The following is a 72,089-nucleotide window of genomic DNA, read 5'->3' as shown; positions in this document are numbered from 1 at the left end:
GTAATGAGAACCCGGAGAATAATATACCCAATGACCACAACCAAGTAAAAGATAGAACAATAACAAATACCAAATACTTTATAATTATAATAGCCAGGTTTGGCCCCAGAGAAGAGTTGAGAAAATGAATCTCTTTTCTTTGCAAAGGTGGGAGATTATGGGTATGTCTTATTATATATAGTATAAGACTCCTATAAAGTGTTGATTAGTTTTGCCAAACTGCATATTTAAAACAAATTCTTTGTTATAGAAATGGCTTACTTGGTATTTGAGAGAAAGAATATATTTGGAAATAAAGGTGATATAAAAATAAAACATTACAATTATTAATGTGGTAGCCAGCACAAAGTATAATTTTCCACATGTATTGTTCTCAACCATCTGGGTCTCAGTTTGCTCATCTGTAAAATGAGGATGATAATTCTTGTCCTATTTACCTCATTGTGTTATTATAAGGATCAAATTATGTAATAAGGTAGGTAAAGTTCTTCAAAATTCATCAAGTACTTTGTAAATATAATTACCATTGAATTTATTTCAAAGTCATAACAACAATCCAGCCCACTTCTAGATTTTTTAACACAATCAAGAAGTCAGACAGAATTAATGATGGCCAATGAGGGTTCAATCCCTGGAACATCAAATTTGCTAGTCCTGGTGAGTTATACAGAACACACGTATATATTGCTTCCTGGTTCCAATACAACATGTAGAACTTTAGGGTTCTGGTTTCCAGACACAAGCGATTGAGGAGTTGGCACGATATGATGACAAAAAGTCTTCTAATTGGCTTTAAAGCCAGAAGAACCAATGATTCAGGAGATTCTAAGCTAGAATAGAGTTTGAATGCAAGTTTCTTTTCCTTCCCTACAGCTAGTGAGGCAGAATTGTTGTGAGTTGACAGGTGAGAGACCAGCAGTAAGTTGCATTTCCTTATCCAACTAACATCTTTCTGTGAGCATGTGACAACTCCATTTTTTCTTTCTGTTTGTTTTTCACTGATTTCAGGCAATCTAGAGGCAGAAATGAACAGGTTTCTACCTTTTGAACTTTGAAAGGACAAAGAGCCATCAGAGATCCTACATGAAACCAGAGCTGGTAACAAAGTCCACTTAGTGGTCACATCTAAAAGCAGAGGAAGTGGCTGCAGACAGATGTCGAAAGATAGTCGTATGAGTATACAGACCACTTCAGTGCTCACAACCCCTCATGATGAAGAGAAATTTGAAATGGACTCCGGGAAGGCATCAATACACAGAATCTAACAGGAAACAACACCAAAGGGGAATTTCATGAGGACATCACAAAGGGAGAATGGGATCCCAAAGGCCAAGAGTTTTAAGATACCTATTAGTCCCATGTGGTGTGTATCTGTATGCTTGACTACCCTCATACTTTAAGTTTGAGCCCATCCTCCCCAGAGACCCTGGATGTGCAAAGAGAAAGCGTCCCCTGGTATTGCGTTAGGGAGGGTGGGGCACTGTGTTTTTGCAACTTCTACTCTTGCTAGAGCTTTCAAGTGAATCCCCTTCCCTAAAAACATACAAAGTTTTACTGGTTGCTTAACAGAGACCACACTGGATGAGAGCTTAAGAACTATAGCGTTAGAAAACCCAGTCCCCTCAAGGTTACCTCTAGAACCCTGAGGAGATTAGTAGTAAACTGCCTTCCTCAGGATACAGCCTTCCAGTTCATGAAGGGGAGCAGGATTGGGAAAGTGAGGCCAAAGTGGGTGAGACATGAACAATATTGTTTAGTTTCTGTATCAAGTATTTTACCCTTTATAATTTCCATTCGCTTGTAATCATCCTGTATTTCACCTGCCACTAAATACAGAAAGGGCTGACCTGAAACTCATAAATTAGGCACGAGATACACCTGAGTTAGACTCTACAAAGCAACAGTGCCTTTGAACCAAATGATCATAAAAAGGCAAACATTGAGGCAGGAGGAACAGGGAGTTTGCACGGAAGTCACTTTTCCAACTATTCCTTGGATGCCTCATCATGGAATGAAAGTGACCATCAATTTTCAAAAGTTATGCCAATGGAGTACAATCAATCTCTAGCAAATCCAACTAATCAGAAAAGACTTTGAGTGGGAGGTTTCAGAGTAGGCTGTATATCTTGTACTCCAGGGAATGGGGCTAAAAGGCTCATCCCCAAAAAGCTAATGATGTGGACAATGGACTTTTTTTTTTAATCACTACACTGAAAAGAGCAAAGGATTTATAGTTAAAGAACTGCCTTATGACACTCCACTCCTTTGGGCCTCAGTTTCCTGAATTGTAAAAATGATTAGGTTGGACTCAATGACCTCTGAGATCCCTTCCAACTCCAAATCTATGATCCTATGAAGACTGTCTGCCAACATATGAAGAAGTAATGGTGATGGGAGTGGGGACAGAAACAGGCACATTCACATCTATGAAAGCATGGATCTTTTGAAGTATTGCAGTTTTTTTTTCTTCTTGACTAGCTGGAGTGAACAACATTTGCCAGAGCTAAAGAGGCTGAGAGGGAGTGTGGTCTGAGTGAACTGTAGAGAGCAAGGTTCCCCCATAATTTTTAAGTACCAGCCAGCCTGGGGAGTAATTTTGGATCTCATTTTTTAAAAAATAAAGGATTGTAATTTCATGAGATGACATATGGTTTATATTTTTAATCTGCTCTGGAAAGGAGGGGGGAACCACAGCTATAGAAGACTCAGTAACCAAGCAGATTTAGTTCAAGGTTAGTCTCAAGAAAGCTTATCTGATCTCGGACAGTAATTTATCACACACAACCCATCATTAGTGTCAAGCTGTTTTATTACCCACCAACTTAACGCTGTTTTACTAAGAGTCAAGTGTGATGTCACTCACGTTGGAGTTATTCACAGCTAATTGATTTGGGGTAGGAGTCTAGGCTTTCTTTTCAGGTTGAAGATATTAGAAACTCTACTTATTTTCTCTAGAAAGCTAAAGAGATAATATTAAGGGCTTAGACAAGACATAGAACCCACTCCCTTCCTGATCCCTTCTTTCCAAATGATGAAAAATTCTCCATAGTTCTTTTAGCTATACTCATAACACTAATATCAATCTTTCTCTTTCTTTTCTCTCCTCCTCCATTTATTTCTCCCCAATCTGTGCCTCTCTTTTCTCTACATTCCTTCTCTTCCTATTGTTTCTTTCTCACATCTCCTCTCTCTCTCTCTCTCCCCCCTTCCTTCCTTCCTTCCTTTCCCTCTTTCTGTTTCTTCTTCTCTCCTGTCTGCTTCTTTCCTGCTTCCCCTTTTCTCTCTCCCCCTCTGTTCTGTTTTTTTTCCTCTGTGATTCCCCCCTCCCTTCTCCAGCTCTTCTTTTGTCTCCTTCTATGCATCTTTCCCTCTCTGTCATTTTTCTGTTTGTTTCCTTCTCTTCTATCATCTCATTGATTCTTTACCCCCTCCACACACACACATACTCATTCTCTACTTTGCCCTCTCTCTTCCCCCTGTCTCTGTCTGGGTGTCTCACCCTAATGCTATGTGTGTCTCTGTCTCTCTTTTTCTCTCAGGGAATGCTGTGCACTGAAATCACTCACAGGCCCTAGGAGACAAGCCATAAATCTTCCTCCACATGTGACAGGAAATTTGTTAATGCTCCAGTCATGTAGCACACTTCTGCAAATTGGGAAGATAAAATCCAATGTCGACTATGATTACTTACTCCCCCCAAAACAAACTTGCTTTGATTCGCTCCTGAAAAACACTTTTTAAAAGAGAATTGGACAGTCTGGCCTGAGATTTCTTGCCATTTGTAATGCTGTAGAGAGTGACAGAGGGCCTTTGAAAATAGATTTGGTTACAAGAAATGCTTCAGCTGCATTTGGAACTTTGTTTTCATTTCCAGTTTTCCTTTTCTCTCTGGCCAATTCTATGCAATGGCTGGGTCATCCATAGTGCAGCCTGGGTTTATGAGAGGATGCATTTCCCATTTGTGAGCACTTGCTGTCTCTTCTAATGAAACCCCTTTGCTGACTACTTGTAGTCTCCTAGGCTGGTCTGCTCTGGGCTAGAATAGAATGGGATGATCAAGGCTGGACTTACCTGGACTGCTCTAGGTTTGCATGGGGTGGGATAGGATGACCCATGCTGGACTGAGCTAGGCTAGTCTAGGTTAAACTGGGTTGGGCTGGGTTGAACTAGGCTGTGCTAGATTGAATGAACCTGGGCTGTAATAGACTGGACTAGAATAGCATGACCTAAACTGGGTTGATCTAGACTGGACTGCATTGAAATGGGCTGGGTTATATTGAAATGGGCCAGGCTATGCAAAGCTATTCTGGGGATGAATTGGACTAGGATGACCTCAACTCAGTTGGGCTGGGTTGGGTTTAACTGAGCTGAGCTGTACTGAGCTAATCTGGGCTGGAAGAGGTGATTGGGATAGGACAGTTTAAATTGGACTGGACTGGACTGGACTGGGCTGGGCTGTACTAGGCTGATCTAGGCTAGACTCAAATGGATGGAAAACCAGGCCTGGAGTTAGGAAGACCTGAGTTTAAATCTAGCATCAGACATTTAGTAGCTGTATGATCCTAGAGAAGTTACTTAAACCTATTTGCCTCAGTTTTCCTCATCTGTAAAATGAGTTGGGAAAGGAAATGGCAAACCCCTCTAGTATCTTTGCCAAGAAAACCCCAAATGGAGTCACAAAGAGACAGACAGGACTGAAATGATGGAACAACAACAAAAGACAAGGCTGGGGGTGCGGCTAGTTGGCGCAGTGGACAGAACACCGGCCCTGGAGTCAGGAGTTCAAATCTGACCTCAGACACATAACACTCCCTAGCTGTGTGACTCTGGGCAAGTCACTTAACCTCAATTGCCTCACCAAAAAAAAAAAAAAAGACAAGGCTGGGTTCAGCTTTAGCACAGAAGATATCGGGTTGGCCTGAGATAGCCTGGGATGGTCTGCAAAAGGTTGAACAGGGCCAGGCAGGATTGGGTTAGGCTGGATTAGGCTGGGCTGAGCCAGGTTAATCTGGGTAGAGCTGAACTGGACTTATCTAAGATGCATCGGACTAGCCTGGACCCAAAGAGCTCAGACAATGTGGCAGAAACACCTAATGAAGAGTTATGCTGTGAACATATGAGATGGACTGCCTTTAGAAATTCACTTTGCAAATTTGGCCATCCCCTGAACACTTTTCCAGCAGGTTTTTGGCTTTAGAAGAAGTAATAGCAAGGTACAATTTGTTACCTCCATTTTCTAATATCCCATTCGTGCCCCAGCCCCACATGATTAAGCAAAGCAGATGTCTGAAAAGGTTACAATGTAACTATTGGGACAGTTTCAGACTCAGAAAATCTTCCCTGAAAAGCATTGTGCTAGCTCAGCAAGTGCCCATTACCAGCCATGGCAGAGAATGCTACCTCAACTTCAATAGGGACCTTCAACTGCATTAAGAGCCACAGACAACTACACCCCACACCTGGGGAGCACTGCTTTGGGAAGTAGTGGGAAATCCAAAGACCTGGATTTAAGCCACAGTACTGCCACTTACTAGCTGTCATTTTCTGGGCCTCACTTTCCCCATCCATAAAACAAGGGAGTTTCCATCTCTAATGCGTTATGATTCAGTGCCTTTCCCAAAGTTATTGGCATAGCAAGGACTAGAATTGTGAAACCTCAAATGCTATCACATTCAGTGTGTAGCTGGGCAAGAATTCTCTCCATAGCATCCACACAATTAGTCATCCAATCTATGCTTGAAAACCTCCAATTAGTATCATTAGAGGATTGTACTGGATGATTTCAAATGTCTTCTTCAACTAGTTAGTTTAGGAGGGAGGGAAGGAGAAGAGAATTAAGCATGTGCATATCAACTACTACGTACCATGTACTGTGCTAAATACTTTGCAAATATTCTCTCATTTAATTCTCACAGTAACCTATGAGATAGGTATTGTTATTATCCCCATTTTGCATTTTGGGTAAACTGAGGCAAACAGAAGTCATATGACTTACCCAGGTTCACACAGCTAAGTGTCTGAGGTTGGACTTGAACTCATCTGACTCCAGTGCCAGAGTTTATACACTTTGTGACCTAGCTACCTCAGTTATTTCCTTTCAAATAATACCTTCTTCCACTTTCTACACTCTACAGTCTAGCCAAACTATCCTTCTTGCTGTTCCTCATACATGCCCATCCATCTCCTACCTCTGTGACTTCTCGGTACCTTCCTTCTGCATCTTAGAACCCTTTGTTTCCTGCAAAACTTAGCTCAAATGACACCTTTCCCATGAAACCTTTTCTGATTCCCCCTCTCCAGGTTCTAGAGCCTGACTTCCCAAAATTATATATATATATATATATATATGTAGAGAGAGAGTATATGTATATACACATATATATGCATGTACATGTATATACATGTTATCTCCCCTCCACCCCAAAAGAAGGTAAGATTATATCTCAAGACCTAGCAGTGTGCCTGTATAGCAGACTTTTGGTAAATGCTAATTGATTGCTTTTATTTCTACTGTGACACTCTGTGTTTCTCTCTGTGATCCCCTCAGTTAGGGACTGCCTGCATCCCAGACCCTGAAATTGTTCATCCTAGATATTTGATTAACTCCTGACCATCCTGTGTGTCCTTTTATTTCCTATGGCCTGGTCTCAACCCCAGAATCACTGTTTCCTTATTTTCTCATTCTTCCTAATTCCAATAGTTTTCTCCTCTATTCCATCCCTTCTGATAGTCTCCCATTCCCAATTCTTGAGAATTCTATGGAATCATCCCTACTCATCCATCAGTCCATACTCACTCCTACTAAAGTTCTCTCCATCTGTCCTAATCCTATCCAGAATTCAGGGTATAGCTCAGTTCCTATATCCTTCATGAAGCCTGGAACTAGTCAAGTTTAGACTGGTCTTTGCCTCTGCTAAATTATTGCAGCATTTATGTGCTTTACATTCTATCCAATTATCCCCCCAGATGACAAAGCGTGGTCAATTCATGCATCTGCCATGTGCTCTTCATATGAAGACTGGGCCACCCCTAGCATCTGATTTCCACATTTTCCTCTGACTCTGGCAATAATAATCAAATCAATACTACCATTGCTACTGGAAAAGATATGACAATTGACTGCTTTATGGTTCCATTCACAATCCTTGATTGCCTATACCAACTTTTTTCCCTGGCCACCAATCCCCTATATGTATTGTATCCTCCAGTGAGAATGTAAGCTCCTTGAAGGTAAGAAATTCCCCACTTGTGAATCTGTATCTGTATCCTCCATGCCTAACATGGTGCCCAGTGAATTGTAGGTCCAATTCAATAAATTTGTTAAGCATCTACTATGTGCCAGGCACTATGATAAGTGCTCAGGATACAATTAATAAAATAAAAGAAAGTCCCTTGCCCTCAAGGAGCTTACAGTCTAAAGGAAGAGACAATACACAAAAGAAGGCAGGAAAGCAGTAGTGGGGCAGGGGGCAGGGGGCAGACACAAGAGAGTACCCAGCATAGGGGCATCTTGTTCCTCAAAGTTGAAACTAGGCAGAACAGCAGATGTGAAATGGAGTGAGCTGAGTCCAGTCTCTGCCTTCTATAAAGGAAGGCATTGGGAGGAGTTTGGTACTCTACTCTGCAGCCTTCCAAACAGAAGGGAGAGGTGGCTGAGAGAGGTGATCTCAGTAAATGCTTGAGTTAGCGCAACACTGAGTTTAAAAGTGATGAGCTTAACCTGAGAGGGGCATTTTGTTCCATGGAACTGAAACCACGCAGAGCAGCAAATGCCAAATGGAGGTCCTTAATAAATGAGAATGGGTTGATGGGTGAGTTTTCATATTGCTGAAGTCAAGAGGCTATACAACTGAGGGAGCTCTGAATTAAGAATGATGAAGACCCAGGTTCCCACTCTGTAGCTTGTTCCCTGTGTGACCTTGGGCAAACAATTTAATCTCTTTGGCCTTCAGTTTCCTCATATGCAAAATGAGGGACTCAAGTTAAAAATTTTTCATATCCCCTCTAGTTCTAAATCTATGTTCCTATGATGCTCCCAGAGCACAGACTGTCTTCTTTCTAAATCTTCCTTATCAGCTACCACAGTGCTAGGCTATAATAAACATTCCCAAAATACTCTTTAATTGACTGGACAGTTGGTTTTTCCCTGATCATTCATTAAGTTCCAGTGTTCTAGGCTCCTTGGGCATGATGTCAAGCAACATAATCTCCTCTATCTTGACACATAGATCTGGCTACCTAGTCTTTGTATCCAAGATACAAAACTGTTGCTCCCCTGACCTCCCATCAATAGCACAGTATGCATTTTGCATCTCCAGCAATGCAGATGAGCTCAAGTGAGTCACACATACTTTGCCTCCCAGTCTTAAATGTGAAAGAAAAAGTGTGTTTTCAATCAATCAACAAGCATTTATTAAGCCCCTACTACATGCCAGGCACTGTAGCACTGTTTTCAAGGCAACTGGCTAAGATTTGGGATGACAAATAGGACAAGTAACAGAATAATAGCAGCAGTTTGAACAATAACAATAACGCTTGTCCTGTTTCTACATTCTCTCAGCCATTGAGATCCTTGCTAGTGCAGCCCAAAGAAGTTGAGAATTTCACCACCTGGACTTCAACTGTCATTCAGTTTCATGCACAAGCATTTATTAAGTACCTATTTTGTTTCAGGCATTGTACTAGGCATTAAGAATAAAAAGAAAATAAGTCCTTTCCCTTAAGGAGCTTGCATCCTAGTGGGTCAATATAACATATACATATAAGTAAATACAAGATAATTTGAGGAGGGAGAATGCACTTACACTAGAGAACTTCAGGGAAGTCTTTGGAGGGGAAGTAGCATCACATAGGTCAACTGATTTAGTATAGACAGGCAAATAACAAAATTTCATGGATTGAATTTTTCTCTTTGAGTCATGATAATTTAGGTTAGACACTGCCTGAGGTAGCTTTCTGAAACTTAGCTTGTTACACTTAGTCTAGTACTATGTGCTAGAGAAGTGTCCACCTTTAGGGGAAAGAAATATAAGAAATAATGAATATGAACACAGATTGCAACAGATGTGGTTGATTTACTGCTCCAGAGATATACACTGTCAGGCATGTTGGAAAGTATTTACAGGGGGGAAAAGCCAGGGAAAAGACTAATAAACTCTCTCTCTCTCTCTCTCTCTCTCTCTCTCTCTCTCTCTCTCTCTCTCTCTCTCCTTCTCATTCTTCTTCCTCTTTTCCCCTCCTACTTCTTCTCCCTTTTCTCTTCCTTGTCTTCCTCTCTCTTACCTCTCTAATCTTTTCCTACCTTCTGCCATCCTTCCTTCTGCTTCCTTCTCTACTTTCTCTTTTCTTTCCTCCTTTTCCCTCTTTCTTTCCTCCTTCTTCCTTTCTCTTTTCATCCTTCTCTATCTCTCTTTCTCCTTCCTCTCCACTTTAGAGAAAATTGAGAGTTGACTACAATGATGTTAGTTCTGTTGACCTCAGAATCTTAGATTAAGGCTGAAGGATCACTCTCAGCTAGGAAAAAAATAATAACTCCCACTTGCATAACATTTCCTCCAAACAAACCTGTAATACAGTAGAGAAAAAATATAAAAATTTATGTTATTATTTTACAGATGACAGACGTAAGACTTTGAGGACTTAAATGACTTGTCTATACAATGATTAGTATCTGAGTTAAGAGTTGAAACTGGAAGCTCAAGACTCAGCAGGTCATCTCCAGAGCTATATCCACTAGGCTAAGGGAGACTATTCAGACTGGCTTTTCATATGCCAAGCACATACATGGAGCCATTGCCCTGGGAATAATTCCCAGGCTTTTGCTGAAACATTCCACTGGTTGTCTCATTTCTCTACTTTGTTCAAAAGAATTAGCTTTGATGGTAATCTAGAAAGAGGATCCCTAACTATGGAAGTTGGATGGGTGGGTGAGGGACAATACTGGGGAGGACATTCAGGACCTGAGCCCATGAACACTCAGCCAATAATCTACTCTGACCCCCTAACCCCTCTCCAGGAGCCTGGACTAGTTAAGTGGTCCTCAAATATGCTATGAAGGCAAAGCCAAGAGTTGCAAGTAACAAGAATCACTGACATTTAAAACACATACTTATTTGCTTCCTTAGGAATTCTTCAAGATGAGAATTATTCTTCCCATTTTCCAGATATGGTAAGGAAAGTCATAAAGGTTAAATAACTTGCCTAAGGTTACATCCCTGATCACTGGAAGAGATGGGTTTTGGACCCCAAAAGGCTCAGGTCCAGCGCCCTTTCCAATACACTACCTTCCCTACCCAAATCATTAATGATCCCTCATCAGAGCCCATCCTAATGAGGTTACAAAATGGTTGAAAACCTCACAAAGCCAAAATAATGAAGAACTGTTCCTTTTTTTCCCAACTATAAATTTGTCTGAGTTAATGGTTCCCAAGCTCTAAGAGCCTCAGGCTGGGGCTGAGAGAGAACTTACTTGCTGCTGCCGATAGAAAAGTGACAATCTGAAAAGAAACGCAGAGCCAACAGGCAGGGGAGGCAGGCAGACCGGAGCCTGGCCTTCTCCCTTCGAGATTACTCAGACTCCAGCTGCTCAGACCCTCACATTCCCCAAAATCCTAGCAACAAAGTGCTGTCGCTCAGCCTGCCATGAATCATGCGAATGTAACCTTTTCACCTGGCCACCAGAAGGTTAATTCAGCAAAATAGATGTCTTTATTTATTGCCTCAGTGTAGGGTGGGGATGGGGGGGTGGGGGAGAGTGGTGCCTCTGAGCATGCTAAGGAGAGGTTAGCCTCTGAAATACACGCGCGCACGAGCACACACACACACACACACACATATACACACACTCCAAACTCAGGCCCACCCATCTCCTGGGGGACCCCTGACTGGCTTAGCTTCCAATCTGTCTGCTCAGTGATTGGCATTTCCCTTTACACCCAGTCTGGGAAACCTTCCTGAGATGGCGCTGCCCGCTGCAGCAAAATTACACAGAAAGAGACAATGAAGTGCCTCTCCCAGAAAATGTATGCAAAGCAGGGCCTTATTTCTTGGCCACACACCCATCCTCTCCTCCTTGTCATATACCATAGGGTGGTTAGTTGGCACAGTCCATAGAGTGTAAAATTGTTAGCTCCTTGAGGTCAGTAACTGTTTTTTGTCTCTTTTAATATCCCCAACACTTAGCACAGCATCTGGCATATTTTTGTTGTCATCATTCAGTTGTGTCTGACTCTTCTGACTCTTCCTGACACCCCCCCCCACACTCCAAACATAGCACTCCAATACTATCCTTGGGGTTTTCTTGGCAAAGGTATTGAAGTGGTTTGCCATTTCCTTCTTTCGTGGATTAAGACAAATGGAGGTGACTTGTTCAAGGTCACACAGCTAGTAAGTATCTGAGGTTAGATTTGAACTCAGTTCTTCCTAACTCCAGACTCAATGTTCTATCTACTAAGATACTTAGCTGCCTCACCTGGCATACGGTAGACAATTATAAAGTGTTTATTGATTGATTGGTGTGCAGTTGGGAAGACCTGAGTTCAAATCCTGCCTCCAATATTTACTAACTGTGTGACAGTAGGCAAATCACTTAATCTCTTTCAACATCAATTTTTCTCACAGGAGGATAAAGTATAAAATAGGAATAATACTAGAATTTACCTTATAAGATTATTTCAAGCATTAAATAAAATAAGATAGTATATGTTAAGTATTTTCAAACCTTAAAGCTCTAGCTAAATAAACCTTGGTTCTTATCATCCTCCCTCACAGATGTCCTCTACTCCCCCACATGGATCACACACACCCCTACTTCCCTCAGATTCCACCCCTTCTCTCTCACACTCATCTCTCTCCTCTTACAGCCCCAGCCGTAGTTGGCAGAAGGCCCAAGGTCAAAAAATTAGGTTCATAGAGGAATGCCTTGAATTGGAATATTGTTATGACCTGAGAAGTCCAGATGAAGACATTGGCCAGGATAACTGTAATCTTCAAAGACATAGCTATACTTTTGCCCAATTCAGAGCTTTCCTATGTTGTCTCTGCCAAATGGTCATGCAGTCTCCACCTTAAGAATTCTAGTGATGGGTAACTCACTATTTCCAGAGACAGCTCATTCAACTTAGAGGTATCTATAATGAGTAGGAAGTTTTTCTACATGTCAAGATGAAACCTCTCCTTCTACAAATTCCATTGCTTTCCTCTGAGACCAAACAGAACAAAACTAACTCACCTTTCACATAATAGTCCTTCAAATACGGCAGTTATTTAGTCCCTTAAGTGTCTTCTCTAAACTAAATATCTTCAGTTCCTTTAAGCACTCTTCTTATGATGTGGTTTCCAGTCCTCTCAAGATTCATGTTCTTTATCACAATCATCCAGATGTTATCCACATAACAAAAGGATCTAGGATTTCATTCTATGGGACACTACCAGTTTGGGGACACCCTCCACCAACACAGAGTCAGGTATGATTTCAACAAGCCTTGGGGAGTTGCCTGAGGCACAGAGAGGTTAAAATGCCTTACCTAGGGTCACAAAGCTAGTGAGAGTCAGAGGAGGCATTTGTACCCAGTGTTTCCTGACTCTAATCCCAGTAATCTAGTTACTACACACCACTATGTCTAAGGTCCTGGTGTTATTTAATGATTGGGTTATTGTTTGCCAAAGATGAATCTGATTATAACTCATCATTCTGATTCTGTTGGGATAGTAATCATGGAATTTTAGTATATGCTTCCAGTTTTGTGATTGAAATCAATTGAAAAATATTACTGATATTATCTAATTTAATTAAGTTCAATTAAAAAAAAAGTATTACATTATGAAAGGTAATGATCTAGTCTAGGAGCCAGAAAAGTTCAGGTTGGAGTCTTGCCTATGATACATATTGTCTATGTGACTTTAGATAAGTCATTTAACTTCTGAGTACTCTAGGGCACTTCCTAAGACTATATATTTCAGGAAAGATGCCAAAATGCATAAGCTAGAAGGAATTTCTTCATCAGGGAGTTCCCTACATCAATGAATTTATGGGTCCAGTCCCTATCTCTATTATGAAATTATTATCAGCAGAGCAATCTGCTATGTGCTAGGAATTCAAAGACAAAAATAAAACAGTCCCAGCCATCTACACTCTGCTGAGTGGGGGGTGGGAGGAGAAGGTGGGAAAACCAGGTCAAGCAGAAAGTACCATTTTGGTGTTTTAATTTTATTTTTATTGATATAATCTCTTTTTGTATTACCTCCATTTCCTAATACATCCCTTCCCCTCCCCTTGTAACAACAAAAAAAAAATAAAGGAGAAAAGTTTCATTTCAGCAAAACCAATCACTATGTGGATGTATATGATACTGTATACTATTAGCATGTAATATGGTATATTAGTACATAATAGTATATAAAATATTCCATACCTACAGACCTTTCACCTCTGCAAAGAGCAGAAGAGGAAGCACATTTATATCATGCTTTGGGGCATGTGTCAGAGACTGAATTTGAACTCAGATCTCACCTTAGAGTCATAGTTTTTTTCTACTTTACTGCAGAGATCACTTTTACTGTGGTGGGCTAGGGCAGTGAATATAAGATGAATGTCCATACTGACAGAAGGAAGTCCTACCACAGAAGTACATAGAAGCCTGGCTCTAACTTATCAACTAAATCCTGAGAAGTTGATTGAAGCATATAGAGGTGGTGACAGAGACACACAGATTGTGTCAACAGTAACACTTGAACTCAAGTCATGCAGACTGCCCAGAATTCTATCTACAAAATGCCTCATTGACATTTATTTTCAGAATTCACTGATATCTCTATGGACAATTGGATAATGAATGAAGACCAGTGTATTGACTCTGATCCTCCAGTTACAAGATTCCCTTTGGCTTCTGAGTTCTCAATTCATCACACCCCAATCTCTTTTCCTAAACAGCCAGGATTCTGCCCCCACCTCGCCCCTATCCCTATTAACTAATGTATACGTCTCTGACCCAGGGTTTGACCCTTTCATAGTCACTGCCCCTGGCTGAAAAGAAAGGGAAGGAGACCAAAGTGTCTATCTAGGGAGTCAAAAGCAAGCTGAGACTGGAGCCAGTTTGGGCAGACTAGATAAGGGAGAAGTAAAGAATCAGGGGATTTTAGACCTGAAAAATACCTGAGCCTTTCCAACCCCCTCTTTTTTCAGATAAGGAAACAAAAGCCCAGAGAAGTATGACTTGCCCAAGGTCACACAGGTGGTAAACGACTGAGCCTAGGTTCAAAGCTAGTTCTTCAGCCATCAGATCTAGTGAACTCTGTACTAGGACAAAGGGGAAATCCATGAAAAATCAGAGCCTCCCTCCACTGTAGCTTCCTCTACAACCCCTGGAACATGGAACCCCAAGTTAGAGTAGGAGTTTTTCTTTTCAGTCCTTGAGATCAGGAACCATGTCTTTGCTTTGTATCACCCATGCTTAGCACAGTGCCTGGAACACAGTAGATGCTTAATAAATACTAGTTAAAACTGATTGATGTGGTTGGTGGGGAGTTGGGGGGGGGGTTATTAAGTCCTGGTTCTTCTGTTCTGCTCAAGTGGTTAGCACAGCTCCACTCAGTCAAGAACATCTAATTCTCAATGATTCTTCTTTTAGGGGGTCCTCTATTCCCTTTTTCTTACCTAAGACCCCACCCCTTATCAGTCTATTCTTTGACCTTCCTGTTTGGGAGAACTTTGCATTAGGCTCATGAAGCCTTAGGTCAGTAGTGAACTTTCAGTTCAGCCCCGCTGCAGAAATACCTTTCTGCAGGAGCATTTGGCTCTTCAGTCACATACCAAATCTGAAGAGAGTCGGTGAGGCATGACTTACTGGGTGGAAGACTAGCCTTGAAATCAAGAAGAGAAATGCCTTAACCACATGCCTTGGCTGCTAAGTGACCATGAGCAAACTATAACCTCTCCATGCCTCCAAATAGCCCTCTAAACATATAAATTCCAGGCCATTTGCCTTGGTGAAAACTCCAAAGAAAGGATAAGTTCAAATTACATCCCACTTCTCCTTGTCCTTTTCCCACTCCAATTCACCATGGGATATGGGACCTGCTGCAGCTAAAGTGGAACCAAATCAGTTGGTAGGTGAGCAAGCTGAGTATATTTGTGTGCAAGTCTATGATATGATTGTGCACAATATGACTGACTACTGTCTGTCTGTGAGAGCAGCTAGGGGAGGTGAGCCATTCTCTGAGTGTAGTAGCCCAAAGGCTCAGGTTCCTTTCTCCCACATTTGGGAGCTTGGTGGCTTTAAGCAAGTCATCTTTACCTCTCTCAGCCACAGTTTCTCCTCCATAAAATGATGATATAGTTAACAGCTGATTTATGTGATGGAATGGTATATGTGAAATGCTTTATGAACCCTGTGCAAATGCTAGCTCTTATGAAACTGGGTACTTGCGAGGGGTGTGAGTAATTTGTTTGGCGTACAGAACATCTGTGATGCTGTATTTTATAACTGGCTATTAACTGTTGAAATGTATCAAGTTTGGTTCAAAGGCTGGGGTTCCCATGTGCTGCCTATCCTCTTGGTTTAGGGGAATATTTCCATTTTCTGTTTGAAAGAGATGAAGGGTTTTGAGGAGAGTAGAACTGACTGGATACTACAACAGCATACTAAAAAAGTAATAGATACATTATGACTAAGTTGGATTTCTACCAGGAATAAAAGTTTGGTTCAAGAGAAAGAAAATTGTAAGCCTAAGAGACCATATTATTTAAAAAGCACTGTTTAATTAGAGCTTTAAAGTTTCCAAAGTGCTTTAGGTGCATATTCTAATTTGAATCCCACAACAACCCTGTAAGGTAGGTAGTGCAGGTATTCTTATGCCAGTTTTACAGAGGAGGAAACTGAGGCTCCTAGAGGTCAACTTCCCGAGACACCACCAAACCTCATACACAAATGTCAGAGGAGGAATTTGAAGAGAGCTCTTGGCTGACTCCAATTCGACAACTCTTTCCACTATGCTGGGGATCACGCAGGAGTGAGGGTTTTTGTTTTTCTCTGTCTGGAGATAGTTTTAAGCCTTAAAAGCTTGAGTCATTGCCAAAAGTAGGCATTCGCACTTGGTTGCACTGATCTCCCAGACATATCTTGGGGCTTCACAGTTTCGAAGTTGTGACTCCGTGTGTGTGTGTGTGTGTGTGTGTGTGTGTGTGTGTGTGTGTGTGTGTACAGGTAGCTGAACCTTCCCCCACCGCCCCTCCCAGCCTGTGTCTAAATGTACAGGGACAATCCCTCCTTTCCCGGAGCTGGGGCAGGGACCCGCTGGTATGTAGAATGGCTGTAGAACGAAAGGAGCAGGTCGGGGCAGGGGAAAGCCGGGGAGAGGTGGTGAGGAAGAACTGGCAGGGTGTGGATGGCACCACTTCCCAAAGAAGATCCAAGTCAAGATCTAGGAAAATCGAAGGAAAGGAGCTGTTTCCACCTTGGAAATTATTTGGGGAGCAAGGAGAAATAGAAGTTTCCTCTAGTAGGAAAGCAGAAGAAAGAAGTCCAAGGCAAGAAACACTGGCCTGGCTAATGATCCTGTGAACTCCCTCGAACTTGGGTTTTACACAGCGCAAATGCCTGTTGGGGAACCCCGACCCGAGACTACCAAAGCTTGGTGATACCTTCAAGTATCGGCCCAGTGTTCTGCGGTTGAGGACCAAGCTGTCAATATCATTCTTTCCCCCTGTCACTTCTGCGGATCCTGGAAGGCTCGGTCTCTACCGCCAAAACAGAGAATTGAGACTTTTATCTAGATATTGCAGGACTCATAAACATCTTCCAATGCTGTTTACCGACATCATTAGGGAATTTGCCTCAATTATCTGCCTGCTTTGGCCATCGAGACAAAAAAAAATGCATAAATACCTTGTAAACCTTCTTAGAGTTTTCTTTACCATGCTTCCCCTTCCAACCTCAATGTAATCAGTACCCTTAGAGACTCGGAGTCCTGAAATCCACACCATTCTCAACCTGAGCTCTGGCTGACGCCAAACCCGCACAGAGTGAAAGCCTGGCTGGGAGATGTACTCGAGCCTTTCCCTACCCCCGGCCTCGCCCTCATCTTCGTCTTAGTTCTCCACTTCCCTGCGTCCTCTTCTTCGACTCTGGGATCTATAGCCTTGTATTGGAGACGAACTCAGCTAAATTTCTGCTCCCCCCCCCAAAAAAAAAGCCAAGCTGTGGCTTCAGTCACTGAAGCAGGTCCCTTAGTCTCCCGCAAAGGGCAGTGGAAAACCTCGAAGTGGGTCCCAGCGAGCTAGCTATCTGCTCACTCACAGCCCCCGCCCTCTACCTCCTAACACCGGGTTCACTCCTTAAAGCTATTTTAATGCCTGACCCTGTCAGCAAACTTACATAAACCCCAGGCTTTAGGCATCTTCACCTGTCCAGGCCCTCAGATCTTGCTTGGAACCCACACCTGCACACCTCAAAATCTGACCTAGTTCAAGTGCCCAACCTCCGGGTCGAGGTTGATCTTATTTTCCAACCCTTGCTCCAATCCCTTGAAACGGGCCTCTCGATGTCCTGAAGGACCTTCTCCCTGCCCCCAACTTTTGTGGATGGACGTGGAGTTCCGAGGCTGGAGGAGACTGGACAATGTTAACTTGAGGGGGGAGGTTCGAAGAAAGACTGGTCGCGTCCGGATGCGACGGGACGGGACTAGATGGGACGGGCCAAGCCAGCCTGCTTACTGCACGACAGCCAAGAAAGTAGCCGAAATAAGTGTCACCACCCAAACGGGGCTCCATTGGCCGTAGGAACTGATCTGGAGAGAGTCAGAAAGTGGGAGGAGGTGCGGGATTATCCTCTGCTCCCTTCCTGACTCCTAAATTTCCCCGACAATCAGTTTTAGAGTTAGCAGACTCCATTTAGAGCAGTATCCTAAAGCCCAGAATGGAAATGGTGAATCTGCCACAACTGGGATGTATTGGATAATACGTGCCCTGGAATAATGTACCTTGGTACATCGGTATTGGATAATACGGCATCTGGGAAATGTACCCTGGTCTCCCGGGTAGGAACAACTACTCTTTGGGTGAGGAATAACAAAATATTAATATATTCCCACTTAGAACTCCATCACAAAATATAATAACACCTCAGTATTTCAAGGGTCTGCGGTTTCATCGATGTGGAGTATTCCCTTCACCAAAGCAGTTCACAGTCCTTCTACCATTTAAAAAATGGTTCTCAGAAGTCTCTGAGACTAAAAATTCCTCTCTTTGCAACCCACTTAGGGACAAGTCTTTCCAAACTTAGCTAGCCCGGTCCTTAGACAACAGACTTAACAAGCTTTCATTTAGTCACACTAAAAACTCTCTGATGACTGGGTAGAACCTGCTAGAGTCCGTGCTTCCCTTTGAGAATCCAGGGTCCCCTTCTTGCCTTGATGAGAATTCAAATTAGAACTTTCCTAGAGGAAGACCTAAGGAGATACAGGTTGTAATCTATAATTATTTATTTACCTATGATAGTCTTGTATTTCACATATGTGTACATTACATATTTTTCAGATAAGCTCATTATAATCATACATGTAGGAGATATGTGATTTTATATATATACATAAAGATACATAGATATATAGATAAAATCATATATGTGTGTATCCAAATTGTTGAAATCACAAACACATTTGCAGAGGGCAGTCTGAGTTGGGAGCTAGCCGTGGAGTTAGGATAACTTGGGTCAGTCTCTGAAACATCCTGGCTGTGTGGCATTGAGCAAGTCACTTAAGTGTAAATAGTGATGATGATTTTGATGCTGCTGCTGAAGATAGATTTGTATATTTATATATACACACATCCATTTATACAGGTATACACATATACAACTACATGTTGTGCCTTATTGGGATGAGATAGAAATACACACACACACACACACACACACACACACACACACACATCTAGCAATGCTTGATGTAGAGAGACAACTTGGTGTAGAATAACCAAAACAAGTAAAATAATGGATTTGGAGTTGTAGCCTCTCACTTCCTCCTCCTATGTGTGACTGTGGTCAAGTCATTTCAATTCTGAGTCTCCTTTTTTTAGTTTGTAAAACTGTAACAGGCTTTTTGTAGGGAAGATTGTGTAAGCTATTTTTTTTAAATTAAAGACAGAACATCTGGTATATTACTGAAACAAGAGTGATGGGGTAGTTATAGTAGAATATCCATCAGCTCTATAAAATAATATATCCCTTAGGATAAAAGATAATAAAATATGTTTATATGAGTACACATGTATGTGTATATATATTATGCCTTATATGTACCACACTTTATAGAGCAGGAGAGCGGAATGTATTACAAATCATGCTAGCTCCCAGAACAACAACAACAACAACAAATTATATCCTTATGCGTAACACTTTACAACACGGAATAGCATTATGCTCCACACTTTATGTCTACTACAGGACACCAGTGCATTGTGTTATGCCATGCAAATGCTTCTGTGCCCGAGAGATATGACCCCATCATTTGATCTGTAAACCAGTTGGTTTCTGGGGTGTCCCAGCTCCAGGTGGTTGCCAGGGCAGGGCTGCGAGCTTTACCAAGTTGGACTTTCTCCTCCACCTCCTGCGCAATTACAGAAGCCATGTTGCCCCCTTATGTTTTAGGACCAATTGGAGCGAAATTCTCCGTACCCCAAATGAAGCTTTGGCAGTTGAGCTAGGGGAGCTTTTGAGTTAATTTGAAAAAGGCCTTGTCAGGGACAATAGTGGAGGTGGGGAGCCCAGAGCTGTAGGTATTGGTCGGGGGTCGGATCGACATAAAGGCATTAACTCACAATACAAAGACAGCTGAACTCGGAGTTGGAAGAAACCCTTTCGATTCCTGGCTTCTACACTCACTAACTTAGCAACCTTGTACAAGACAGTTAGCTACGGCTGTTTTACTGTTTGTAAAATGAGGTGGGGGATAAGGGGGAGTAATACTTGGATTAACTACCACACAGGTAGTTCTTCACAGTTGTGAAGAAAGTGCTTTGTAAACCTTCAAGTATTGCTGTTAGTATTAAGCCTGTGTCAGCTGCAGGAGCCCGAGTGCTGGGTTCCTGCAATAGAGAAGGCTGCTTTGGGTTTCTGGACCCCCAGTAGCTCATGGATGACGTGGAGACGCAACCATTAGACCTGACATTTGGTTCCTTTCGTTGACTTTAAAATGTCTTCTCTAGTCCTGACGCGGCTGCTGGACGGCGCTAGGGGTAGGGAATCCAACCGCTGGAGAGAGACTTCAGGAAACTGGCCAGGCCCTTCTCCAACAGCCCTGAAGAGCAGCCTGGACTTACGGGATGGCTCTTCGTTGAGCATGAGACCCAGAGCACGAAACTTTTGCCTAGGGGCTGAGGGCCCTATCGGTGTTCCTCTTCAAAGCAGAGACGCGAACACACAGCATCTCTTCTGGTCCCTCCAGAAACTCACCTCCAATATCCACTCCCACCTACCACCCCAAGGCTTTTGCTGGGGACCAGATTCGCGAGTTTCTCCACTTGTTTTATAGTTTAAAAAATCCCACTCCAGTGTAGACAAGAACACATAAGCACATTCTGTCTTGGGGCCCATAATTCCGACTTCCTTGCGCCAGGTGTCCTCAAGCTTTCGCGTGTGTGCGTAATGTTTGTTGTGGGGAAGAAATATCGAATTTGGACTCACCCCCAGCTTTCAGCCGCCCCTCCAGGCTTCGGCTGGCTTCCGGGTCAGACAGGCAGAGGGGTTCGAGATCCCGCTTTGGCTTTCAAAGCCACTGCTTAGCCCACTGGGTGGGCTGCGTGCGGGGCTTGGAGACGGACAAGACCCAGGGGGACACAACTCTGGTTTGAATTTAGAATAAATAATCAACCAATTCATCTCCTAGTTAGTTGCCTTCTATTCCAACATTGGGAGACTGGGCCACAGTACCCGGTCCTGCAAAATGACTGTTCAGGCCCCTGCCAAAGGAGCCTGGGATTTCTCCTACTTCGCTCCAGTCTGAAGCCAAATTCCCAGAGAAAGCCGTGCCGGGTCACGTGGTCCCTTGGGCTAGAGCCCCGGCGCTGACCCGGGCTGGGGGCTCAGAGCTGCCTGGAGCCCCCCAGGAGGGCGCCGGGAGATGGGGCGGGCCGAGTCGGGCGGGGCCCGCGCTGACCTTTGGAGAAGCTTAGCGACAGGGGGTGGGTTCGAGGGGAGGGGAGGGGAGGGGCTGGGGCCGGCCCGGCCCTCGGCGGGATTCCCTGCGGCGCAGCCTCTGGCTCCCAGTTGCTCGTCCGCTTCGGCCGCTGCCCCCTCCCCTCCACGCCACAGTGAGTATGATGTCTCTGCCCACCTTTTATCTGCCCGCCCGACCATATCTGGTACACAGGCCGCCCTGCACCCATGTGGATGCGGGCTCCCCGTGGAAGCAACTCTCCCTGAGGCCCCCTCCCACCCCAGCCCGGTTCCAGACTCCCTCTCCCAGCCCGAGCTCTGGGCCATTCAGGCCGCTGCAGGGGTCTCTGAACCGCAGCTGGCCCCTGGTTTATTTCAAGGCAGGACCTTGTCATCCCGTTAGGCCTTGATGGTGCCAACCTAGGCACTTCCCGCGAGCCTACACTTAGCCCCCGGGGGTCCTGCTGCTCCTTGGGCGCTCCAAGGAGTATCAGCGACTCCCCTCACCTCCCGAGTCTTCAAATGCTGTCCTGCGAGAAGCTGAGGTGAACCCAAAGACTACCCTCCCCCTCGCCGTTTTCTCTTTCCCCTCCCTTCTCTCCCAGGGAGTCCAGCTCCCTGGAGACACTCGCCTCTGCCGGTTCTTCCTTTCTTCTCCATCGGGCCCCAGTCCTAGAAACTTAGCTTCCCGGAGTCGACTCAGTGCAGAGGGTTTCTAAGATTAGTGATGGTTTGGTGGTTCAGTTTTTCACAAATCTAGTCCACTTCGGGGTCCCTAACCTCGGAAGATCTTAGCTCAACTTTTCTTCTCTGGAGGGAACCGGATCCCTGCAACCTGGGCGGGGGTAGATGCGTGGAGGTGGAATAGTTAGCTAAAGTTGATTCTCTCTCTCGTCTTTGCTTCTTGGTCCCCCTCCGGAAAAGAAAAAAAAAGTGCTGAAAAAAGAAATCATCTTTGGTTTAAGACATTTGCCGGGTTTTCATTAGAAGAGAGTCAGAAAACGTAGTAGCCGGGTTATAATAATCAACCGATCAGTGACCCTTGCTTTTCTCGGAGAATAGAGTTCCTAGGTAATAGACAGTGGGGTAAGAGATGAAGAAGGAGAATTGAATAGCTATGTAGAGAGCTGTCTTAATCAGCCAGGCCTTTCAGGCACCCAGTCTCCGATCCTATTTCACGTTTCGAGGGATCCGGGTATATTGCCTCTAGCCTCAGCCGAGCGCTCTGGAAAGTGTGGAGGGGATGATATATCCAACCAGCCGAGCTAAATAAGAAGTAAATCTTCCACTGGTGTTTCAGATCTGGTTGGGGCTTCTCCGGGATAAAGCAGGATGGATCTGCCAGAGGTTGAGGAAGGAAACAGGGAGACGACTCAAACACAGAGGGCAGGTGTAATCCTGAAAGCTGGTGGAGCATTTTGGGGAGGAGGGTGATTTGGGAGTGCAGAGAAAAGTTCTGGGTCCATAAACAAAAGAGACCAAGCTGATGGTCTTGTTTCTCTTTTTCATCTCCCTCCAGGTAACATCCTTTCCTGGCAACATCTGGATACCAGTCCCCTAAGTCGACCCAGATAGCCAGCCAGATAAGGGAGAGAAAAGCACCCAAGTCAGACATTGGGGGAAAATATAACCGAATCCTAACGCTTTGTTCCTTTGGTCTCGGCACCTGGGTCCTGCTGTGCCCCTCCCGCTGAGCTTCCAGTTTTAATCACACCTCCAGCCGACCCTTTCTGGGCCAGGAACTACGAGGCCTACTTAGAGATGTACCAAAGTTTGGCCCTCGCTTCAAATCCTGGCCAGGCGCCCTATGCCCACGACTCCAGTAGCTTCCTACACTCGTCAGCGGCCAGTTCCCCTGTATATGTGCCCACGACGAGGGTGCCTTCCATGCTACCCACGATGCCCTACCTGGCAGGTTGTGAGGCTGCACACCAGAGCCATCCGCTGGGCAGTCACCCGAGTTGGGCCCAGGCAAGCAGTGAGGCCTCAGCTTTTAACCCCGGCAGCCCCCACCCTCCTTCTGGTTTCTCCTACTCTCACAGCCCTCCGGGGGGCAGCGGCGGAGGACGGGATGGAACCTACCAGGCCCCCCTGCTCCTGGGCAGTGGCACCAGGGAGCAATACGCCAACCCGTTGGTGCGCTCAGTCAGTGGATCCTATTCAAACGCCTACCCAGCCTATGTAAGTCCGGACATGGCCCCTTCCTGGACCGCAGGCCACTTCGAAAGCAGCGTTCTACACAGCCTACAGAGCCGCCAAGCTGGCCTTCCGGGCCGGAGGTCCACCTTTGGTGAGTTCTTTTCTCCTTTAGCCAGCCCCTCACCATTTTTTCCTGTGCCTTGACTCCGTACTCCTAGTCGTTCTATCTGTAAGTTCCCCACCACATCTCCGAGACCCAACCAGAATTCATCCCTGTTGCTCCTGGGGTGGAGTGGGGACGAGGGGAAGAGCAGAATGGGAGGGTGGGGAGTAGTTGAGAGGGTAGAAGGGGAAAACTTGCTTCTCTTCTTTATCCTTATTTTGGAACAAATCATATTTTTATTTTTCTGAAGTGGCAAGTCCTGGTCACCTGCTCCCCTTTTCTGAAATATCTTACTGCCTGAGGTCAGGTTCAGAAGACCAAAATTAGTCTAGAGGAGTTCCCATTTCCACCCTTCACCCCCTAGTCTAGGGGGTTAGGGGATTAGGTCCAGTGTCTTTGAGATATGAGGCTTCTCTTGAATCTTTGCCCTTCAGAAGAGAAGGGGGATTAGGATAAGGATCATTTCTTTCAGGGACAGCACTTTACCCTTTCTACCCTACTCTAATCCCAAAAATCTCACAGGTTTCTGAAAGGGTGGCACATATTCTCAACTGTTAGCCTTGCCTATACAAAGGAAATGTAAAGATGTTAAATTGAGAGATTCATTATTTGGTTATTTAGACAAATTGAAACACTCTTACCCCAAATTTAAAAAAAAAACTACTGCAAAAAATAGCAAAAACTTTCCCCTAAAAACTCCCTTTACATCAATAAGAGGAATTTGGGGATGAATTGTCTTCATAATTATTCTGAACACCTTTAATAGCCATGCCAGGCATAACCTACAGGCCACCCCACACCCTCTCTGGAGTCTGAGAATTGGGAAAGGGATTTTTAGCCTAGGTGGAGCTCTGGTCTAGCTCAGTGGAGGAAAATGCCTTTGAAGCAGTCTGTAAGCTCCAAGCTTTCCATATGAGCCCTTCAGCCAAAGTCAAACTCTCCAGGATCTTTTTCTTTGCCTTCATTTGGGCTCAGTGACTCCTATCCACTGAGCTGAAGACCCAGTGTTTAAGCCAGAGGAGCATATTTACAGGGCTTTAACATTTAAGTAATTTATTGAGGTAAATTAGTTTATATCTGAACAGACTTTTGGTCTCCTAATTCAGCTTCTTCCAAACAATTTCCAAGTTGCCTTGTTCTCCCCTTTCCACGGAGATAGCGAAACTCAGTTAGGCAGTGGTCAATAAAAGCCATTTGGGTTGAGGGTCATTCTAGCCCATTCTTTAAGCCACCACCTCCCCTTTGCGCGCGAGCACACACACACACACACACACACACACACACACACACACACACACACATTCCCATGTCACCCTTTTGCTAGGTAGCCCTTTCCAGGACTAAGTTGCTTCTTCTTTCACTATAGTGCTCAAGACCCTTTCTGCAATTGCCAAAGTTCCTCAGTTGTCCTCTCTTCTCTGTTTCTTTTCCTCCTCTTTCTCTTCTCTTTCTCTCCTTTTTAGTCCTCTCCCTCTCCCTGTTCTCTCTTCCTCTATCTTTTTCACATCCTTTCTTTTCTCTCCCTTTCTTTTTTCTTCTTCATACTTAGTACCTAGTCTCCTTCTCTCCCTCTCTTCCTTCATTCTTGCATCTAGCTCTCCTTTCCCTTTCCCTTCCTCTATTTACAACTGTCCTGTCAGTCCTCTCCCACCTCTCCTTTTTCTCCACCCTTCCCCTCCTCCATTCTGTCTCTTCCAGCCCTTTCCTATATGAAATTCCACCCCCTCCAAACTTTATGTTTTGTTTTGAAAAGCACTTCAAGCCCTCAGCAAAGTTATCTCCTAGCCCGCCACCCTCCCGTCCCCACCCCCCATCAACTCCAAGCCAGGCTCCCAGGACCTTATCTCTACCGAGAACAAAGTCACCCAGAGAAGAGGGTGTGAGGCCTCCGCCTTCTCTACCCCTCCTCCCCCACAATTGCTTGGCTCTCAACCTAACTTGGGAAAATATTCTGTCCCCTCTCTCTCCCCCCATTCCCCCCGCCCCATAGACCCAATCTACACATCTCCATTCAATGGATAATTTAGATACACCCAATCACTTCCAAGACTCAAAGTAACATCCAAATAGACAACGATTACCTTAAAGCCAACATACCTTTCCATTTCCCTTCTGGTTTGTGCTGTGTGGGCTACTCTGAAAATTCACCTTGGGGTAGAAGGAAAGGAGAATTTTGGAGTGAGGGAGCATGATAGTGGAGCAATTTGTGGCTTAAGATCCAGAAGCTGAAAAGCTGAGCTTTTCTTTGCCTCACACCCACTAACCAGCACTGCGTCCCTAGTGTAGCTTGGAGTTCCATAATGGCTCACCTATTTGTTTAGTTACTTGCCACCACAGATTCCCAGTGCCTCTTTTCTCCTCAAGAATGAATTGCCCAAGAACTGAAAAGACTCTCAGTCAGCTACAGGGGAAAGGGAGCAATTGGTCTGAGAAATTCCAAATCTGGTTTTTCTGGTGGAATATCAGTCAGGAACTAGCCTACCTCTAGACTCCCTCCTTGCCCTTTGGATGCCCGCTACTTTCTTTATGCATTCATAAGGTCTACAACTGAAATAGATCTTAGCATATAAAATGTCAAGTGCTAGAATGGGCTTAAGAACATAGAACGGCAGAATTGGAAGGGACCTTAGAACATTTATTGCTAGAGCTGGAAAAAAAGGAACTTAAAAAAGGGACCTAAAGATACCTTGGTCAAAACCCTTCGTTGTACATGTGGAGAAATGGAGACGAAGAGGCAGAGGAAGGGGAGTGACTTGCTCAATCTCACATATGTAGTAAGTAAGTAACCCAAATGACCAGAATTGAAGACTATAGCATACTGCGCTGCTGAATAATTAGGTCATCAGCGAATTTTAGTTTCTTGGGGTTTATCCATCACCTTCCTTGGGTGATGTTTACTGGAGGAATTGGGGAGATGCTTCGGAGCTAGATAACACAAGGAAAGCTGAGAGTTTCGATTTTTCAAAAGGAAGTAATCCAGCTCCAAGAATTTATGCATGTGGCCTCTAGCTGCTACTAACAAGAAGACAAAATAGTGCAGTCTAACCCCCTAGCCTCGTCCCTCTCAGCTCTGCCCCGATACTAGGTCTAGGGTCTCTGGTCCCGGGTCCAGTCCCGCCTCCTCTCCCCCCCCTCCACCCCCATCCTGGCGCGGCTCCTCTGTCGGTCAGTGGCAGCCCGGCCCGAGGTGTGATTGATCCTGCGTCACCTCCCCCTTGCTCACCCCCCCCCCCAACAGCCCCAGCGCCCGCGGCCCCCACACACATTCCATCCGTCTTGGCCCAGCCTGCGCGTCGCCACCAGTCAAAGCCCCCAAAGGTTTGATGGAAATCAGGGAAGCCCCCAAGTCGGCCCCCAGCCCCTCCCACACCCACCCACTCATCCACCCCCGCCTTTAATCGCCTTACAATAACATCTCTTCTGAGCCCTGTTTAGACAACCCGGCCAGTGGGCCAGTTTGTCCGCCGTGCCGGTGGGACGCGCGGAGGCCAAGGGCTGGGCTTAGACTCCCAGGGCTCCGGCCTTGGGAGAAAAGGAGGCAAAAACCGCAACATTAACACCCCAAGCGAGGGGTGGGGGGAAGAAAGAAGGAGAGGAAGACAGGAGGGAGATGATGCGTGGGCGTGAGGGATAAAATCAAACTTCTTAGCTCGAGGCCCAGGAAGGTTAAGTAGAAACGAAAACAGGGAGACCTGGCTAGGCTTTGGTTAGCTGATCGGTGCTAATTTGCCCTCCCCACCCCCAGTTCCCTAGCCCCCATGGGGTTCCCCCTCCCACCTCTGTGGTAGGGGTCTTCCCGGGAGCTTTCTGGATTTCCTAAGACCTCGACCTAGAGAGAGGGGCAAGGATGCTTAGCAATGTGAACTAGGGGAGAAAAGACTAGCCTAGTAAAACGCAGTGAAAGATATCGGTCCCAGTGGTTCTTTGCTGCTGTAGACATTCCTTCTTTAAGAGACTTTGAGACAAAAGAAAGCGGATAGGGGAGATACTTGTCAAGACAACCCAGAACATGGGTTTCTGGGAGTTCTGCTTTCGAATTCCCATTCTGATACTCACTGCCAGACCCTGGATAACTAAAATGTAGTGGTAAAACCTTGGACAGGTCACTTGTACTTCTTGATGTCTCAACTTTCCGGGATTGTAAAATGGGGTCCTTGGACTACATGATCACTCAGTTCCTTCCAGCTCTGAATTCTGTATTTTGGAAAGTTGGTTTGGGATTCCACCATGAAAAAGGTGGACATGATCGCACTGAATTCTATGTTACACTTCCCTGTTCCTTGTATTTAAACGTGAAGTCACAAACCTGAAGCCAAGGCTTATAAAAGTCGAAGCTTCGGGCCCTTAGGATTCGGTTTTGGTGCGGTTGTTGTTATTAACATACAACACATTCAATTTTTCCTTCTTCCTTTCCAATGAGAAACGCCAAAACCTATCATCTCCTATACTTTTCCCTACCTACACCCCCCTTCCTAAAAAAAAAAATAACATTCAAAAGCCTGGCAATTAGGTCAGTCTTCTGTCCTTGGGCATTGAGGACTTAGATACAGGGAGGCATTAAGGGGGAGGAAAGAGCATTGGATTCTTAAGTCGGAAGATGGATTTGATATTGAATCCTGGTTCTGCATTAGCTGAGTAATCTTAGCTGAGTCACTTTACCCCTCTGTCCTCAGTTTCACCATCTGCAAAGTCATGAGTCTGGAGTGGATGGTCTCAGAAGTCTTTTCTAGCCCTCAATACTTTGAAATGGAGCGAAGGACCTTCCCGGCTCTGCACATGCATCGTTCCCCCTTCTCAGCAGACAGATCCTGCAACCCTTTCGTCTTCTCTCAGTTTCAGAATTCTTGGAAGAGTTCCCGGGTGAGGGCCGCGAGTGCGTTAATTGTGGGGCTATGTCCACACCGCTGTGGAGGCGAGACGGCACAGGCCACTACCTCTGCAACGCCTGTGGCCTCTACCACAAAATGAATGGCATCAACCGGCCGCTCATCAAGCCCCAGAAGAGGCTGGTAAGTCAGAGCTTGGTAAGGCGGACACGTCGGAGTGTCGCGGCCAGACACTGCTCTTTCTGTCTCGGAGAGAGACCAGGTCTCTATTCTGGGGCTAGGAATTGAGGGGATTAAACGAGTGAGGCTAACAAAAGCAGCATTTTTCTAAGTCCTTGAAGTACCTGGGAAATGAACTCCGGGTTCTGTTCAGACGTGGAGACCAGAACGCTGAAGTGGAAGATGTCTGGAGGGAGAGGAGTGAAGGAGCCGCAGGAAGGTTGGGGGGAGGAGAGTACAGGAGACGTGCTGCATCTGCAAAGCAAGGCCAGCTAGGTGAGATTTCTGTCCAACCCCACAGACCCAGAAGCAAAATTGGTGAGCTAGGGCTGACTTCTTGGAATGGGAGAAGTGGACTGTGCAGTTTGTGTTAGAGTATCTCTTCCCCTGCTGCCCACCACCACCTTGGTAAAACACCTGGGCAAGAGGACTAAGTTCAAGTGAATAATAGAGCTGCATGGGACCTAAGAGGCCATGTAGTAGTCGAACTCCCTCATTTTACAGATGAGGAAACTGAGGCCTAAGGATGTTAAGTAACTTGCTCAAAGTCACACAGAAAAAGCATCAGAAGTGGGGTTTGAACGCAGGTCCTCTGACTCCCCTTTCTGCTGCCCAAAGCTTGGTTTCTGTTCAGGCAGAAGGGAGTGCCTGCCCATTACAGAGCTCTGGAATAAAACGGGAACTTTTGCTTGACTCTTTCCCACCCAATTTAGGGTAAATGGGCGTGAGATCTAACCTGTCAGTGCCTCCTTCCTTGCCTCTCCTCTCTTCCCTGCGGCTTTCATACTAAGCCTAATTTGACGACTTGCACTTTCTAATTAACCAGTTCAGGATAGCCGAACCAGCGGGACTGTTTTCTTTCTGGTAGTGTAGTCCAGGGCTTTTAGAGCGCCTCCGAGCTTGAGACAGGATGCTTACAGCTGCCAGCGCCTTCGAGCTTTCCCCAGCCGCTGGGGAAGTCACAGCTTTTAGAGAATTTCTCGGTTTGGCTGATTAAGAATTCACCCACTTTCCCCTTTGGAAGGAAACAATTACGAATAAACTATTTTTAAAAGACGTTTTCCTACCCGTATGAAGTTGATCTTTCTGGATTTTGGCTGCGGACCATAAGAATAGGTCCTGTTAGGAAATACATTCAAACAAAATTAATAAAGCTCCGAGAGGTGGCTCCCAGCTGGGGTTGTGACGTGGTGAGGGGTTCTAAACACTCCAGTATAGGATTCCTCTGAAAGCAAATTCTCTGTGATCACTGAGCAAAGAGGTTGAGCAACCTGGGGCTGTCCATACCGGGAAAAAGTGTAGACTCCGGAAATACTGTATCCCCAGAGTTAGTTAGAAGTCATATCTGATGTTCTATTTAAGATATTAACATCCTTCTCTGCAACTTTCCCTCTTGATTTCAAAAAGAAGCTAGTTAGTGTGGTGCAAAAACAAATTAAAAAAATTTAAATTGGGAGTTCTTGACACATTCTGACAAGTTTTACACTCTCTGAGTGTAGCAACTAAGGTTCCAAGGAGCACTTCTCAGTTTGATTCACACCTGCCAAAATATTCTTCCCCAGAAAGAGGTAGAATATTCACAGAAACAGAACTATGATGTTTCAGCCAAACTAAGAAATTCTCCAATTCCTCCTGCAGAATTTAAGCTACTGGAAGGCTCAGGGAAAAAAAAAGCATTAAGTGAAGTACCTTTCTAAATTCTTTAGCAATTAGCCATTTTAATGGTATTGGATTTCTGCTTTTTTTTCTAATCATTTAATCTTTTTTCTAGAGTATATGCCCTTAAAACAGAAGCCCCAGAGCAAGTGGCTGAATTTTCTTTTGTTAATTTGGAATGGATTATTTATGTTGGTTTCTATCTGAGCTTTCCATTTGTTTTGAAATGTTCAGCCCTTCATGAGAGTGGAGAGCTTAGGAGATCTGGGGAGAGAAAACAGGAATTGTCTTAAACTTCTGGTTGGTTGACATTGATCAGAGACCACTGGCTTCAGAGGGATGAATAAGGAAGCTGCTTGACTTTTTGAGTTTTCCACAATCCAAGATGTGGTTACCTTTGGAATTGGGCTGGGCTGAGTCTAAAGTAGTTTTTCTTGTGTAGCACTTGGGACTAAATCTTTTTTTTATGGCAGTTTGTGAGCTGGCTATTTGGTTTGGGAGTAGGTGTATATGTACTTCATCTTTAGAATACATTTCCACAGTTCAATCAGGTTTGTGTTCACTTTGCTTTACAGGGTGCTGAGTCCAAGCCCTCAGTTAAGACCAAATAAACAGGTTTAATGCTTGCTCCCATATACCAAGAGTTGAATACATTTATATTTACATATTTTACATAATAACAGTAAATATGGAGGGGGGAAATATAAGAATTAATATTCAATTGAAAAATATTTATCTTGGTCCTTGTCACTATCGTGAGGATCAATTGAGAAAATATACGTAAAGTACCTTGTAAACCTTCTAAATGACTTCCTAAAGTGCATATCTGACCATATCTCTCTCTCTGTCTCTCTGTTTCTGTCATACACACACACACACACACACACACACACACACACACACACACACACATCAGTGGGGTATCCCTATCAAAAACAAAACTCTCTTTTTGGAATTTAAAGACCTTCTTAACTTGGTCCCCTCCTATCTTTCCAGTTTTCTTACACCTTATACCTTTTTGATGTCTTAATGTACTAATATAGTGTCCCCAAAGTCTTAATGCATTAACAGTTTAATATTAAACATTAAAACTTGAGCTTTAAGAACTTAAAGCTGCACTGAGACTTTTGGGACATTCTATAGCAAAATATTATTAAACCAAATTTGGTTGATAAAAAATGTTTTGAATTATCATCTATTCACCAGCTGATTTTGTTTGAATATAATTCAATGGTAAAAACCATTAGTTCCAAGCCTTTTCATGTTTTGTTATTTTTTTGCATCTTTCATTTTGCTTTAGTAATAATAACTGACATTTATACAGGGTGTCCTAAAAATCTTAGTTCTGTTTTCAGCTTTAATAGCTTAAAACTGAACTAAGAGAAGAGAATAAGCATTTGCCAAGTGCTATTCTGTGCCAGGCATTGTGCTATAAGATCTTTACAAATATTAGTTCATTTTATTCTTACAACAATCCTGGGAAATGGGTGTTATTATTATCCCCACTTTACAGTTAAGGAACCGAGGCACAGAGAGGTTAAGTGACTTGGCCAGAGTCATACATACAGCTAGGGAGTGTCTAAAGCTGGATTTGAACTCATCTTCCAGATTCTGGGTCCAGCACTCCATTCACTGTGACACTTAATTGTCTCAAGACTTTAGGGATACTCTCCCTATATAGACCTTTAAAGTTTTTTTTGAAGCATGTTGCAGTCATCTTATCGTCAAGTCTCACAAAACTCTATGAAGAGGGTACTAAAGGTGTTACTATTTCCACTTTTCAGATTTGAGGAAACTGAGGCTCAGAGAGGTTAAATGACTTACCCATAATCACTAAGCTAGTAATTCTCTGATGAAGTTTTATTGAACACTATGGCTGTAATAGTATCAAGTCTGAAATTAAGGCTGTTGAGCAACTCGCCTAAGGGGTGTTTTCACTCTTTAACACCCTGAAGAAAAATAAGTAAGCCCAATGTTCTGATTCAAGAGTAAGATGAGAAGATTTAGGATAGGACCAGAAATAAGGAAGCTCTACTTGGGGCTCAGCACAGTTAAGTTTAGGTACATCATAAGTGCTCTCAGATGAAACATTCAGGTAGTTCTATACAGGGTTTCCAAAGTAACCATTCAACTGAATCTGGCAGCCCTTTTGGCCCTCTGATATTTGAAAACTGAGGTCAGTGTTTGTTCTGGAAATCTATAGACTTTCCCATTAAAATAATTTCATGGAATGAGGGAAACTGACTGGGGGTTTGGGGATGGCTTGATGTAGAGAATAGCTAGCTAAACTTAGAGTCAAGAAGACCTAGGCTTTCTTCCTCTAACAATAGCAAGGCAAGTTTCTTAACTTCTATAAGCTTTATTTTCCTCATCTCATGGGGATACCAATATCTGTAGTACTACCTCAATGGAGATAATTTAGAGAAAGGGCTTTGTAATATGTGTGTATGTGTATGTGTTATACACGTACATACATATATATCCACACAATATATGTGTGTGTGTAAATATATACATATATGTATATATACACATATATGTGTATATATGTATATATATATACACATATATGTGTATATAGATAGATATTTAGGTATCAGTTATTACTTATCTAAATCTACTAAAATCCCTCAGTGAAGTTTTTCCATTAGTGGAGGGGAAGGGTCATTGTCTTGCAAAAAAAAGTAGAGATCTAGTCATGTCATTATAAGATATCAGAGTTGGGAGAGGTCAAGTATTCTAACCTCATTTTATGGACAAAGCTGAGGTTCAGAGAGGGTAATTGACATACCCACATCATACAGTAAGTCTCACACACACACACACACACACACACACACACACACACACACACACACAGAGGTACCATGACTGCCAGTGAATCTTCTGTAGTACCACTTTCGGAGGAAGGAGGGGAAGGTGGGAACCCTGCTCCTAGGGGCTCACCATATTTGTGCCACAGTTACTGTGACAACTCAATCAACTTAAGCCCTATATGATTGACTTTAGCTCAGAACTCTTGAATTCAGGTGATCCATTAGCCTCAAGGTTCCCCAGTAGCAGATACTATAGGCATGTGCCACCATGATGTACACATTCCTTTTAGAAGAGTGGGTATGACTGATGGGACCATCTGTTATCTTGTACACTAAATGAAAATTTTCACTTGATAACCTACTTTTGAAGATCTTAAACTAGATGCAGAGATTCTCCCTGGCATTTCTGATCAGCCAAAAAAAACCCCCCCATGGTCATTATTTTAAAATGTGGAGAAAAGCTTTGGAATTATTTAGAAGCAAATAGGGTGGGGGTGACTTCTTAGGTAGAGTGGTTTTTTGTTTTGCACTATCTGCAAATATGAAGGAATGTTTATTTTATTTATGATTGAGCCCAGGAACTTAGGGGCTGAGTGTGATATAATATAGTGTAGCCTGATCATCACTAGCTTCCTTCTTCATGGATGGCAAGATCTTTTTCTCCTCTTTCTCATCCCATCCAATGCCACCCTTCAAAAGAACTGAAAGGGCCTCCTCTCTTCCACACCACAGTAGTTCTATGTCTCTCTTTTCTTCCTCACTATCTTCCCAGTCTTCCTTTCTAAGACCCTGGGGTATTACCTCTGACCTATTGTGGAGCAAGAGGAGTTCAACTTGACTTTTCATCTCCATTCTTACAAGGCCCTCACTTTAGGTCCCAGACTTCCCGGCTCAGAATCCACAACCTGCATTTAATAATATGTGATGTCTTCCAATTAGGGAGTTAGTAAGATGATCCTGGGTACTCGAACTTAAAAATCCACAATTAAAGAGACAAACTGAGAGGCCGTTAACTAAAATTAGCATTTCTTAGGCAAGCACCATAATTGAAGTCTCAGAATCTCTCAAACAGGTAGAGGGGTGAGTGGAGGCAGGGGAAATAACAAAGGGTAATTTCGGTATTACATTTTTTAAGCTCAAAGACACCTTCATGCATCTCAGGATGAAGAAAGTCATTCAATCCTGTATATGAGGATAGGAACTTTTGGTTCAAATAAGGAGTATCCTCTCAAGGTTGTGCTCAAAGCATCCAGAGGACATTACTAGAGATGGCATTGAAGACTAGGAAGCTTCTTGACATCTACTTTTTTTTTCAATATCTCTAAGCTTTTGGGCTTAGTTTGGAATTTCATGTCTCTGAGCCAGGTACATCCCAACCACATTGCCAGGTTTAAAGTCAAGCAAAAATTAGATCATGTCAATGGTGATGATGGCAATCAATCAATTAATAAACATTTATTTAGTACCTACTGTGTCCCAGGCACTGTTCTAAGCACTGGGGATATCAGCAATAATTGTCCTGTTTCCTACAATTATTAGAGTCTTCCAGTCCTCAACTTCTCCAGCCTGCCAACCCCAACATCAATTCCAAAGGCAAACTTTTTGGTGTTCACCTCACTCATTCACTCAATCATTCATTCACTCATTTGTTCATTCATGCATGCATGCATGTATGTATGAGTTTACTTACTCCTCTCATCAAACATTCATTCATTACTTGTTGTATAGCCCTGTGCTAGTTATTGGGGGAGAGACAAAGTTTAAATAAGACAGGCTCCCTGGTCTTATGAAGCTCATTCTCCAGTAGTAGGCTCTGACATAGATAGCTATGATATACCTATTATATGATAAGTACCATAGAGAGGGGGCAGTACAAAGTGCTTTAAGAAGTCTGAAGGGGAGTATCATCACTGACCAGGACCACTTCACTGGGGCTCTGCAGTGGAAACCCACAGACTAAGGAGCTGATCTCTCCTAACAAGGATGTCTTCAGATGTGTTCCTGGGACACTGCTATTACTTTGTGGAGGGAAATAGGCCCCCAGTTTCTCTGCACTATTTTAACTACACTGGCTATATTTTTTAATGATGCACGAGTTCTCTATCCTCCAAGTTAAAGAGGCTGGTTTCTATCATTGCTTACAGTTGAAGTTCTGTTGGCTTCTCTACTATCTTTGAAAGTTTGTTATAAGAAAAGCAGTCAAAGGTCACAGTCCTCAAAGAACTGTCCCATTGACTCACAGGGGACATGTTCACCATTCTGTAAACACAAACCATTTTCTCTTCTGTTCCCCAAGAGTATTTCATTGTGAAAAGACTTCATTTGTTCATTCATTCATGAGGCAGCTAGTGGCATAGTAAAGAGAGCACTGGGCCTGGAGTCAGGAAGACCTGAGTTCAAATCCAGGTTTAGATACTTACTAACCATGTGACCTAAGACAAATCTCTTAACCTCTCTCTGCCTCAGTGTCCTCATCTGTAAGATGGCGATAATAATAACACCTATATCCCAGTATTATTGTGAGGATCAAATGAGATTATATTTGTAAAACACTTTGCAAACTTTATAGTGCTATATAAATGGTAACTAATTTTTTTCTTTTGGTGAGGCAATTGGGGCCAAGTGACTTGCCCAGGGTCACACAGCTAGTAAGTGTCATATGTCTGAGGTTGGATTTGAACTCAGGTCCTCTTGGTAACTATTGAAATGGGCATGATACAGCTGATGTTTCGTTTTATGGTGCTACTGCTGAGCAATGTAGTAAGAACAGAAGATCATCCTAGTTGATGCCCATAAAGTAGTGGGTGTAGAGGAAACTAGGACTAGGGCTTATAACCCTCTCAAGCCATTGAAGCCCAGTTTAGGAGAGAACTTCAGTCATTATCCATGGGCATTTCTGGCACTAGGGTCAAGCAGTACCCCATAGCACCAGACATGCCCTAAAATCATCTTTCATGATGTGAAAAGAATACAGGAAGTAATTCAGATACATTCAGTTGAATTGGAAGGGGAATTAGATGTTATAGTAGCTCACTGATTAATATATCTTGTAGCTTCCTTTTTTTTAATGGCTTGTTTTTATTAGTTAAATCTTAAGGTCAGTTGGTTTTAGTTGTGTATTATAAGCCCTCTAAATTTTAGTGCCTGTATGCAAAATCCCCATGGCCATACCCTAGTTACGGTTCTGCCTCAGCTAAATGAACTGAGAGCCCTGAGCCCTCTCATTTCTTCAGTAATACACTTGTGCTTGAGTAATCACAGGAACTCAGGGAAAGCCAATATGAATTATAGTAGTAACCTATTATACATAATTGCCCAATTACAGCTATTTATCCAGAGAGGCAGAGAACATCCACAGCCCTTATATCACAATGTCTATGGCAAAAGTCTATTAGAAAAATGGTGAGTTACTCGAACAGGCCTCCATCCTGGCTCAAATTGGACTGGTACTGGACATCAGTAAATGTCTCCCACCTCTCTGCTGCATCTTCTTACATTGTAGAAGGTCCCCTAACCTGAGCCATGGAGACTTGAACTACTCACTATCTTATGAATTTTGTGTCAATCTAAATTATATAAGCTTCAGTTTCTACATGCATAAAATGAAGGAGTTAGACAAGTTAGTCTAACATCACTTCAAATCCCCAATGCCAGGATCCCATGACAACCAACCTAGTTAACTCCGAATTATTCCATTAACCCAACAACTTCACTCCCAAGCCCAGCTTCTACCTCCCAACAAATAAATAACCTAAATCTGTTTTTCACCCCTTGGTTAAGTTTTCCCTTAATTATATGGATGATTATCTCAATTCTCTACCTCATCTTACCTTTATGGACATAACCACCATTCTATTTCTTAGACCTTATAAACACCTACTTAAAAATTTCCAGTAGTATTGTATCACTGAGATCTGGTGCCTTGCACAGAGTGAGTGCTAAATTTATGTTTATCAAATGCATAAAAAAGGGGGTGGGGGAGTGAAGGGAATAAGCATTTATATAACAATTACTGGTATAGTGGATAGAGTGAGCCAAGGGGTCTAGTGACAAGAAGACCTGAAGTCAAATCTGCCCTCAGATACTTACTAGCTGTGTGACCTTGGTCAAGTCATTTAACCCTGTTTGCCTCAGTTTTCTTACCTATAAAATGAGCTGGAGAAGGAAATGGCAAACCACTCCAGTATCTTTGCCAAGTAAACCCGAAATGGAGGTCACAAAGAGTCCAGCATGACTGAAACAACTGAACAACAAACATGTCAGGCATTGTGCTGGCACTTTTTACAAATATTATCTCATTTAATCCCCATAACCACCCTATGAGGTGGGTGCTATTATTATCCCTATTTTACAGTTGAGGAAAATGAGTTAAACAAAAGGCAAGTGACTTGCGCCAGGGTCACACACCCAATAAGTATCTGAGGCCAATTCAAACTCGGGTCTTCCTGACTCCAGGCCCAGTTCTCTATCCACTGCTCCACCAGCTGCGGAAGGAAGGAAGGAAGGAAGGAAGGAAGGAAGGAAGGAAGGAAGGAAGGAAGGAAGGAAGGAAGGAAGGAAGGAAGGAAGGAAGGAATGTACAAGTGAATTCCTTCCCTAAGGCAACTGCCCATCAATGACAATAAGGTTTACATGAGGCCCTGACTTGTTTATGAAACCTAGACATTCACCATGTAGGTGATATAGAAAAGAGAGCTTTGGACTTGGGTTTGAGCTCTGGCTCTTCTTTTACCTATAAGGCTTCTGGTAGATTCCTTCACCTCTCTGTGCCTCAGTTTCCTCACTCCTAAAATGAGAATAATAATACCTCTATTATTATTCCTGTCTACCTCACAGAATTGTTATGAGGTTCAGATGAGTTGGTAGATAATACACAGACATTTAGAAGGTAATTTCATGTTTGTGGAACTGAGTAACACTACTGTGTTGAGTTCATATCATACTTTGCAGTTCACAATGTGAAATGTCCTCTGCTAGGCCCTGGGATTTGAGAGAAATGCTGTAATATATGGTCCCTCCCTCCAAAGGCTCCCAGCTTACCACTTGTTCCTGATTATTATGATATTTCCCCCATCAAAGAAGGGGCTTCCAGAGGAGAGATCTGAGAAGCAGATGTCCCAACTCCCCTTACAGCTGGTCTTGCTGCTGGAGTTTTACTTTCAGAGTCTCTTATCCTAAAGTCTCATATCCCAGGAATGCAGAGAAGACCCTCCTACAATAACTGCATTAGAGAGACAGGCTATGTGAAGTCATTCCTAACGGAGGCTCCTTCCTTCACAAGGGCTCTGAAGTGAGAGCCATCAGACAGAATCTCCTCACCTAACAACACTACCACAAACAGCTACATACAGATGTTTTCCAATGCATTGACTCATTGCCTCTCAAGGCAGTATCACAGAAGGTTGTCTCTAGTACTGCACACCCTAAACTTTAATGGGATTTTGGTGGTTTTTCAGTTACACGTGGTGTTGGAGGAGAGGCTGGGGATGATTGCTAGCTACGTTTAAAAAAAAGATAAACATTTGAGCACAGTGTTGAAGGCAACAGTTTCTTAGACAAGGTCATCATGTGAAAGAGGGGCTCCAAAGGAGGGGAAGTTGGCCCAGGGGCCCTGCCTTTAGAGAAAGCTGCTGGTAAATTCAAAATAACATATTATGCTATTTGTCCTTCAGTGAGCAAAATTGTAGCCTTGGCAGTAGTTCCCGCCTCCCTCAGGATGATGAATCCCAGCAGAGAAAACAAAAATAGATTGGAAGGAGGCCTTCTAGTCCAAGGGTGATGATACTTCTGAATTTCTTCAGACTCTGCAAATTCAGGTTTCATGACAAACGAGACTCCCAGATTTTCATTGAATTCAAAGTTGGAAGAACATTTCTCTCCCAATCTTTATAACCAAGAGGATTCCCATCAGAAATTCATAGCTGTTTCAAATGAAAAGAACCAAGAAACAAACAATTCTTTCAATTTTTCAGTCTAGTGATTCATATACTTTGGTATTATACAACACAGGCCCATTTTGGGTTCTAACTTTTTTTTTTAATTTTTACTTAGCAATGTTCATTGTATCTCAAGCAATGATACACTACGTACTTTAGAGCAACAGAATATACCATTTCCCTTTTTTAAAAAAATGTTCCCCTAACTGGGAGCATAATATAATAGAAAAACACAACCATATTTATTTTGTGTCCTCAAAACAGTGCTGTGAGATAAATTAGCAGTGTGTATTATTACACTCATTTTATAGAGACAGTGAATTTGATTGGGGTTGTAGTTATATTCCAGTGTGAACTTTGCCTTTTGGGCAAAATATTCCACTTCCCTGTACAACAGTCTTCTCATCAGTCAAATGGAGACAGTAACACTTTCCTTTTCTCCCTCAGAGGGTAAAGTAGAGGTGAAGAAAGGGATGGAAAAAAATGTGAACTGCTATGAAAGAAAGCCAGGATAATTGCATTTACTAATTTACTCTCTTTGTGGCAGAAGGGAAGAGAACAAACATTTATTATATCAACTATGTTGCCAGGTACTGTGCTAAGCACTTTTTACAAATACTATCTCATTTGATCCTAATAACAACCCTGTGAGATAGGTGCAATTATTCTCTCCATTTACAACTGAGGAAACTGAGGCAAACAGGTTAAGTGTCTAGTCCAGGGTCATATAGCTAGTAACTAAGTGAGGCTGGATTTGAACTCATCTTCCCAATTCCAGATCCAACATCCCACCCACTACACCAACTAGCCACCTCTTTGGGGTGGCCATCCTTGTATCCAAAATGCATTTAGCAACATATGCCTCGGGTATTTTTCACCAAAACAAACAAAAACCTCTAAGTATTGTTTGTTTATTTGTTTGTTTTTTTAATAACTGTTATAGAACACTAAAATGGAAATATTTCTGAAACATGGGTTTCTAGTTCTAGCTCTGCTGTGTCACTAGAAAGTTACTTCATTCCTAATCCACAAAATGGGGATACTACTGCAGCTCTCTGACCAACCACTACTATTACTGTTACTGATGATGATAAGTGTTCTCTTCCTCTTGAAATTATTTTGCATAACTTTGTATATGCTTTTTATGAATTTGTGCATATATTGTACTCTCCCTCTACCAGTAGGATGTAATCTCCTTGAGGTCAAGAATCTTCTTTTTTTATCACTGTGTCCCCAACAACAAGCACAGAATCTTGCACATAATTTAATAAATGTTTGTTGCATTGCTTAATTTAATTCAATGATTGCTGAGGGCATGTGCCACCCATCTATCTCACAAGGCTACTGTAAAGATAGAGGATAAATGCACATTTAATTTATTTCAGCAAATGCATACTAATGTGCATGGTAGCATAGAGTGGTAGTTACAGAGCAAACTTCAGTCAGTAAGACCTGGGTTCTGATCCTTTCTTGGACTGAGCGTGTCTCTGAAGCATGTCCCCGAAGCATGTCCCCAGGCAAGTCTATAAAATCTATAAATTGCAAAACCTGAGTTTCCTCTCCAAGAATTTCCTACATGCCATGTATGAAATCACAGGTACAGACCACCTGCAAGATTAGCTCTGTTCTGGAGCTCTGCCAATAAAAAAAGATGCCATCTCTGCCTTCAGGGAGCTTATGTTCTACTAAATAAACTGAAAGTGCTTTGTAAAGCAAAAAGAACAATTGAAATGAGGTGGTATTAGAACCAAAGGCCTACTATCCAGTAGAAGTTAGAAGGGGTCTCCTAAAGTGGCATCTGGTCCAACCACCTTATTTCACAGAAAGCTGAATTCCAGAAACAGGAAGTGACAGAACAGAGAATGGACTTCATTTCTTCTGATTCTCTGCCCAGTGTTCTCTTCTAGGCATATTACTGTATGTTGTTTTGGTTTGGGTTTTTGCTGTTATACAAGAAATGAAATTAAAATCCTCTTCTGAGGAAAGTAGATATGTCCTACCTTCCTTTTTTCAAATCTAAACCCAAATCTTAAAAGGATTAAAACCCTCCCTCACTTCCCTTTTCTGTTGTCTTTGAGATATAAAATTGTCCTGGGTACAGTTAACTGGAATGGGACCTTCTATCTGCCTTTTCGAAGTACTCTCATCTTTACCAGGCTCCTGACCTTCCTATTTCCTTCCCCTTCAGTCCATTTATCATTTGGCCCTGGGGGCTGAGATGATGTGGCGTCAGTCTGGAAAAGTAAACAGGGCTGGAATTCTTATAGGCATGCCTCATTTCTCGCCCAGTCACTGGGATAGGCCTGGGGAACCCAAGAGGAGGAGGCATTCTGGGATGGGTTTTAGGGTTTTATGGATTTTTTTTTGGTAGGGACTGAAGAATATCACTCTAACACCTAAGTGGAAAGATAGCTCACTCTCTGTAATGTGACTCAGAGATACACGGACACTCATTCCAGGCTCCCATTAACATTGCTAAGATGCCTTTGGTCCCCAGGCATTAATAGGAAACACCCCAAGTGCTGGAGTTGACAGGTGAAGGCTACAGAAAGAGTTGGCAGCTCCATCAATGCGGGAATGGGCTAAGGGAAGGGAGGAGCAGTCTGTTCTTTAAGAAGAAATTCACAGAAGGACAGACCAAGCAGAATTTTGTTGGTCTTGTTAGAATCATAAAGGGTCAGAGCTGAGAGAACTTTTAGAGATCATCTAGTCTCATCCTTGTCAGAAAATTGAGTCCAGGCAGTGACTCACCCAATGTCATTGACTAGAGGGGTACAGAAGGGAGTAGAACTTAGGAAAAACTTCCCAAAGGATATGCACATTGAGATAAGCCTTGAAAAACAGGGGTGGAGGGGGAGAATCTCAGATTCTTGAATCTTTAATTTGTCTTTTGACATCAATCCTAAGTGTTTTGGTGGCAGATGGTCAAGAATGCCTGAGTTTGAATTCTGACTCAGGTACTTACTAGCTGTATGACCCTTGTCATGTCACTTAACTTTCTTCAGCCTCAGTTTCATCTTCTGTAAAATGAAGATAATATAGCACCTGTCTCATAGGATTGTTGTGAGAATCAAATACAATCATATTTGCAAAGTGCTTTGCAAATCTTAAAGCTAATATGTAAAGATTAATTTATTATTATTAGTTTTCTTATTATTTTATAGCATTTCTAAGGGAAGGGGGAGGGTGTGGAAACTTTTCCCAAGAATTAGCTAAAGTACCCTGAGCTCCTAATACTATGTCCGTTGGTCTGGTCATGGAAGTTGGTTTGACCAGTCCTAGAGACAACCCACCTATAAGCAGACCACATCAGCAGGTCACTGGTCTAAGATGGAGCTTTCCTGCTGAGATTGTCCTCGAAGAAGGCTGTTAACTCTTCAAATCCTCCCTCTCCATCCCCTCTCCCCACCCTGGCCCAGAGAAGGAGATATTACACACACACACACAACACACACACACACACACACGCAGGCACACATCCCTTTCTTGGTGATCTACTCCAGTATCTCAAAATCTTTTTGCTAGAAAATATAGCCCAAATTCCAGCCTGGTTCTCTACTTCTACATTTGCTAGGAAATCAACCAAAGAACCTTTGGAAAGGGAGTGGGATTTGGACCCTTACACTCATTTGAATGTCTCTGGTTCCAGCCAGTTCCAGGCACTTAAGGGCCCTCCCTGCCTTAAGCCCTCCCCACCCCTCTTCTCTCCATTATGAAATATGAATGTGACAGCCAGAGCCCATACATTCTCCGGCAGAGAGGCATTAGGAATCTGGCCAGGTTTATCAGCTTTAATGAAAGGGCTCTGGGGATGAGGTGATCTCAGACACAGGCTATGCCTTTCATCGGCCCCTTATCTCTCCCCTGACCCCTTTCCAACGTTTTCTTCTCCTAGGAGAAAGTCATGGGGCACTGAAGTCCAGTGAGCAAAGAAATCCCTCTTGCTGCAATCAAGCTCACCCTCTCTATCTCTCTTTCCCCCGTTTAGTCCTCAACTCGCCGGGCTGGACTTTGCTGCACTAATTGCCACACAACCAACACCACTCTGTGGAGGAGGAATGCAGAAGGGGAGCCAGTGTGCAATGCCTGTGGACTCTATATGAAGCTTCATGGGGTGAGTTGGACCTTGGGACCAGAATTTGGTTATGGGTGAGTGTGAAAAGGGGGCCATCTAGCCAGAGAGGGAAGTATTCCATGCCCTGCTGATTCTTTGGGTCCTCTCTAACTACTCTCCAAAAGCAACACCCTCTTTAAGACCTTCCCACTCATTTCAGAAAGACTACATCACAACCTTCAGAGGAGTGAAAGGATGTCTCTGGTCCCTTAATAATCACAGATTATCAGGTCCAAACAGGACTTCAGACACCATTTACTCCAGCAGTTCTCAAAGTCTAGTCTGAAGTTCCCTGGGGTAAACACTATTTTTCCTATAATACGATGTTAATTGCCTTTTAAAATTTTCTTCCATTTTTTTTATCTACATATTTGTGTGAGGCCAGATTTTCTTCACATACTTTAACGAAAACAATATACTGAAACAGACTGAATGCAAAAACAGATGTGAGACTCCAGCTTCTATTAAGCTAGACATTGGAAAAAGAAATGTGTAAAACAATGCCACTTCTCACTAAATTTAATTTTTTTTAAAATACAGAGATTTTCATAAAAATAGGTTAATTTCTGTTAACATGCAGTAGGTTTATTGTGGGTTTTAATGAATATTTTAAACATTTGTCAGTTATCATAACATGATAAATATAGATAGATATGTCCGACATTGAAAAAAAAAAAGTTCTTTGGGGTTCTTAATATTTTTTCAAGAGTGGAAAGGATTCCTGAGACCAAAAAGTTTGAGAACTGCCAATCTAGTCCAACAAATGGGAAAATTGAGATCCAGATAGGAAAAAGGACTTCCACAAATCTGTGACTCATCAACAAATATTTGGCAGCCACATACTGGGTGCCCAGCTATGGGAGAAACATGTCAAAGAAAAGATATAATTTCATGATAAAACAAGAAAAAAATCTTTTAGAAAAATATATTAACATGTTGAAGGCAGGGACTTGATTTTGTATTTGTGTGCCCAGTGCTTAGCAGTGGGCCTGATACATGATATTTAATGATTTTTCATTGAAACAAGATATGGAATGTACCCTCAGGAAGCTAGCATTTTAAAATTCACATACTGAGCAGCCTCTGCTAAGACTCAGTGTGTATGACTGAATGCTGGACACCAGAGAACAGTGTAGCAAGAGAAGAGGGGGAGTGGTCAGAGAAGGCATCGTGGGGAAACGAGGGAGGGGGTAAATCCTGATTGTAAATGATGAAAAGAGGCCTGTGAGGACAGAGAAATTAAGAGGAACTCCCACAGCTGTGGAAAGGACACATGCTCAAGCTTCAGGTTTCTCCCAGTGCTAGACTAGATAATGACAATGGGCTAGGACTAAAGAGCTGACCTTAGGGAAGGAAGCCCCCATGGGGGCTAAAAGCAGAATGGTAGGGACCTCAAAACAAAATAGAATTCATCTGATCCCCAAAATCCTCTCTTCTTCCTCACTTCCCTTTTTTTTTTGGTGAGGCAATTGGGGTTAAGTAATTTGCCCACAGTCACACAGCTAGTGTTATGTGTCTGAGGTCAAATTTGAACTCAGGTCCTCCTGACTCCAGGGCCAGCCCTCTATCCACTGCACCACCTAGCTGTCCCTTGCCTTTACTTTTGAGGGTACTACTATCCTCCCAGTCACCTAGGTTCACAGCCTCGACATCATCCTCAACTCCTCACTCTTTCTCACCCCCCCTTATAAATTATCAGCTTGCCATTTCTCCCTTTGTAACATTTCTCACACATGCCCCCCTCTTCTTCCACTGACACTGCCCACTGCCTTGACTCAGGTCCTCATCTTCTCATATCTAGACTATTGAAACAGCCAGCTCCTTGGTCTCCCTGCCTCAAGTCTCTCCAGTCCAATCCATTTTCCACTCAGCTGTCAAGCTGATCTTCCTAAAGTACAAATTTGACCATGCTGCCACCCTCCATTCAATAAACTCTAATGGCTCCCTATCACCTCCAAGATCAAATATAATTTCCCTCTCTGACTTTTAAAGCCAAGTCTGGCTCCTTCCTACCTTTCCAAAGTCTTATCTCTTCTTTCCCATACTCTTCAGTGCAGAGACACTGATCTCCCTGTTCCTCAAACACAACACTTTGTCTCCTGACTCTAGACATTTTTGTTGGCTATCCCTAATGCCTGAAAATATCTCCCATCTCATCTCTGCCTTCTAACCTCCCTGGCTTCCTTCATGTCTCACCTAAAGTCTCTTCTTTGACAAGAAACCTTTCGCAGACCTCCTTAATCTTAGTGTCTTTCCTCCAAGATTACCCCCCTCCCAATTTATCCGATGTCTTTTTTTGTAAAGAGTTGTTTGTATACTGTCTTTCCCATTACATCGTGAGCTGCTTGAGAAGAGGAACTGGGTGTTGTTGTTGTTGTTGTTGTTGTTGTTGTTGTTGTTGTTGTTGTTTTACCTTTCCCTGTACCCAAAAAGTACTTAGCACAGTACTCAATAAACTCTTATTGTTGACTGTTATTGATGCCTCTGTGTTCCTGTTAAGGTACCTCGTCCCCTTGCTATGAAAAAGGAGAGCATCCAGACACGGAAACGGAAGCCCAAAAACATCGCCAAAGCCAAGAGCTCCACAGGTACCCAATGCCTTGAGCCACCAATCAACGGAGTTAGGATGGGCCATCTCCAATACTGCAGGGAGGAAGCTTCTTTCACTGTTTGGGGTGGGGGTAGGGCGAAGTACCTAAAGGTGAGAATAGGCTCAGTGTTCAGAAGAGAGGCTCAGCTCCAGGCCAAATCTCTTATGCCTTATTCCACATTAGTGTTCTTTAGAGAGTGTGTTTTTCCAAGCTGGGAGGGACTTCTGGTTAGTATGTGACTGCGTTCCCAAAGTGATGGAAGTAGCATCAAGAGCCATGATCCAAAACATTTCCAGACCTGCCTAAAATCCACCATTAGAGTTTCATTATTTATTTATTTATTTTTGGAACAACGTTTTTCTCTTAAAATGCACATACCCCCGGGAAAGGTAACCCACTTAATCTCCAAAACTTCAGTAGAAATGAGGTTTTTCAGAATCCAAAACCAGATACAGGCTCTTGGGACAAACAGGATTAAAGCCAGAAAAGATTCCAAAAGGAGAAAGTGGAGGGGCCCCAGAGAAAAGTGTCACAATCCTGTCTTGGAACAGCCGAAGTAGAAAAGGTGGAGAAAGAATGAGTCGAGGTAGAGAGGAGTTGGACAAGGCTTTTGCATTGTGCAAGGACCTGTAATCTAGTGCTCAGAGAGAGTTGCATGAAAGTTGAAAGTCTAATAGAAAAAATACAGGATTTAATATGACCTTGGGCAAGTCACTTAGTCTCTCCATGGCCCAGTTTATCCTAGAGGAAGAAAAATTGCTAGTTGGACCTTAGATCCATGGGCCTCATATAAATACGTTCTCAGATACGTATCTTTAGGAAATTTATGATTATCTCTCTCCAGGGTCAACAGCCTCAGCCACAAATTCCCCATCTTCCATCACCAACTCCGACAGCACTGCCACTTTAAAGTCTGAGCCAAACCTGGCATCCCCTCAGTACCCAGGGCAGACCATCCTTTCTCAGGTAAGAACAGGAGGGGATAAAGGGTTCAGGGAGACTAAGCCAGAACAGTCAGGGGGTAAAAACTCTCATAGTGCAGTCAGTTCAGGGGATCTAGGCAGGAGTCCCCAAGAGCTCTCTCTGAAGTGAGGTATAGGGGAAGAGTAAGGGTAGCTTTCACAAGGAGAGGGCACAGGGAGGACCTCTCCAACATGGGCTCTTGGAGGGTCATACTTATTTAGAAGTAGGCAAAAGGAATTACCTAATAACCCTCTTCAACCACAGGTTGGCTAGTCCAGTATGGGCATAAACTTGAATTAAGCACAGTGCTTTCTGCACCTCTCCAGCCTCAAACCCAGACCACAGACCAAGCCATATTCCCCCTCATCCTAATTTTTTCCTAGGGGTGTGGCAGTGGCAGGAGACAGGGTGAGGATGGAGTACAAAGTGGACACATTTCTGAACTCATCTCTGTTAATCATATGTGGCTTATCCACAGATTTCTCTCCCACCCACCCCCTTTCAAAGGGGACCCCAATGCTAATTCACTGTCATGATTTTGTGTTCCTGTGCTCTTCTCCCTCTAGTTTTCACCTTTCCAGATTTAAAATCTCAACTCTTAGTTTGTCCCCACCATGGCCCTGTCCTGCTTCACCCAGTTGTAAAACTCTGGAACCTTCACCATAAGTAGTAGCAGATCCATGTATGATGGAACCATCAGCCCAAAGGAAGGCAGGACTCTACCTACCCATTAAGACTGAGTCATAGAGGATAACCAGGCCTTTGCTTGATCCAACCTTTGGGGCATATGTCAAAGAGAGTGTAGGCCTATTCCCAAAATAATGTACCAGGACCTCCCATGCACACTTCTTATCCCCACAGCAGGGTCCTAGCCCAGCAGAAGACCCCTTGGGTCCCAACCACTCGGAGTTCAAGTTCGAGCCTGAGGATTATACTTTCCCATCCTCTGTGACTTCCCAGTCAGGACTCAGCGTGTCTCTCCGCCAGGACTCATGGTGTGCCCTGGCATTGGCTTAAATCCCGGGGCTCCTGGGAAACATCCTTTTTGGACCAATCTACCTACCTGTCCCTCTGATGGATGACAGAGAGGCCGGATGACAGCCAATGACCTGACAATTTGCTTACACACCAGACCGGTGAGAGACTGAGAGATCCTGGAGATACTTGGCTGATTTCTGCCTTCACCACCCACCCTGCTTGGTTCTATTCAATTTTAACTCAGCAGGAACAAATTGGACATACCTCCTGGGAGCAGGAGGGAGAGGTTTGTTTGAGAAGACCCCATGCTGTCCCTCAATGCTGGCACAAAAGTCCCTAAATCATATGTTTATTCCCAATGATTTCTTCCTCCTCTGACTACATGGAGTGCAATTTGTCCCACTTCTCAATAAAGACTGATTATGTGGCACCACCTAATTTAATGTTTTTGTGAACAGAGTAGCCATCAGTTCATCTAAAAACACAACCTGTTACTTTAAACCTTTACTGTATTATCTTGAAAACAATCATCTCTGGAGTGTTAGCTTCTGAAGCATGTGTATGCTCACCCTGAAAAGTCACTGGAGATGCAGGCGTTGCTCTTCCTACTTCCTACTTCCAAAGGATTTTTATAAAAATGATGAGTGACACAGCCAAACATGCCTAAAGAATTTGGAGAAATAAAAACTTTGAAATCCAGTCTTCTTTGCATCATTGAGCCACGGGAATTTTCCGGGACAGTTTCCATCCTTCAGTGCTTCCACAATAAAGTGTTCATTCAGCTTTCCTTTTCATTCTACCCGACACATTCAGAAATCATTCCCCAAACAGATCTGGTTGTTTCAGTGCAAATGAGCTGGAGTCTGGTTGTGAGGAATAGACATAGGGAGAGAAGCATTTTTCCAGGCCAGGGTTTTCCTTGAGGAGGAACCAGAGAACAATGAGACTAATTCTTCTCTGGTGCCATGCAAGGTTACACTTGACATCAGGGTGTAGTAGGCAAAGGGACTATTACTAATGAAGAAACAAAAATGAAAGTGGCTGGAATGTCAACGGTGGAGTTGGAATTCAGGTGCAGTTGAAAGATAAAGAACTTGGACGATGGGGAGTAAAGATAAGGTGGAGGGAGAAATAACAAGATTTGGTGCTGCACATGGCTTTTTCCATCTCTCTCTCTAAGCTTTGTGTCTGCTAATTCCCAAAATGGATTCCTCCTAATTGTGTCTTCAGAGTGAATTTCATCTCCTTCACTACAACAAATTTAGTTCAATTCAATAAACATTTATGGAGCATTAAAAAATGTAAAGGACATCGTGTAGAATGTAGGGTGCAATAATAACAGCTAACATTTATCTAATGCTTTAAGGTTTTTAAATGACTTCATACATATTAACTTATTCTTCACAACAACCTTGTGAAGTAGGTCCTATTATCATCCCCATTTTTCAGATGAGAAAACTGAGACTAAGTCAGAGCCATACAGCTAGTAAGTGTCTGGAACAGGATTTGAATCCAGGTGTTCTTGATTCTAACTCCAGTGCCCCATCTGCTAGACCACCTAGAAAATATTTTTTAAAGAGTCCCTGACCTTAGATGGCCCTGAGAGGCAGTAAAGGGAAAGCACTGTCCTAGGGAGTCAGGAGACTAGCGTCAGCTCTGTTACCTGCCAACTCTAGACCTCATTCATCTGTAACATGAGGGAGATGTACTCTCTCTCTCTCATTCCTTCCAGCTTTAATAGTCTACAAGTTAAGTGGAGATTTGGCAGTTACAGAGTTAATCTAATTTGTTTAATATGTTCCTTTCGTCTTCTTCTAGGGATGTGCTGGTAAATGTTTAACAATTAGTTCTCCAGAGGGGGGAAAATGTTCACATGATATATTTTTAATAGTATTTTAATTTTTTTCCAATTACATGTAAAGACAATTTTTAACATGAATTTTTTTAAAATTTTGAATTCCAAATTTTTCTTCCTCCCCCTCTCCCTCCTTCCTCTCCCCCTCCCCACCTCACTCCTTAAAATGGTAAGCAATTTTACATAAGTAATCATGTAAAACATTTCCATATTAGTTATCACATGATACATTTTAAGGTTTAATCTGCATTATTCATATATTTTAAGTCTCAACAATCAAGAAAACAACAAATGTAGCCATAATTTGCAGCTTTTACTGATTTCTGAGGTATCCACATTCACAATGAAAATTTAATATTTGATTACAGCATGTATCCCTTCCCTTCATCCCATACAAAGTCTACCCAACCTCTAAGAATATTCAGCTCAGGTTCTGCTTATGAGCATTCTTCCCTGTCCAGTATTAGTCACACTGAGCTCACCATCTCTGGATTCCTAAGGTACTTAATGACCAGTTCTATAAAATGAGGCAGTCAAACTAAATGACCTCTAAGGTCTCTTCCAGCTCTAAATCTACGTCTTCTATTCCTGTCTCCTTTTCAGAATCCATTGCCTTACAATTACAGTTAATTCTTCCACATCTCAGGTGCTAGGGGCACAGTACCTCCAGGATCTGGAAAATCCATGTAAAATATTTTAGGCCTCCCTTTACCAGAATTGTTATGGTATTAAAAGATAAAAGTATGTTGATATTAAGCAATACTATCCATATATTTTCTGCATTTCTGAGTTTCTAAGATTTTTCCATGTTGTCTACTGGCCATCCTGTGTCATCTGTAGTTTCTTCAAACTCTCCAAAATTTCCCATTTAATTATGCCAACCCATGATATATCAAAACCAAACCAAAAAGGGGAAAGTCATGATGTGCAAGGGATTTATGTATGGTACTCAGTAATTTAAGACTGACTTGTCAGTATAGATAACCAATGCATGTATTTCAGGTTATTCAGTGATAAAAATATGTCCCAGTCCCACAACAACTATTGCTATTACTCCCATTTATTCCAGTTTGGAGGCCAAGAGGCAGCCTGGTATAGGAGCACTTCACAAGCAGCCAAGATATGAGTCTTCTAGTCTAGTCCCTGTCATGTATTCACTATGGCACCTTGGGCAAGTCACTTGAATTTTAGGTCTTTGTCTTCCTATCTGTAACATGATGATAATAAATCTACTCTGTCTTCCTCACTCGTATAATAAAAGGGCCAAAGCCCATAGTACATGTGGAAGTACTTTGGAAAGTATAAAGTATTCCATAAAATGAAGAATTGTTATTACAGCATCATCTCCAATATCTGGAACCCTGGAGCAGCATATTCTAGAACAGTGAGCTTTCTAGATAACTTACAGATAGTTGATGGTTGGGGAGAGGGTGTTTTGTTCTGCTTTGCTTTGTTTTGTTTTTTAACTTTGGAACACAGATCCTGAGGGCTTTGTGCAGCTTGCAACACTCCTGAGTGTGACCCAAACCAGACTAAAATGTAATTGGGCAATATTTAACAAAATAAATAGAAATACAAGAAAACAAAACATTTTAACATTAAATTTTAAAACCATCAGTATGCTGCCCACAGGGATCATTATGTGGGAGCTAGTAGCCCCTATTTCTATTTCAGTTTGACATCAATGATCTACTTTAGCCCTTCATCTCCCATCCCCATTTCATGAATGAGTAAACTGAGAACTTAAGAAGGCAAGTGACTTGCTAAAGGTCGCAAAGTAAAGGTAAAGCCAAGAATTAAACCCAAACCTTCAGATTCCAAGTCCAGAGCTCTTTGCACAGTTGGAATAGATGTTTTTTCTAAGATGTCACCAACATTTTCTTGACTTCTTAACCAAATGACATTTTCTTGATGACTCAGGGTTATCCTTATAAATATGAATTATTACACTGTGTGATAATGCCCTCACAGTCTATTAATGTATGCAAACTGCTTTCCCTGACACTCAATGTTTTTTGTCTGCTGTAGCTTTTTAGCTCTTCTGCCTGCTTTTTATACTTTTTCTGTCTCCTCTCTTTCCATTTTTCATTGTTACTGCCTATAACAGCTTCTTTCCTCCTTCTGATTTCTTGCTTCTAATCTCTGAGGGCAGGTTAACCAGCTAGCCAAGTTCATTGTTTTTTTTTTAAAGCATATGAAGTAAGAATAAATCACTTAGTATATCTGTGAAGTAAAAGAGAGGGAGGGTTTTCTGTGATTAAAGGTTTAGTGCATGAGCTTTGTGCATCTGTTTTGGCTCCTTAGATGTATTTTCGATTTTAGCCGAATTCCTACTGGGCAAGGCGTTCCTGTTTGATCATGAAACCATAGAATGTTTGAGTTGGAAGGAATTTAGAGGAAATCTAGTCCAAACCTCTCATTGTATTAATGAAGATGTTTAGGTGCAGTGACTGTGGGATGGTGGGATGGTGGGATCAAGGTCCCATAGCTAGTAAGTGGCAGAACCAGGATTTGAATCTCGATCCTCTGGCCCCAAATTCAGCTCTTGTTCTCTTCCTAAAGTGCAGGTCAGACCATCTCATTCCCCTTCCCCCCACACACATACACTCAATAAGCTCCAGTGACTTCCCATCACCTTCAGGATCAAATATGGAACCCTTTGGCCTCGAAGTCCTTAATAATCTGACCTCTCTCCCCACCATTCCTAATCTTCTTCTTACACCTTGCCTTTTGCTCCCCAAGTACTCTGTGATCCAATGATACTGACTTCTTTGCTCTTCCTTGAACATGACACTCCAATCTCCCAACTCCAGGTATTTTCACAGGCTGAAATGTTCGGCCTTCTCATGCCTACCTCTTGGCTTCCCTGATTTTCTTTCAGCTCAGCTAAAATGCCATCTTCTACAAGAAGCCCCCTTAATTCTAGTGCCTTTCCTCTGTTTCTTATCTCCAATGTATCCTGTATATAATTTATTCGTACATGGTTGCTTGCATATTGCCTCCCCTCCCCCCATTAGGCTCTAGTGCAGGTACTGTCTTTTGCCTTTCTTTGTATCCTCAAAACTAGCAGTACCTGACATATATTAGCTGCTTGATAAATGTTTAGTGACTGACAGACCCAGTTAAAGGAAAAGCTTTGTTGGTTTAGGCAAGGACAGAAAGTTTTACTCTTATTTTCCCTCTTCTCCTCAGTAAGAACCACCAAAGGGAAGATTTCCCATGATTTGGCGAGATAGAGAAAGTAGGCTCAGTTATCACTGAGTTATCACTGTCATTTGGTTAAATAATATTGGGGCTTGGAGGCAGCTAGGTGATACAATGGCTAGAGCACTGGCCCTAGAGTCAAAGGGACCTGAGTTCAAATCCAGATTCAGACACTTGATACTTACTAGCTGTATGACCCTGGGCAAGTCACCTAACCCCCATTGCTTTGCCAAAAATAAAATAAACAATATTGGGGCTCATCTGTATCAAAAAGTGCCCTAGCTCTTTTTTATTGGCTGACAGATAATCAGGAATGCAGTTCCTTCTAAGATGTGAATAAAAAGGCTCACAAATAAAATTCAACAAATATTTTTAAGCACCTACTTTAAACAGGGCTTTATGCCAAGGGCTTTGTTTCTGTTTCTTTTACACATTTATCATATATCATTTTATACTGCAGTTGTATTCTTCTATTAAACTATAAGCTCCATGAGGGCAGGGATTATGGTCCCTTTAAGACTAAAGAAGACACCGTCCCTGCTCTCTTGGAATTTATAATCTAGATATGTGTTATCACTCTCTTGTCCTCTATTGCCACCATGATAAAATATAAACTCCTCAGTCTGATATTTAGTCCTCTACAATCTAATTCTAGCTACTTTTTCAGATTTGTCTTATAATATTCTTCTTCACAGACTCTACATTCCAGAATTTGTGTCCCACCAAATCAGTCCATACCAAACTGGACTATTAGCTGTTCCCTGAACTCTGAAGTCAGCATTCCTTCTATGCTATCAGTGAATCAGCTTATTATACGTCACAGCCATTCCTAGTGTCTCATGAAAATGCATCAGCGTCCTCCACCTTTACCTCTTGTTCCTTAGAATCCTTAACTTCTTTCAAGCCTCAGATCATAGTCTACTTACAGGAAGGCTTTTCTGATCCTTTTTAGATATAGGTGCTATCTCCCCCCAAAAATTACCTTGTATTTGCTGATGTGTATATTTTGTATTCCACCTTCTTCCCCTCCCCCCAATAGAATGGAAGCTTCTTGAGGACAGAGATTGATTTGTTTTTGTTTTTAAATCCCCTTGCCTGGCACATAGAAGGCACTTAAGATTATGGAATTGAAATGCAAACAGTTATAATTTTAAAATAGATGATAATAAAACTATAAGAGAAGTAATAAAAAGTGCCATGTAAAGTCTGAGAAGGGAAAGATAATCCCCAGCTAGGAGGATTAAGGGTGGCTTCAGAGAGGAAGTGACATTTCAATTAGACTTTGACAGTCTGCTAGGATTTCAGCAAGCAAAAATGGGATGAAGGTTGTGGGAATCTGCAGGAATAGGGAATGGCACCAGAACATTCTGACAGAAGGACAAGAAAGCCTGGGATCTATACTGAGGCACAAGTCAGCTCAGGGTAACGTAATTGCTTACAGCTTTGAAAAGAATAAGGGTCCTTGGTGGTTTTTTTTTTAAACCCTTGCTTTTGGGTGCTGCTACAAAGTCAAACAAGTAACTTGATTATGTTGATGACAAGTGAATTTTTTGATCCTTTGAATTATAATCATTAGTCCAAATGTCAAGGTTCTCTTTCTATTCCTTTGCTTTGAGGGACAGAAAACCCCTCAGTGGAGATATGTAAGAAGGTACACTCAAATAGGCAAGAGTTAGCAATGAAGAAAAACTGAAGCGTATTCCTCCTTCCAAGCAATGGAAAAGTTCAATGCACTTTTCCTGTGACCCTTTGGGGATTCCAGTAGCTCGCAGAGGGTCGTAGAAGGTCATAGCAGTCCATAGACAAGATATTCATGCTAAATTCTAAATTTCGGTGGATTCCGTGATCTCTTCAATATGGCCTCATTCTTTCAGCTGATGCAAAGCACAACCCAAGCATGTCTTCTCATCCTATGTGATTCTTGCCCATTTCTTTTTATAATCTTCTCTAAAGTATCCACCTCACACATAAAGGCCTTCCTCTGTCACGCTTAATATTTCAGGGATGCCAGTGCAACAGCTAGACTGGCAAGGCAGCTATATGGCAGAGTGGACAGAGCACTGGGCCTGGAACCAGGAAGATCTGAGTTCAAATCTAGCCTCAGATACTTATTAGCTATGTGACCCTAGGCAAATCATTTAACTTCTGTTTGGCTCAACTATGAAATGGGAAAAATAACAACATCTACCTTGAATGGTTGTTGTGAGGATCAAATGAGATAGTATTTGTAAAGTGCTTAGCATAGTGCCTGGCACATAGTAGCTGTTTATCTCTCACTTCCCCTTTTCTTCCCCTCCCCCCACCTCTATATGTCTGTCATCCCTCATTCGTGCTACCTGAAGGTCCCATTTCCTTCTCTTGATATGTGCATACTGAAAAGTATCTTTTATAACACTTCTTGTGCATGTCAAAGTTCTTGTCGGGAAGAAACATGGTTCATTTGAGAAGACTAATGGTACTCTGCTGTATTTGGAGTCAAAGGATCTTAATTCAAATTCAACATTTTAAAATTATTAACTTCTGAGCTACGTTGGGTAAGTCAATTAATCTCTCTGGCCCTCAGCTTCCTTCATGTATCTGTAAAAAAGGTAGTTGTGATAATTGCTGTAGAGAGTGTGATTGGCTAGCCAATATTTATCGCCTTGCCTCCATACTCCCTTTGTCTCCCCAGATTTAATGAGCAACCCCATTTTACAACAATTAGCTCATTTTTGGGGGGTTAAGAACAATACAAAGGTCCTTCAGGTTCAAGGGGTCTCTTCCTCTGTTTCTTTATAAACTTTATGTTAAACAAAAGGCTTAAAGTACAATCACCATAGCTCTGACCCCCCAGGTAGGATAATCTTTAATATTTAGGCCCTAAAGAGGCTAACCATAAATTCAGAGACATTTGGCTCTCTGCCCTGATTTAAAATTTAGGTTTATCTCTAGCTACCCCTGGACTCTTTATGGTTGAGGCAAAAAATCAGGTTACCAGAAACACAGGGATAAAGAAATGAATCTAGTATTTTATCATGTCTGTTAATGGGCAAGCATCAAGAAGGAAAGCTTGGAAAGAACAGATATTTTCTTGGAACTCCCCTTAGTGCTTGAAGAGGTGAGTACAACTAGCAGCTTCTGATGCAGTGCTCCCAACGGGCTGTTGGCCCTCCTTGTTCTCTTCCTTCACTAACAAAACTCAGCTCCACTTTTCCTTTCTCTCTTTGCTTCTTGCCTCAATGCTGCCAATTCTTTCCAGTTCAAGTATGGAGATTTTCCTTCAATCTGCCTCTCAAAGACTGTGTGACTCTTTAAGAATTCCAGGCTGTGACTCAATTCCATCTTATAATTCTCCATTTTGCTGAAGACTGAGAAGGAAATGCCCATCCCTCTGAAATATAAATCTTAAGATTCCAGTCAGTCCTCAAACTTTGTCATATGTTAAATTAATGAATTATAGCACTAACTCTGTGATTCTATAACCACAAATCTTTCCATTGCCCTTTGGGTCATGTGCTATTGTGATTCTTCTGAGATAATGGTAATGAGTGATTTTCAGCCATAGAGCATCACAGGGACAACATTAATGTCAAAAATAGAAGAGCAGTTTAGGAACATTGAAGGCAGAGTAATGTTTCTTTTTTTTTTCCAGGGTAATAGTTCTTCAATGTAATCCAGTCCACTCTCCATGTCCCATTCAATCCTGGACCTAGATCACAGTCCATCTCCAATCCACAATGGATTGAAGATGAGTTAATGGACTCACAGAGTAAAATTCATAAATAAGGTGAAAGGAAAAGTGAATCATTTAAAATGAGAGCCTTTGTTAGAGAAATAGTTGGAATTAGGGATTCAGATTAAGAAGGGACCTAATCATGTCTGAATCTGAAATATGAATTAGGAAGAGATCTTAGAGAATATTTAATTCAATCTCTCCTCTTCCCTTTATAGGTCCCCATGAGTCAAACAGCTGATGGTAACAAGCTAGTAAGTCAAAGGGCTAAAGTTTAAACCCAGAGGCTCTGATATTAAATTCAACATTCTTTCTTCTAGATCCTCTCTCTTTTGGATTCCCACATTGATTCTCAGGAAGTACTTTTATAGTTCCCTTCCCTTCTTTTTGCCTTCTCCTGTCTGCAAGATAAAGATGGATATGATTCCTGTTAGGCCTCACTCATTTGAACTTATTTAGAGGAAGGTAAGACTAATTTGGTGACTAGTCAGAGTTGCAAAATAGTCTCAGAAATGAAGTCCTGCTTCTTTTCTTTTTTAAAAAATTAATTTATTTTTAGTTTTCAACACTCACTTCCATAAGATTTTGAGGTCCAAATTTTCTCCTTCTTCCTCCCCTCCTCCCTCCCTATGACAGCATGCAATCTAATATAGTCTCTACATACATATTCATACTGAACATATTTTCACATTAGTCATGTTGTAAAGAAGAATTGGAATCAATGGGAGGAACCACGAGAAAGAAAAAAACAAACCAAAAAAAAAAAGAGTGCAAATAGTATGCTTCTATCTGCATTCAGACTCCATAGTTCTTCCTCTGGATGTGGATAGCAATTTCTTTTTCTTTTTTTATTAATTTATTTTGGTTTATCAATAATCACTTCTGTATGCTTTTGAGTTTAAAATTTTTCTCCCACTTCCTCCCCACCACCCTCCCCAAGACGGCGCACAATCTGATATAGGCTATACATTTACATTTCTATTAAACATATTTTCACATTAGTGATGTTGTAAGTAAAAAAGTAAAACCAATAGGAGGAACCATCAGAAAAAGGAAACAAAACTCAATAGAAGAGGAAAAAATAGCAATTCAACTTCTATAGTTCTTTCTTTGGATGTGGATAGCATTTTCCATCACAAGGCCTCTGGAGATGTCTTAGATCCTTGTATTGCTGAGAAAGGTTAAGTTTATCAATATTAGTCATCTTACAACGTGGCTGTTATTGTGTGCAATGTTCTCTTGGTTCTGCTCACTTCACTCAGCATCAGACCATACAAGTCTTTCCAGGTTTTTGTGAAGTCAGCCTGTTCATCATTTCTTATAGCACAATAGTATTCCATTGCATTCATATACTACAACTTGCTCAGCCATTCCCCAGTTGATGGGCATCCTCTCAACTGCTAATTCTTTGCCACCACAAAAAGAGCTGCTATGAATATTTTTGTACATGTGGGTCCTTTTCCCATTTGTATGATCTCTTTGGGATATAGCCCTAGAAGTGTCGTTGCTGGGTCAAAGGATTGAAGTCTTGTTTCCTTCAAGAACTACACACAAACTGAGCTATAGGGAGTCCTTGGGGAACCTGCTTAATGGTGATTTGTAAATGAGCTATTCATTGTTTCTTTGTGAAGGGTCCCTCCTGAAGGGCATGGAAACTGTTCACTCTCTTAGTTCAATTCCATTGGACTCAATTCAATCCAGCAAACTTTTTTTTAAGCACAACTGTCTGTGAGCACTTAGCACATCCTAGAGGTATTATCAAACCTTGGATTAGACGTTAACTATTAAGGTGAGTGCATAAGAGAGGTGATAGCAACGTTCTATGCCAGGTCTGAGAGGAGAAAGCTAATTTTGAGGGTGGGAGGAGAATCAGGGAAGGTTTCCTGGGAGTATTTTGGGGTAGGATATGAGTTGGATTTTAAAGGAGGGGTAGGAATTCAACAGGCAGAGAAGGGGGAGGCTAAACATACCCTATGTAATTATTACCTCATTTTCCATTCGCTGACAGATGTAATGGGGAAAGTCCCCTCTATCATGCATTCTCAGAAGCAAGCTTACCAGGTTATATTGTATGCCTTACATGGTTCCAATCCACATGTTTACATAAAGCTAAATGTCAGGCTAGCCTACCAATTGAAAGTGTCTGAAAGAACAGAAGGCTGCCTTTATGATTAACAGGATGAAGAAGAAACCACTAGTATGGGGGAGCAGATATTTGAAGATGTAAATGAATTTTCAGTGAGGTACCTAATCTTCATTTCCTCTAAAAAAAACATACAAAAAGAAAGGGGTTTAACTTGCAACAAGAAGGAGTCAAGTTGAACCTAAATTTAATTTAGAAATAAGACATTCCTAATTTTAGGGAGCAAAACAGGAAAACAACATTTCTTGGGGGTGTTACTATGGGCTTGATCCTGTTCTAGGCATTATGGGAGAGGGGGAAGGAAGGTTTAAAGATGTATAGATCACAGTCCATCTCGGGGGCTTACAGTTTAGTTGGGAGAAAAGACATGTACGTATTTTTAAAAATTGATTATTTCATTGGTAGAGATAACCCTAACATCAGTGCATATCACGGACCCTCCCTGTCTTAGTATACTATTTCATGAGTTTCAGTGGTCAAAAAATATATATCATTGTTGTGCAGCAAAACCCTCTATTTCGGAGTCTTGCCTGGTCTTTGGACAACCATCAATAGGGCCACATAATTTGGCAGGACTTTCGCCAAGCTTTTGCTCAATGGACCTAGCTTTCATGACCTTCATACCGTGATGAGGTATCAGAAAAAAAACTCATAGAGGAAATGTTTTTTATTGTATTTAAAAAGGATTTCATGGATATCCTTTGTTTTTACATCTCCTACATTTCCCCGTTTCCCTCCCCCTAGCCTTATAGCCATCCTTTATAACAAAGAATTTTAAAAGAGGAAGAAAATAAAAATCAGCAAAACCAATCAGCATGCTGAAGAGGTCTGACATTTCATACAATGGTCCCCTTCACAGACTCCAACCTTGGCAAAGAAGCAGGGGGAAGTATTATCTCATATCTCTCCTTCGGGGTCAAATTTGGTCATTATAATTTCATAACATTCAATTTTGATCATTTTGTAGATGTGACTTTTTTTTATTTACATAGTTGTCATCATTATGCATATTATTTTCCTGACTCTGCTTATTTCAGTCTTTCCATGCCTCTCTGTTTGCCTCAGCTTTGTCATTTCTTACAACAAGGTATTATTCCCTTACATCTATATACCACAACTTGTTTTGAATGGGCATGATTAAATCATAATACAAAACAAAGACCAGAGAGATGTAATAGGCATCCCATGATCAATACCATGTGAGTGGAAGACATTGTAGCAAAATAGGAGGTCCCAGTGGGTCAGAGAAAACTTCACGGAGGAGGAGAGGTTTCAACAGTGTCTTGAAGGATGAGTAAGGTTCATTTGGAATACTGGTGCTTATAAAAATGGGGAAAGCCTAAGGCATGGGGGCAGGGCAGTGAAGAGAGCAGACTGACTAAAGTTGTGTTCTTATCTGTGAAATAAGGGGCTTTGACAACTATAGATTTAGAGCTGGAGGAGACCTTAGAAGTCATCCTCCAACTCCTTTATTTTGCAGATGAGGTAACTGAGGCCCAGAGTGATCAAATGACCAGCCCAAAGTTCTGCATGCATAGTAAATAGCAGAGGATTTGAACCAAGTTCCTTTGACTCCAAATCCAGCACTCTTTCCAGTGTATCATGCTGTTTTCCAGTTTTATCATCTGATCCAAATGGGAAATAGCCAAAAATATTCATTTTTCTCTATTCTTATTTTAGTTTTGAAGAATGTGCTTAGCAGTGAAGCAAGGCCTACAGAAATTACCTTTACAGTCACTTTGCAGCTAAATTTAAAGTCTTCCTAATGAATCGGCTATTCATGGCCAGGAAACTGTCAAGCAATAGGACCTTAATATAGCGGCCACAGGGTACCAAGCTTCCTGTAATGCCTCTTCCGCCTGTCAGAGTGAATGCTCTGCCCAGTTTTTATTATAAACAACATGATAAATACAATGACTGGTGAGGCCTGGCAAGAATGAAAAGAGTTCTTATCAGAAGAGGGGAAAGAAGAGGCTTAATCTAAGAAGCATAAACTGGTTTCATCTCATTTTCGTATCATTCTATTTGGAGATTTAACAGCTACTCCTAGCAAAACTGCCATTACAAAGAAATTGCCACTGTGCAGTGGAAGGAATACTGTGTTTGGAATCAAAGGGCCTGGGTTCCTTTTCTGGCTTTGACACTTATATCATGGTGTGACCTTGGACAAATCACTTAACCTCTCTGTGTCTCCATTTCAATGGATATGTATGTGTATGTGTATGAATATATATATATATATATATATATGTGTGTGTGTGTGTGTGTGTGTATATGTACATATATGTATGTATATGCATTATGTGTATATGTGTGTGTGTGTGTGTGTGTGTATATAATATGTAAAATGGACTGTTAGATTTAGAGTTGGAAGACATATCAGAGGTCATCTAACCTAATCGCTACACTTTACAAATGAGGAAACTGAGACTCATAGGGCCTGAGTGATTTGTCCAAGGTTACACAGCTGGTAAATAAGAGAGCCAGGATTTGAACACGTGTTTTCTAACTCTAAACCCAGCCCTCTTACTTTTGCTGATAATGTCTGCATTAACCACCTCATGTGCTTATTGGAAGGTTGAAACAAGTAATTCACAGAAAGTGCTCTGTAAACTTTCCATCCAATCCAAGTTAATAAGAATGTAGGAAGAGCCTACCATGTGGTGGTAGGCATTGGTGCTGGAGACACAAAGGCAAAAATTTGAGTGTCCCTGATCTCAAGGAGTTTATATTCATCAAGTGCCTCATACAAATTAGCTATCAAATCAGTTTATTTAGATTCTGAAGAGATGACCATATTTGAACTGACGGAGGAGCAAATACTTTATTTTCCCTCTTAATCAGTTGCCCAACACATGTAATCAAGTGACTGCTATTTGTTCTGATTGCAACACGCAGTGAGAGACAGAGTAGTCCTTTTTCAGAGAGCAATGCAAGATGGGATAGGATCAAGCACTAGACTGGAAGCTATAGACTATAAGGGCAATGGGAGTTCAGAAGAGATCAGTATAGACTGGAGAAAGCAGGGCAGGCTCCATGGAGGAGGTGGTAGCTGAGCTGAGCCTTAAAGGATAAAGTAATATTTGACTACTAAGAAAAAAGAAAAGACTTATCTGTTGAACAAAATCAGAGGCAAAAATGAGCCTAGAGGGTGCACAAATAGTGAAGAGATGGGTCTGTCTAGGAGGGACAGGGTGTTATGGTGGGGACTAGATAAGGAATGAGATAAGTGAGAGATCAGGTGGGGTAGAAATTTGAAGGGCCTTGAATATCAGTCCCTCCTCTTTAGTTATCATTTGGAAGATGGTTTTACTGTTCATGTCCTTCTCTGAATTCATGATTTAAATACATCCAGCCCCACTGGAAATCCCCTACCCTTTCCCTACTCCATTGCTTAATGAATTCACATATAAATGCAAAGGGACTATTCTTGTGCCTAATCCACTATAGATTCTATCCTGGGCATGGGAGAGAGAAAAGTAACATACCGACCAACTGGATCCCAGGTGTTGGAAGTGTGGTAGAATAGCAAGAGAGGCAGCTGGTGATGCAGTAGGTAAAGCACTGAGTCTAGAGTCGCGAGGACCTGAACTCAAATTCAGCCTCAGATACTTAGCAGTTATGTGACCTTGGGCAAGTCACTTAACCTCTGTATGCCTCATTTTCCACAATTGTAAAATGGGAATAATAATAGTACCTATCTCTTAAGGTTGTTGTGAGGATTAAATGAGATAATATTCAGAAAAATCACTCAACATGATACCTGACATATAATAGGTGCTATATAAATGCATCTTTAGATATAGAGGCAAAAGATTTGGAAAATCTGGAAAATAGGATGGAGAGAAAGACACAGATAGTAATTACAACTGTGAATGTGAATGGGATGAACTCTCCCACAAAACAGAAGCAGATAATAGAGTGGATTAAGAACCATAATCCTACAATTATGTTGTTTAAAAACCTGGAAAGACTTATACGAACTGATGCTGAGTGAAATGAGCAGAACCAGGAGAACATTGTGCACAGTAACAGTCACATTGTGAGTTGACTGACTGACAGACTTCGCTCTTCTCAGCAATGCAAGGATCTTAGACAACTTCAAAAGACTCATGATGGAAAATGCTATCCATATCCAGAGAAAGAACTTTGGAGTCTGAATGCAGATGGAAGCACACTATTCACTCTCCTTTTCTTTTGTTGTTTTGTTTCTTCTTTCTCATGGTTCTTCTCATTAGCGCTAATTCTTCTTTACATCATGATTAATGTGAAAATATGTTTAATATGAATGTATAAGTAGAGCCTATCTCAGATTGCACACAGTCTTAGGGAGAGGGGAGGAGAGGGAAGGGGAGAAAATTTAAAACTCAAAATCTTATGGAAGTGAATATTGAAAACTAAAAATAAATAAATTACTTAAAAAAAAACTTGACTGTCTCTACCTGTGTGACCTTGGGTTAGTCACTTCCTCTGTCTGGAGAAGTGGGACTAGACCATCTCTTAAATTCCCTTCTAGCTTTAAATTCTGTCATATTATTTCTCCTCACTCCTATTGTTTGCTTGACATCAATCGATTGTTTGATATCAGCTTCTATGTGATAAATATAGGAATTCAAGCAGAGCCAAGCTTGAGAGCCTTGTGGCCTCTAGCCTTCCCCCACCCCAACCCCCACCTCCACCTTTGACAGCATTCTCCTTGCTATCTCTGTATTGATTATTTAAGAGGTGAATTACTTACTAATGCATTTCCAAGAACCTTGCTGACTAGTTCAATATGTCAAATGCAAAACTGAGTTATAAAAAAATCAAATCAGACTTCTTTCTTTTCATATTTTTCCCCTTGTTCTTTTCTAAAATAATAGTTTTGCTCCCCTGCCACCTATTAGGACAAGCCAAATGCAGCAAGCATGGGAAATGAATCAGCAACCTGTTTACCCCTTCTCCATCTCCTCTCCCAATTCCCAGACTCATCTTCCACCTCCCAAACTCAGAGTCTCTAAAGCAAATAGCTCTTCTGAGGCTTGGCAAATTTGGAACCCAAGAGAAGGGACAATGGGAATGATGATAGGACAAGGAAATTACAGGCAGAGTCAAAGAGCCACAGGCTAGAATAGGTAAAGATTCATTCTAAACTGAAAACTTCACATGCACACTTCTATAGCTCTACAAGCTTTAGATCTGTTTGGGAGCATTAGATTTAGGATAATAGGATTTGGATGTGGGGGAGACCTTAGACCAGAGATTTTTAACCTTTTCCCCTTATGGACTCCTTTGGCAGTCTGGTGATATCTTTGAGTGACTTCGCAGAATAACATTTTGTTGCCTAAATTCATAATTATAGAAAGTGCTAAAGTTTAGTGAGATGTTAATAAAGATTAAAATGTAATTTTTTTTGGTCATTCAATTCATAGACATCCTGATTCACAGACCTCCTTGGGGGTTTATAGACCCCAGGTTAAAATAATATAAATTGGAGTTGATGGGTTTATCTGAAGTCCCTTCCAGCTCTAAATCTGATCTAGTAGAAAGGTATCAAACATGGGCTGCCTGTGGCCCACAGCACTCCTAAGTACAGTCCAAACCAAATTAAAAGGTAATAGGGCAATATTTAACGGAATAGTAGAAACCTCATAAGTCATAGATAATATTCCATTTTAAAACTAAGTAAATACGCAGCCCACAGGGATCCTTGTGCACTGTTTAGTGGCCCCCATTTCTATTTGAGCTTGATACCACTGATCTAGTACAATCTTCCCATTTTGCAAATGGGAAAGTTGAGCCCAGAGGAATAAACTCACTAGCCAAAAGTTGCACAAATAACAAATTTCAGAACTAGGATTTGAACCTATGTGTACTTGGCCTTAGAGGGCAGAAACAGAAGCAAAAGAAGTATTTTGCAAGGGAGCCTGAATGTTCGTTCTCACCCAGGAGATCTAGCACAGAGGATGAAAGAGAGTAATAATAATAATAACAACAATTATTATTATTATAAATAACTTCTACTCGTACAATGCTTGAAGGTTTGCAAAGCACTCTGTATACATTATCTCATTTGATTTCATTTGATCCTCAGAACAACTCTTCAAAGTACTACAACTGTCATTAACTCCATTTTATGCATAATGAAACGGAGGCTAAATGAGATTAAATGATTTGTCCAGGGTCGCACAGTGTCAGAGGCAAGATTTAAATCCAGGTCTTGTCTTATTTTGAGTCCTGCCCTTTTCCTACTGTCCCATGCAAAGCTAGCAACATTACTGAGGAATGGGGAAATGGGCAAGTAAGAACAATAGTACAATTACAGAAATAATTCAGAGGCTTTTGCCAGCTACATGCAAATGCAGGGCCAGCCCCAGTGCCTGTACAGAGCTGTGTCTTCAGGATACCCCAGTGAGGACTTTTGATTCTGAGTGGACTTTCTCTAGCATTCTATGGCACAAACTTTCTTAACCTCATGGTATGGCAGAAAAATCATATGATCATGAGATTAGAGCTGAAAGGGAATTTGGAAATCATCTAATTAAACTCCCTTCTTTTCACAAAGAAAGAAATGAAGGCCCAGAAAAATTAAGTGATTTGCTCAAGGTCACCCACCTAATAAGTGGCAGAATCAGATTTTAATCTAGGATTCCATACTCCAGATCAAGGGCTGTCTAGTATAATTAATTTTTTCTCAGTTTCTCTCTCTCTGCCTTTCTGTAGCTCTTTGTTTCTCTCTATCTCTCTGCCTCTGTGTATGTGTGTGTGTGTGTGTGTGTGTGTGTCTGTCTGTCTGTCTCTACCTCCCTCCCTCTCCCTCCCTTTTTACTTTGTAACCTTGGTAAATTCTTTCTTCTCTATGGGTCTCACTTTTCTCCTCCATAGAATGAAAAGGTCAGAGGAAAGCAATGGTTTCCAAGCTAAGTCCCTGGTTTTCCATGTGAATTTAGGTTCAGTGAGATAATTTTAAGGCTAACACTATTTTTCCCAATAAAATACTAAACCTGAAATTATATGCACATGTTTGTATATAGAATATACATTATATATAGATATATGTGTGTATATTTGTGTGTTTACACCAAACATGCTTATTGCAAGTGGCAATTTTTTCAGCATGTAAATAAGCTTAGTTTTCTCTCTTTGTTCCCCCAAATTTTCCTGAACCCCCCTATATCCTAGGGAAATAAAGATAGAAAGGGATGTTTTATACTCCCATGCTCCCTGGACCAACATTTCTAAATTATAAACTCATAGGATAATAGAATTGGGAAGGACATTAAAGGTCATTAAATTCAACCTCCTCATTTTACGAAAGGTAGCCAAAGGAGAAGAAGCAACTTGCCAAGGTTAGACACGTGTGTGTATGTGTGTGTGTGTGTGTGTGTGTGTGTGTACACATAAACTCATATACATACACATATATCATATATTATGTGTATTAATTTTTTTTATTTTATTGGTGCCTTTTTTGTTTACAAAAGTTATTCCCTAAGATATTCTCTTCTTCCACCATTGAACCTTCCTTTGTACCATATACCATATTAAAACAGTAAAGTAGGGATGTCCATCAACTGGGGAATGGCTGAACAAGTTGTGGTACATGAATGTGATGGAATACTATTGTGCTATAAGAAATGATGAGCAAGCAGACTTCAGAAAAACTTGGAGAGACTTGTATGGTCTCATGCTGAGTGAAGTGAGCAGAACCAAGAGAACTTTGTACACAGTAACAGCCACATTGTGCGATGACTAACTTTGATGGACTTAACCCTTCTCAGCAATGCAAGAATCTAAGACATCTCCAAAAGTCTCATGCTAGAAAATGCTATTCACATGCAGAGAAAGAACTATGGAGTCTGAATGCAGATCGAAGCATACTATTTGCTCTTTATTTTTTCTTCTGTCTTGTTTTGTTTCTTCTTTCTTGTGGTTCCTCCAATTGGTTCTAATTCTTCACAACATGACTAATGTGAAAATATGTTTAGTAGGACTGTATATGTAGAGCCTATATCAGATTGTATGCCATCTTGGGGAGGGAGGTGAAAAGGGAGAAGGAGAAAATTTAAAACTCAAAAGCTTAATGGAAGTGGATGTTGAAAACTAAAAATAAATTAATAAAAAAGCCTAGCAAACTAACAAAACAACACTCTGGCATCATATACAACATTCAACATTTGCAAAATTACCAAAAGAAAGCAAATGTCCATTCTACAGACCTTGACTAGTCATTGGAGTTCACTTGAGTTAGGCTGTCTATAGTTGCTGTGTTTCATTATTATTTTAGGTGTGCTTACTTCGCTGTGTATCAGTCTATGTAAGTTTCCCAATGTTTTTTCTGAATTCATATATGTATATATATACATATATGTACACACACACACATATGTGTGTATGTGCATGTAATCTATATATGTAATGTCATATACATATTTATATTTCATATTCCATTACATTCACTTACCAAAATTTGTTTAGCCACCCTGTAGGCTTCTGCTGTGATTCTAGTTTTTTGTTACTACAAAAAGTGCTCCTGTGAATATTTTGGTGATCTCTATAAGGAACATTTCTTTCTGTCTTTGACCACCTTGGAATAGAAGCATAGTAATGGGATCACTAGACCAAAAGGTATAAACTTCAGTAATTTTTCTCATATACTTCCACGTCATTTTCTATACCAATTGGACACATTCACCAACGGTGAACCTATATTCCAACAGTCTCTCCAGCATCGTTTGTACCAATCTTTGATTGTCTTTGCCATTGTAAGGAATATGAGGTGAAACCTCAGAGTTGTTTTGATTTATATTCCTCTTATTCATTACTAAATGAACTGTTTGTTCATTTCTTTTGTCAATATATTTCAAGCCCCCAAATGTTCCATGGTCAGATTAGTCTGGGAGATACTGGATTCAAAGATCCCTGTGATCTTGTCCAGTGCAAACATTCTATGAATCTATGAAGAGACAGGTCAGCCATAGGCAGCTAAGATATAAGATATAGAAAACTAGTAATATAAATGGAATTCTCCCTGGACCTGCTGTTGCTGCTACCTCCTTTCCATGCTCCCCATCCCATAGACCACACAGCTAAGTCCCTCACCTTTGCCAGAAGCTGAGCCAGCATCTCTGTATTGCAACTGTAGCTCAGGCCACTGGCCCAACTCAAAAAAAAAGGACGTGCATTGCTTGTGATCCAGGCAAAAGGCCAGGCTGACTTGCAGATGGGCCAAGTGTTCCTGGGTGATGCTGATGTAACAATCATAACAATAGTCCTCCTGTTGGGATGTCAAAACACTGACAGACATTCTGCCCTGTGTATGCTTGCAACACACCTGTGAAGGAGGCTAGAATAAGACTGCTGTTCTCATTTGATAAAAGGGCACAACTGAGGCCCAGAGAAGGCAGGCCCAAGGTCAGACATCTGGTCATGGAGGCTCTGAAGCTCGCTTTCTGATGTGACTAAGAAAGTGTTAAAGCCCCCTGATTCTCTTGAGGCCTAGAAAGGGAGCAGTCCTTGAAGAGGGGAGGGGTGATGGTGGTGGCAGCAGGGCCAGGAAAATGCTGGGAAATGGTCAAGTCAGGCCGCTCAAGGCAAGCATGCCAAGATGTTGACACTGATGGCTCCAGCTGCCTTATTTATTATCTGATTCAGTGCCTTCAGCTAGGCTTCTTTGGACAGCCAGTCTGGCCTTGCTGGGGCCTAGGCTGAAAGACCAAGGAATTGAAGGAACCTCCCTTCCATCAACTTGTTAAAAGTCCTCTCACACCTCTTCCCCCAACACCCCTAGCTATGGTGGTACCTCCTTCACTAGGAGGGCTAGGCTTGGAGCTGCAAGACTTTCCTCCAGATAAGGGACAGACACTCTCAACTTTTTGGCCCCTTTCCCATCTTCCCTTTTGCTTTCCCTATTGCTTCAAATCTCCCCCTCTTCCCCAGGTTAGACCCTCAGTTCCAGCCAAGCACATCTCTTTCCTGTCTTCTGAACACGTCACATCCTTTCCCAGCTCCACATCTTTACCCAGACACATATACCTCCTCCACTCCCCTTCCCACCCAGTCTCTCCACCTTTCTAAATCTTGCCTACCCTTCAAGTCCCAGCTTATGCACCATGAGCTTCTCCAGGAAGCCTTTATGGAGAATATGATTCCAGTCCAATGACTGTCCTCCAGGTTCCTACAACATTGTCAAGTAAAACAAATTCACTCATTGGCTGTGTTCAAATAATAGGTGTCCCATTCCTCACCATGAATCCATTACCTCTCTGTCATCAGGTGAATAGCATGCTTTCATCATCAGTCCTCTGGAATCAGGGATGGTCATTATTACATTGATCAGAATTCTTATGGTATTCAAAGATGGTGCAGTGGATAGAGCACCAGGTCTGCAGTCAGAAAGACCTGAGTTCAAATCCAGGGTCAGATACTTCTTAGTTGTGTGGCCTTGGGCAAGTAATTTAACATCTGTTTGCCTCAATTTCCTCATCTGTAAAATGGGGATAATAACAGCACTTTCCCCATGGGGTTGTCATGAGGATCAAATGAGATAATAATTGTAAAGTGCTTAACAGTTTCTGCACCTAGCGCTATATAAATGGTAACTATTATTATTATTTACAATGTTGATATTAATATATAAATTGTTCTTCTGGTTCTGCTTACTTTACCTCAGTGCATACAAGTCTTTCTACATTTCTTTGAAATAATTTATTTTCGGTGCCGCAGCTTCGGCTAGTGGTTTGGGAGCTCAGCTGGCTGTGGGTGTGGGTGGGTCCAGGAGAGGTGCTCCAGGCCAGTCCCGAGTTGTGCCACTGCCGCCTGGACACTGCAGAGCTGGGGCAGGGAGGCAGGCGGGCCTGGGAAGTTGAAGAAGCCCTAACTCGGAGAGAGATGGAGGATGGACGCTGCAGCCGCCAGGAAGCTGGACTTTGTAGGTCATGTGGTACATGGGAACTGAATTGAAAGTTTCTTCACCTGAATTGAGAGGCTTTATAACATTCAGCCTGCTTCACATTATCTGATTTGAGTGAAATCTGGCCCAACAAGCAGAATTTCTTTATTGCCTTGCACTGTATAAGGATCCATTAAAAAAAGAACCATGGATAAATACCATAAACACCAAAAGATCGGGGAAGGATCCTTTGGAAAAGCCACTCTTGTTAAATCTAGGGAAGATTATAAACAATATGTTATTAAGGAAATTAACATCTCAAGGATGCCCAGTAAAGAAAGAGAAGACTCAAGGAGAGAAGTTGAAGTGTTGGCAAACATGAAGCATCCAAATATTGTTCTATATAGGGAATCATTTGAAGGTCAGATAAAATTTGCAAAAGAGTACATAAGAACTCATCAACTAAATGATGGTCTCTGTGTAATATAGTTAAGACTATACATTCATTACCCTGGGGGAGTAACGCATATCATTGCAATGCCAGTATTATATGGAGCCTGGTGGCTGGGTTGATTCTTTGACACCATCCATATCCCCACTTAGTTCCACACTGCCTGAGGACTGTGTTGGTAATCTGTGGAAGGAATAGCATGCTGATGAAAATAAACTATTCACTCAAATTGTTCTTAACTCTTTAAGTCCTGTTAAGCGTCACCTCTGAGAGAAAGCTCTGAGCCTCTGGAAAAAAGTTGAAAGACCTATCCACTCACTCGTGTCCTTACATCTGAAATTATAAGATTTAACTACCTTAAGTATCTTCTGGATGGGGTTTAAAATGCTGTAGAGATAGTACTAGAAAAATTTAGGCCAGAGACTGTGGAATCTCATCTCTGCATATCTTAATAAGAGGCTAGATAACTTTGTATTAATAATAAATTTAAAAAAAAACTTGAAGACAGACAACACCATATAGGATAGGAAAAAAACAAGTAAGCAGAAAAAACAGTCAATGTCAAAAGAATATTAAAGAGCCAGGAATGCTGAACAAACAAACCTAGAAAAAGAGAATGATTCCACATTGTACATAATCAAAGAAAATCACCATTTTATTTTATTCTGAGCCTAACCCTTACCCCTTCCCCCCCACACATAGAGCATTAATATGTACACAGCAGAACACAAAAGAGGATTGCATGTGAAAGCACTGATATCCATTCCATACTTCTTGCTTTTTAAAAAACAGAATAAATTGAATGTTATTTTCAAAAAATAAAAAAATAAAAAAAAATTTATTTTCCTCATTTCTTTTTTTTTTTTAATTTTTAGGCAATTGGGATTAAGTGACTTGCCCAGGGTCACACAGTTAGTAAGTGTCAAGTGTTTGGTCTGAGGCTAGATTTGAACTCAGATCCTCCTGACCTCAGGGTTAGTGCTCTATCGACTTTGCCACCCAACTGCTCCTATTCTCATTTCTTAGAGCACAATAGTATTCTTTTATATTCATATACCACAATCTGTTCGGGCATTCACCAGCTGATGGGCATCCCCTTAGTTTCCAGTTTGGGGGTTGTTTTTTTTAATCCCTATAAAAAGAGCTGCTATAAATATCTTGGTACATATAGGACCTTTTCCTTTTTCTGGATTTAGCAGTGGTATAGCTAGGTCAAAGGGCATTCAATGTTTAATAACTTTTAATATATAATTCCAAATTGCTTTCCAGAAAATTGTGGCCATACCCATTTACAAGCCCACGAACAATGCATTTTTCTTTTCTTTTCCATTTGGGTGGGGAGTGGGAGGGAGAAAAATAGATTTGCTAATACATATATTGCTTTTTGGTGAGGCAATGGGGTTAAGTGACTTGCCCAGGGTCACACAGCTAGTTAATCTGAGGCCAGATTTGAACTCAGGTCCTCCTGACTCTAAGGCCGGAGCTTTATCCACTGTACCACCTCACTGCCCCTAAAAATATACTTATAAAAAATTTCTGTGGCATTTACTGTCTGTGCCATTCACATTAAGTTGCAAAGAAGATATCACTAAGTAGAATTTTCTCACTCGAGTCCTGTTAATATTAATGAAATGTCAGGTCCAGTTCCTATCTTTCCCATTCATATTGGTGCTGAATCACATGATCTTAAGACTCAAAGATGGAGCCTTAAAGATCATCTAGTCACCACCTCCTCTCTCATTTTGCAAAAGAGAAAATGAAAGTCCAGAAAAGAGAAAGGATTTGTCCAAGGTCACACAGGCAAAGAAGCCTTGTGTTGTTCTTATCAGCCCAGTTAATTAAGAGATCCTCCCATCCCCTCTTCCCCTTATGATCCTCACACAGTAGAAACTCCCCTTCTTGCTCCTCTCTCCACAACTAATTACAAACAAGGGACTAGATTAAATTTCAGTGAAATTCCACCAGTTTTAAGATCCACTAGGGACAATACTATGTGCCACTATGGGAGCTTGGGGTAAGGCCATTTCCCTCTCAGGATCTGATCATTTTCACAGGACACATACCTAGAATGGGACTTTAGAAATCATCAAGAAGTCAAAGCCACTTCATTTTACAAATGAGGAAACTGAGACCTAGACAGGGGAGGCTGGCAATAGAATGCCAAGTTTAGGGAATAGTTAGTAGCCCAGTCTGGCTAGAATGTAAAGTATATGAAGGTGAATAACATGAGATAACTCTGGAAAAGTAAATTGAAGACAGCTTGTGGAGGGTTTTAAAGGCCAGACTGAACAGTTTCATTTTTCT

The 72,089-nt window shown here is 41.9% G+C and overlaps 1 protein-coding gene across 2 annotated transcripts; it reads left to right on the top strand.

Moving 5' to 3' along the window:
• Positions 1 to 21,198: 21,198 nt before the first annotated feature.
• On the top strand, positions 21,199 to 48,249 carry GATA5 (GATA binding protein 5). 2 transcript variants are annotated; one of them, XM_020981541.2, is made up of 7 exons: positions 21,199 to 21,304; positions 22,669 to 23,439; positions 28,285 to 28,460; positions 42,893 to 43,018; positions 45,519 to 45,606; positions 46,454 to 46,575; positions 47,437 to 48,249. In XM_020981541.2, exons 2-7 carry the CDS (start codon positions 22,911 to 22,913, stop codon positions 47,587 to 47,589), a joined length of 1,194 nt encoding a protein of 397 aa, XP_020837200.1. In that variant the 5' UTR covers positions 21,199 to 21,304; positions 22,669 to 22,910; the 3' UTR covers positions 47,590 to 48,249. The 2 variants fall into 2 exon arrangements, with proteins under 2 accessions (XP_020837200.1, XP_020837199.1); XM_020981540.2 differs by having other exon boundaries at positions 47,434 to 48,249.
• Positions 48,250 to 72,089: the final 23,840 nt, after the last annotated feature.

Source organism: Phascolarctos cinereus, unplaced genomic scaffold (assembly GCF_003287225.1).
Source record: "Phascolarctos cinereus isolate Bilbo 61053 unplaced genomic scaffold, phaCin_HiC Scaffold_2;HRSCAF=192, whole genome shotgun sequence".
NCBI lineage: Eukaryota > Metazoa > Chordata > Mammalia > Diprotodontia > Phascolarctidae > Phascolarctos > Phascolarctos cinereus.
This window is presented reverse-complemented; position numbering and strand designations above follow the sequence as displayed.

Coding starts and splice junctions, on each gene's coding strand:
- GATA5 (XM_020981540.2), top strand. CDS start 22,911: ATGTACCAAAGTTTGGCCCTCGCTTCAAATCCTGGCCAGGCGCCCTAT. Junction 28,461..42,892: donor TCAAGCCCCAGAAGAGGCTG/GTAAGTCAGAGC, acceptor TCCCCCGTTTAG/TCCTCAACTCGCCGGGCTGG. Junction 45,607..46,453: donor CAAAGCCAAGAGCTCCACAG/GTACCCAATGCC, acceptor ATCTCTCTCCAG/GGTCAACAGCCTCAGCCACA.